Genomic DNA, 72,089 nt, shown 5'->3' with positions numbered 1-72,089 from the left:
GTTATCATTATATTGGGAGCTCAAATTTCTTCAAATATTTGCGAATTCATTCCGAAAAAAATTTGTAACGGACTGATCAATCGAAGTATTGTTCATCGCCAGACACTACTCTCTGGCAATTTACGTATTCCGGGACGAAAAAAACGACTCTTTTGACGCAATCCACGAATTTCAATAACACAAAAAATTGACAATGGAAAAAATTCACTATTATTTCGGTGCCATGAAAATTCGAAATGTTTGCTACTATCGAATTTCGAACAATGTGTACGACAAATATTCGCTTTAGCAAACTTTTGCTTTTTATCGACTCTTTGGCCAGGTGGGTATGGACTAACTAACTACCAAGCTAAACTAAAAACTTCCTCTCGCACTATTCATGCATATGGACATGCGATGTAAACAAGTGAATAGGACACCTGTATGAAGTAATGTACACACTTTTGTTTAACTCACATTTTTAGTTTAAATAATAAAACGTGTTTACACATACAATTGACACGTTCCTTTTACACATACACATGTAAATTCTTTCTCTCTCTCTAGCCCTCTGTTATTTATTCTACAATTGTGGTAGCACTTGCAATTCATTTTTGTTTTATAAAAATCCTAACTGAATGTGGTATTGTTGTTAATTTAAAGTGCTCGGAGGACTCATTGGTAAATTGCAGAGGTTTACATTTTATGGTGCTTTTTTATTTAAAGCAGTAACAAACAGTAGAAAAAAACGCTCTTTTTACTCTTGTATGCGTTTTTTCTTATAGGAATTTATTGTTTATGACAAACATTTTTTTAGCCATTTATATAGAAACAATTTTTTCTTATAGAAATCTATATTGAAAAATTTCGGTTTCGGAAAGAAAATTGAAAATTTTAATTAAATTTAATAATTTGTAAAACTAGTTCAACAAAATGATACATCAAATATAAATACATATAGACAACTTATTTAAAATAAAAACAAGTAAGGAAAGTTTAAAGTCGGGCGGGACCGACTATATTATACCCTGCACCACTTTGTAAATCCACATTTTCGATACTATATCAAACCCGTCAAATGTGGTGGGTGTTATATATAAAGGTTTTTGTCCCAAATACATACATTTAAATCTGACTCCATCTAAACGAAGTTTATAATATATAAACTTAAAATTTAAGTCGGCTAATGCCTTGGGATGGAACACTACGTTATTAAAAAACAAGTAAGGAAAGCCTAAAGTCGGGCGGGGCCGACTATATTATACCCTGCACCACTTTGTAGATCTAAATTTTCGGTACCATATCACATCCGTCAAATGTGTTGGAGGCTATATATAAAGGTTTGTCCCAAATACATACATTTAAATATCACGCGATCTGTACAGAATTTGATAGACTTCTACAAAATCTATAGACACAAAATTTAAGTCGGCTAATGCACTAGGGTGGAACACAATGTTAGTAAAAACAAGTATATAAAGCAGTAAGTTCAGCCGAGCCGAATCTTAAATACCCACTACCATGAATCAAATATTATAGTTTCCTGTGAAAATTTCAGGGGGATTTGATGACAAGCAGATCAGTTCAACCAGTACACTTCCCGAAGATAAATTCAAAGATTTTACCTATGAAGACTAGATCAGATTCTGGATTTATAAGAACTTTTTTTTTTTTTGAGTTTTAGAGGAATCATAAACATCGTGTGTAAGTGTGCAAGAAAACAATGAAATAACGCCTTGGTTTAAAATCTAACATCTGTAGATTTTCACCTCCATTATTTAAATGATTACCAGAAGTAATAACTATAATTCAGTTTCAAGCAATTTTCATTATCAATGCACATGGACCGATATTCACCATTTTCGGCACACCTCTTTGTGTTCCTAAAATACTTCTAGATTTAAAATTTCATGAAAATTTGATAAAAACTATGGTTTCTAAAAGCCCACGAAGTAAAATCGGGAGATCGGTCTATTTGGGAGATAAACCAAAACATGGACCAATACACGCAATTTTCAGCTCTCATATTTAAGGTCCTAAAATACCTCTAGATTTCTAGAGAGCCTAAAAAACAAAATCATTTCTTGCACACCTATTAAACATAACATATATTCCAAAAAACCTCCAGATTTTCGATTTCAGCCAAAGTGGAAAACAATTACGGTTTCTAGAAGCCCAAAAAGTAATATAGGGAGATCGGTCTATCTGATAGCTATATCAAAACATGGACCTATACTCATCATTTTCGGCATACCTTTTTATGATCCTAAAATTCCTCTAGATTTCCAATTTGAGGCAAGTTGGATAAAAACTACGGTTTCTATAAGCCCAAGAATAAAATCTGGAGATTGGTCTATATGGAGGCTATATAAAAACATAATCCGATACTCATCATTTTTAGCACACCTGTTTAGGGTTTTAAAATACCTCTAGATTTCTAATTTCTATATGGGGGCTATGGACCGATACTCACCATTTTCGGCAACCCTCTTTATTGTTCTAAAATACCTCTAGATTTCCAATTTCAGGCAAATTGGATAAAAACTACGGATTCTATAAGCCCGAGACCCCATATCGGGAGATGGGTCTATATGGGGGATATACCAAAACCTGGACCGATACTCACCATTTATGATCCTAAAATACCTATAGATTTCCAATTTCAGGCGAATTGGATAGAAATTACCGATTCTAGAAGCTCTAGAAATATAATCGGGAGATCGGTCTATATGGGGGCTATACCAAAACATGGACCGATGCTCACCATTTTTGGCACACCTCCTTGTGGTGCTAAAATACCTCTAGATTTCCAATTTCAGGCAAATTAGATAGAAACTAAGGTTTTTATAAGCCCAAGACCCCAAATCGGGAGGTCGGTTTATATGGTTAGGTTAGGTTAGGTTAAAGTGGCAGCCCGATTAAATTTCAGGCTCACTTAGACTATTCAGTCCATTGTGATACCACATTTAACTAAAAGTACCTATTACATATGGGCACTTCTAGTCTTAACCACTGAACCTTCTCTATTATTTACTTTTGTGGAACCAACCAGATTGCTCCAAAAACATTAACAAACTGCTTAAGTTAACGTTTTCCATGTCAGCCAGTAATCTAAAGCTATATGCTCCTAAAATTCGCTTACGCCTTACACAAAAAGCAGGACACTCACACAAGAGGTGTTTAATTGATTCCTTTTCCTCCACGTCATGACAGCTTATACAATAGTCATTATACTTCGCACCTATAGTTTTTGCAAATTCGCCTATCAGGCAGCGACCCGTTATAGCAGATATTAGGAGTGCTATCTGACGCCTTGAGAACACTAGCATATCTAGTGTGCGGTTTAAGTTTAAATGGGGCCATATTTGCTTGGTGTCGTTACAACCCTTGCAATCTTCCCATCGAATATTGGCCATCATAACAGCCTTCTCACGCAGTAAGAGCTTGCAGGTGGCCAGAGGCATACCAACAGATTCTAGTTCCCCTGGAATATGTAAGGTAGTTCCTAGCCTTGCTAACACATCTGCTTCACAGTTCCCCGGTATGTTCCTATGACCAGGCACCCATATTAGGTGAATATTGTACTGCTCAGCCATCTCGTTGAGAGATTTGCGGCAGTCTATGGCCGTTTTTGAGTTAAGGAACACAGAGTCCAAGGATTTTATTGCAGGTTGACTGTCTGAGTATATATTAATGCCAATATTTGTTGGAACATTACTTCTCAGCCAATTCACCACCTCTCTTATTGCCAATATTTCAGCCTGAAAAACACTACAGTGATTAGGTAATCTTTTCGCTATTCGAATTTCCAGATCTTTAGAATATACTCCGAACCCCACTTGTCCATTCAATTTGGAGCCATCAGTATAGAAATCTATATATCTTTTATTCCCCGGGGTCTGTGTACACCACGCCTCACTGTTGGGAATTAGAGTTTCAAACTTTTTGTCGAAAAGTGGTTTTGCCAGGGTGTAATCCACTACGTTAGGCACATCTGGCATTACTTTGAGGACCGAACTATGACCGTACATTTTTTCCGACCATAGCGATAGCTCGCGCAACCGCACAGCCGTTGTTGCAGCTGACTGTTTGGCCAAAATGTCTAAAGGCAATAGATGTAGCATGACATTAAGGGAGTCTGTTCCTGTCTTACTAAATGCGCCTGAGATACATAAGCTCGCCATACGCTGAACTTTATCTAAACAAGTCGGTTTCTGAAGCGCCGGCCACCAGACTACAACACCATATAGCATTATAGGTCTAACCACTGCCGTGTATAGCCAATGCACAATTTTTGGTCTTAGTCCCCACTTTTTCCCTATTGCCTTTTTGCACGAGTACAAAGCTACCGTGGCTTTTCTCGCCCTCTCTTCAATATTAAGCCTAAAATTCAGCTTCCTGTCCAAAATAACGCCAAGGTATTTTGCACACTCACCAAAGGAAATTTCAGTACCCCCTAAGGAAATGGGCCTAACCGTGGGAGTTTTGCGATCTTTGCAGTACATGACTATTTCTGTCTTTGCTGGATTTACACCAAGACCATTATCTTTCGCCCATTTCTCAGTCATCCGGAGAGCTCTCTGTATAATATCTCTGATTGTGGATGGGAATTTTCCCCTGACTGCTAGCGCCACATCATCTGCGTATGCCACTACTTTTATCCTTTCTTTTTCTAGAGAAAACAAAAGGTTGTTTATAGCAACATTCCAAAGAAGAGGTGATAGAACTCCTCCTTGGGGTGTGCCTCTGTTCACATACCTTTGTATGTTTGCTTGCCCTAGTGTGGCTGAAATACGTCTCTTCATTAGAAGTTCGTCTAACAGCCTAAGTATACCTGGATCAACATTCAGAGTTTTCAGTCCATTTAATATCGAGCTCGGATGGACATTATTGAACGCCCCTTCGATGTCTAGAAACGCCACGATTGTGTATTCTTTGACAGATAGTGAGCTTTCAATAAAGCTGACCAGTTCATGCAATGCGGTCTCAGTAGACCTGCCCTTCGAGTATGCATGCTGTCGTTTCGAGAGCAAACCTGAATCCACGCTAGTTCTAAGATACATGTCTATCATCCTCTCCAGGGTCTTAAGTAGGAATGAGGATAAGCTGATTGGTCGGAAATCCTTCGCACTCGAGTGAGAGGCTTTTCCTGCTTTAGGTATGAAGACGACTTTTGTTTCCCTCCACTTTTCTGGAATATATGCTAAGTTTACACATTGTTTATAGATCACCGTCAACCAGGGGATAATTCTTTCAGCCACTGCCTGTAACTCCGCCGGAGTAATTCCATCAGGTCCGGGGGATTTGAATGGTCCAAAGCTATTTAAAGCCCATTTTATTCTAGATTCCGACACAATTTCCTCGATAGGAAATGATCGCTGAGCCTCTGTTACACCGCCGGAACATGGTTCAACCGTCTGATTTCCAGGGAAGTGTGTGTCCAAAAGTACCTCCAACGTCTCCTCACTGGACGTTGTCCAATTTCCCTCCGATGTTTTAATGAAACCTGGAGCGGTGTTAGTGGACGCTAGTACCTTCCGTAGTCTGGAAGCCTCTGACGTATTCTCAATACTGCTACAGTAATCATCCCAAGAGTTTTGTTGAGACCTTCTCAGTTCTCGTTTATATTCTCTCAGATTCATCTTGTAAGTGTCCCAATCCTCCGGAGCTCTTGTGGACTTTGCTTTGTTAAAGAGCTTCCTGCAGGATTTCCTCATATTACTTAACTCCGTAGTCCACCATGGCGGCCGATTTTTTCCCCTTGGCTTTCCTCTAGGGCATGCAGCTTTCAGTGAAATGTTGAAGGCCTTAGTAATCCGCTCCACTGCGTGTTCGATATCTTGCACAGTGCTCATATTTGTATCCGGCACTTCCGGTATCATCAAATTGAACGATTCCCTATACCTATTCCAATCAGCTTTCCTAACATTTGGCGGAAATATGGTCTTTGAAGTACGAACAGCCAATCTGAAACTGATGTAGCGATGATCTGAGAAGCTATGTTCCCTCAAAACTTGCCACTCAGATATCTTATCATTCAGTTCCGGAGAGGTCAACGTTACGTCCAAAACCTCTTGTCTGTTCCTGGTGACGAAGGTTGGTGCATCTCCCTTATTGCAAACTACCAGGTTAGTACGCAAAATAAACTCTATTAGCGACTCTCCCCTTGCATTAGTATCACTACTTCCCCAAATACTATGATGTGCATTTGCATCGCATCCCATAATGAGTTTTGTCTTTGTTTTTAGTGACTCATCAACTAAGGTCTTAACGGCACAGGGTGGCATATCCCTATCATGTCCCATGTAGACCGAAGATACCCAATATTTGCATGTGGATATCTCTAGACTGGCTACGACAGTGTCTGCATTGCTCAATGAAGGAAGCAGAAACAAGTTTAGTTCGTTTTTAGCAATTATACATGCTCGATTTATATCGTTACCGGTATTATGCAAAAGTTTGAAACCCGGAGTGCTTAATTCACAGATCTTGTTCTTATATATGTATGGTTCTTGAATAAGAACTATATCTATGTCTCCTTTCATCAGGAGAACTTTTAAGGCAGCACAAGCGGCCTTACAATGGTGAAGATTTATCTGGAGGAACCGTAGAACCATCCAAATTTTCAACCACCGTCACATCAGCCGCTTCAATTGAGTCATCAAGGGCTTCCTCTTCACAGATCTCGGTGACTCTCGCAACAATCCGCGGTTCAGCTTTGGTGAGGCTTGAGCCTGTAGAAACTTCCCGCATATGATTTTCGCCATAGTCTGCAGGTTTTATGTCTCCTTCGGCTTCGCTAGGAGACTTTTTCACTGCTGACTCTACCGGAGGCTTGTCCGTTTCGGTATCCTTTGGCTGATCGCTTTTGTATACCTTCATATGGATATCATGAAAGCCATAACTTACGCGTCCTTGGGTCTGGGCTAGATGTTGCAGCGACTCTATGTTTAATATAAACACCGCATGTCGTCTTGGTCCATCCACCTCATCCAAACGACCAACCTTCCAATCGGCGGTTGGAAGATCTGGGTTACATTCTTTTAGTCTCTCTAGTATTGACTCAGGATCAGGAGGGTTTGCCGGTATCCATGCATGTGCTCTAGGTTTAGCCGGTATGTCTTTTTTATCGACTAACTCCAAAGCGGCTCCTTCCCAAACTTCACCAATTAGCATCAATGCAGCTTTAAAGCAATCCATAGCCCTCTGGTCTGCAAAAGCTATTAACTTATATCGTCCTTGATACCATCCAGCATCTTGCCGTCGAGGACTTGGTCCGGGAAACTTTTTTCGCACCTCTGAGTAGACACCAGACATCGCGTTCTCAATTTCCCCCCATTTTTGCCTTGGAATCATACCGTCCAATGCTCCTTTATTAATAATAGCCATCACAAGGCTGTCTTTTGCAACTTTGTCGGTTTATATGGGGACTATATAAAATCTTGGACCGAACTTCGAACTTGACCTGCCTGCAGACAAAAGACGAGTTTGTGCGAAATTTCAGCACCATTGCTTTATTATTGAAGACTGTAGCGTGATTACAACAGACAGACGGACAGACGGACATCGTTATATCGTCTTAGAATTTCTCCCTGATCAAGAATATATATACTTTATATAGTCGGAAATCGATATTTCGATGTGTTACAAACGGAAAGACAAACTTATTATACCCCCGTCACCATTCTATGGTGGTGGGTATAAAAATATGGGAAACATTTAAATCTGAAGCAATTTTAAAGAAACTTCGCAAAAGCTTATTTATGATTTATCGCTTGATATATATGTATTAGAAGCTTAGGAAAATTAGAGTAATTTTTACAACTTTTCGACTAAGCAGTGGCGATTTTACAAGGAAAATGTTGGTATTTTGACCATTTTTGTCGAAATCAGAAAAACATATATATGGGAGCTATATCTAAATCTGAACCGATTTCAACCAAATTTGGCAGGCATAGCTACAATGCTAATTCTACTCCCTGTGCAAAATTTCAACTAAATCGGATCAAAAAATTGGCCTCTGTGGTCATATGAGTGTAAATCGGGCAAAGCCTATATGGGAGCTATATCTAAATCTGAACCGATTTCAATAAAATTTGGTACACTTGACTACACTACTAATTGTACTTCTGGTGCAAAATTTCAACCAAATTGGGGTAAAACTCTGGCTTCTGGGGCCATATAAGTCCAAATCGGGCGAAATATATATGGGAGCTATATCTAAATCTGAACCGATTTCTTCCAAAATCAATAGGATTCTACTCTGAGCCAAAACACATACTTGTGTAAAATTTGAAGTCGATTGGACTAAAACTGCGACCTAGACTTTGATTACAAAAATGTGTTCACGGACAGACGGACATGGCTATATCGAATCAGGAGCCCACCCTGAAAATTTTGGCCAAAGACACCATGTGGCTATCCCGTCTCCTTCTGGGTGTTGCAAACATATGCACTAACTATATATATATATATATATATATATATATATATATATATATATATATATATATATATATATATATATATATATATATATATATATATATATATATATATATATATATATATATATATATATATATATATATATATATATATATATATATAATTCAATCTATGTTTGTTTATTTGTTTGATTGTTCCTTTACTTTACTTGAAACTTTCAGAGATCGTAGGAGGCGTTCATGTGGTGAAAATTGGGTACTTCACTTTTTGACACATGGGCTAGATGTTGCAGCGACTCTATGTTTAATATAAACACCGCATGTCGTCTTGGTCCATCCACCCCATCCAAACGACCAACCTTCCAATCGGCGGTTGGAAGATCTGGGTTACATTCTTTTAGTCTCTCTAGTATTGACTCAGGATCAGGAGGGTTTGCCGGTATCCATGCATGTGCTCTAGGTTTAGCCGGTATGTCTTTTTTATCGACTAACTCCAAAGCGGCTCCTTCCCAAACTTCACCAATTAGCATCAATGCAGCTTTAAAGCAATCCATAGCCCTCTGGTCTGCAAAAGCTATTAACTTATATCGTCCTTGATACCATCCAGCATCTTGCCGTCGAGGACTTGGTCCGGGAAACTTTTTTCGCACCTCTGAGTAGACACCAGACATCGCGTTCTCAATTTCCCCCCATTTTTGCCTTGGAATCATACCGTCCAATGCTCCTTTATTAATAATAGCCATCACAAGGCTGTCTTTTGCAACTTTGTCGGTTTATATGGGGACTATATAAAATCTTGGACCGAACTTCGAACTTGACCTGCCTGCAGACAAAAGACGAGTTTGTGCGAAATTTCAGCACCATTGCTTTATTATTGAAGACTGTAGCGTGATTACAACAGACAGACGGACAGACGGACATCGTTATATCGTCTTAGAATTTCTCCCTGATCAAGAATATATATACTTTATATAGTCGGAAATCGATATTTCGATGTGTTACAAACGGAAAGACAAACTTATTATACCCCCGTCACCATTCTATGGTGGTGGGTATAAAAATATGGGAAACATTTAAATCTGAAGCAATTTTAAAGAAACTTCGCAAAAGCTTATTTATGATTTATCGCTTGATATATATGTATTAGAAGCTTAGGAAAATTAGAGTAATTTTTACAACTTTTCGACTAAGCAGTGGCGATTTTACAAGGAAAATGTTGGTATTTTGACCATTTTTGTCGAAATCAGAAAAACATATATATGGGAGCTATATCTAAATCTGAACCGATTTCAACCAAATTTGGCAGGCATAGCTACAATGCTAATTCTACTCCCTGTGCAAAATTTCAACTAAATCGGATCAAAAAATTGGCCTCTGTGGTCATATGAGTGTAAATCGGGCAAAGCCTATATGGGAGCTATATCTAAATCTGAACCGATTTCAATAAAATTTGGTACACTTGACTACACTACTAATTGTACTTCTGGTGCAAAATTTCAACCAAATTGGGGTAAAACTCTGGCTTCTGGGGCCATATAAGTCCAAATCGGGCGAAATATATATGGGAGCTATATCTAAATCTGAACCGATTTCTTCCAAAATCAATAGGATTCTACTCTGAGCCAAAACACATACTTGTGTAAAATTTGAAGTCGATTGGACTAAAACTGCGACCTAGACTTTGATTACAAAAATGTGTTCACGGACAGACGGACATGGCTATATCGAATCAGGAGCCCACCCTGAAAATTTTGGCCAAAGACACCATGTGGCTATCCCGTCTCCTTCTGGGTGTTGCAAACATATGCACTAACTATATATATATATATATATATATATATATATATATATATATATATATATATATATATATATATATATATATATATATATATATATATATATATATATATATATATATATATATATATATATATATATATATATATATATATATATATATATATATATATATATATATATATATATATATATATATATATATATATATATATATATTATAATTCAATCTATGTTTGTTTATTTGTTTGATTGTTCCTTTACTTTACTTGAAACTTTCAGAGATCGTAGGAGGCGTTCATGTGGTGAAAATTGGGTACTTCACTTTTTGACACATGGTCGCGGAGGGGGACCTCCCCTTTGTCGGACTTTTTGAAAATTGGACCAAAGTTGACCGATTTGCTTGAAATTTTCATTGAAGGTTGGGGTTGGCATCTAGATAAAGATCCGCTACTTTATATTTCGATATTTGGTGGCGGAGGGGGACCTCCCCTTTGTTCGACTTTTTTTAAAGTACAGTGAAAAAACTAAAATTCTCTAAATTATCTGAGATTTACAGAGAACATGCGGTGAGGTTATGGAATTAATATGGGGACCTGATGATTTCATATGTGGTCGGGGAGGGGGTTCTACCCCTTGCCATACTTTTTGAAACTTGGAACAAAATTATGCGGTTTGCTTGAAATTTTCATTGAATGTTGGGGTTGGCATCTAGACAAAAATCCGCTACATTATTTTTCGATATTTGGTCGGGGAGGGTACACCAAAGGGACCACCCATTTGCCCGACTTTTTTTAAAGTACAGTGAAAACAAAACTAAATTCCCCCGACTTAAATTTTATGGAAAAAATGGGTGAGATTATGAAATTTATATCAGGTTCCTGATTTTTTAATAAAAATAAAAGGGCATAGGGAGACATCCGCTTCTCTTAAGTACATAGAGAGAAACAATTAAAGTTTACCGAGTTACTTGAAATTTGCAGAGGACTGGGGAGAGGTTACAATATTAAAAGTTGATACCTGATTTTGTGATATTTGGACGGAAGAGAGGCCGCCCTTTAGGCTTATAATTTGCTTGACATTTTCAGGGACGTTTACAACAGATACGCTATATCACATTCGATATTTGGTCGGGGAGGAGGTCCTCCTCTAAAACTGCAAAAACAAAAATAAAAATTCTGAAGTTTTCTTGAAATTTACAAAGGCAGTGGGGGAAGGTTATGAACGAAGAGGCAACCTTCCTTGCCCCACACTTGAAGGAAAGTTTCAGGCATTTTCAGGGAAGGTTAGGGGTGCTATTCATTACGGTGTTTGTCGATATTGTATCGGGGAAAGTGACGTCCCTTTAAAACAATAGAGCAAAATTTAAACATCTCCGATCTACTTGAAATTTACAGCGAACGTGGGAGGAGGTGATTAAATTTACACATGATTTTTAAATTAGTATATGAATTTTCGATATTGGTTGGGGAATGGGAAAATTGAAATAAAATTTGTCGATTTACTTCGATAGAATTTATAGGGACCATTGTGAAAATAATATAGGGTACGTGATAGTCCGATATCAGGTCGGAGTGCAGCGAAGTTGACGAGAGGGTTCCCTTTATCCGTTTTTTTTTTTCTTAAATTGAAAGTAGAGGGTTGTCCGTAAATGAGAACTAGGTACATAATTGTATGATTTTTGCACAGGCTTCTGCCAGACTTCTTTTTAGTAAAGAACTAAAATTTACATGAAATTGGCAGCCCAACGTAGAGGGTGCATCATTTTCCAACATTTTAGCAAATATTAATGTGGTAAAATTTTTTACTACTTTTGCTTTTTCCGATTTATTGGATGGGAAACAGTAATACTTTGTATGTTATTATAATATAGTGCTTAGTTTTCAGATATGTTGAGGAGAAGGATACCTTTCCTTGACAAACCACACTTAAAATTCACAAGAAATATAGAAGATTGTCCAACTACTTGAAGACAGAACATTATTTAAAAAATTTGGAGGAAAGGGTACACCATCTCCCCGAAATTTTTTAAGACGAACCGTTTTACATATGCATATCCGCCGTATTTGTACCTATAAACGAAAAAGCAAGTAGTCCGATTTGTTTAAAAGAATTCAAATCTTTTCGAATTTGTTTTCAGCAGGAAGGATATGGTTGACTAAGTTAACGCAAAATGTTCCAACAAATACCCTTCGGAAGGCGCAGCGAAGCGGGCCGGGTTACGCTAGTTAATAATATTGCCACACTGTGGAACAGGGTATTATTTTTTATACCTCCACCATAGGATGGGGGTATATTAACTTTGTCATTCCGGTTGTAACACATCGAAATATTGCTTTAAGACCCCATAAAGTATATATACCACGACCCAGAAGTAAAATTCTGAGTCGATTTGAGCATGTCCGTCCGTCTGTTGAAATCACGCTAACTTCTGAACGAAACAAGCTATCGACTTGAAACTTGGCATAGGTAGTTGTTATTGATTAGGTCGGATGGTATTGCAAATGGGCCATATCGGACCACTTTTACGTATAGCCCCCATATAAACCGACCCCCAGATTTGGCTTGCAAAGCCTTTTGGAGGAGCAAAATTCATCCGGTCCGGTTGAAATTTGGTATGTGGTGTTAGTATATAGTCTATAACAACCATGCAAAAATTAGTCCATATCGGCCCATAATTATATAGCCCCCATATAAACTGATCCCCAGATTTGACCTCCGGAGCCTCTTTGAGGAGCAAAATTCATCCGATCCGCTTGAAATTTGGTACGTGGTGTTAGTATATGGTCTCTAACAACCATGCAAAAATTGGTTCATATCGGTCGATAATTATATATAGTCCCCATATAAACCGATCCCCAGATTTGAACTCCGGAGCCTCTTGGAAGAGTAAATTTAATCCGATCCGGTTGAAATTTGGTACGAGGTGTTAGTATATGGTATCTAACAGCCATGCAAAAATTGGTCCATATCGGTCAATAATTGTATATAGCTCCCATATAAATCGATGCCCAGATTTGACCTCCGGAACCTCTTGGAGGAGCAAAATTCATCCAATTCGGTCTACATTTGGTACATTTCGCTAGTATATGGCCGATAACAGCCACTCAAAAATTGGTCCATATCGGTCTATAGTTATATATAGCCAATGGCTAATCACACAAAACTTGATCCATATCGCCAAAAATGATCTATCAACATTTTATTTCTATAGAAAATTTTTTCAAAATTTTATTACTATAGAAAATTTTGTCAAAATTTTATTCCTGTAGCAAATTTTGTTAAAATTTTTTTTCTGTAGAAAATTTTGTCAAAATTTTATTTCTATAGAAAATTTTGTCAAAATTGTATTTCTATAGAAAATTATGTCAACATTTTAGTTCTATAGAAAATTTTGTCGAACTAAATTATATACGTATTTAATCGGCCTTTTTATACCCTCCACCATAGGATGGGGGTATATTAACTTTGTCATTCCGTTTGTAACACATTGAAATATTGCTCTAAGACCCCATAAAGTATATATATTCTGGGTCGTGGTGAAGTTCTGAGTCGATCTGAGCATGTCCGTCCGTCCGTCTGTTGAAATCACGGTAATCACGGGTCCGAACGAAACAAGCTATCGACTTGAAACTTGGCACAAGTAGTTGTTATTGATGTAGGTTGGATGGTATTGAAAATATCGGCCCACTTTTACGTATAGCCCCCATCAGTGCTCCCGCTAGTGAAAAATTGAGTGAAGTAGATTTTGGAAAAAAGTGGAGTAGATTGAATAAAATTGAAGTGGCATACATTTTTCAAAACAAAACAATAGAATTCATTTTATTGAACCCTCCACCATAGGATGGGGGTATATTAAATTTGTCATTCCGTTTGTAACACATCGAAATATTGCTCTAAGACCCCATCCCAGATCTGAGCATGTCCGTCCGTCCGTCTGTTGAAATCACGCTAACTTCCGAACGAAAGAAGCCATCGACTTGAAACTTGGCACAAGTAGTTGTTATTGATGTAGGTCGGATGGTATTGCAAATGGGCCATATCGGTCCACTTTTACGTATAGCCCCCATATAAACAGACCACCAAACTTGGCTTGGGGGGACTCTAAGTGAAGCAAATTTCATCCGATCCAGCTGAAATTTGGTACATGGTTTCAGCATATGATCTCTAATAACCATGCAAAGATTGGTCCACATCGGTCCATAATTATATATAGCCCCCATATAAACTGATCCCCCGATTTGGCTTGCGGAGCCTCTAAGAGAACCAAATTTCATCCGATCCGGCTGAAATTTGGTACATGGTGTAAGTATTGGTCCACATCGGTTAATAATTCAATGATTAAAACCGCTATGTTCATCGTAATTAAAGGAATAGGAAACACAATAATGGGGACAAATTTAAAAATTTGAAGCAGAACAAAAAATGAAGCAGATTTTTGGAAGAAGGAGTGACGAAGTAAATTTTGTGAAAATGAAGCAAAATACTTCGAATGAAGTAGTAGCGGCAGCACTGGCCCCCATATAAACGGACCCCCAAATTTTGCTTGCGATAGCTCTAAGAAAAGCAAATTTCATCCGATCCGGCTGAAATTTGGTACATGGTGTTAGTATATGGTCACTAACAACCATGCAAAAATTGGCCCATATCGGTCCATAATTATATATAGCCCCCATATAAACCGATCCCCCGATTTGGCTTTCGGAGCCTCCAAGAGAAGCAAATTTCATCCGATCCGGCTGAAATTTGGTACATTGTGTTAGTATATGGTCTTTAACAACCATGCAGAAATTGGTCCATATCGGTCTATACTTATATATAGCCCCCATATAAACCGATCCCCAGATTTGGCTTGCGGAGCCTCTAAGAGAAACAGATTTCCGGCTGAAATTTTGTACATGGTGTTAGTATATGGTCTCTAATGACCATGCAAAAATTGGTCCACATCGGTGCATAATTATATATAGCTCCATATAAACCGATCGCCAGATTTGAACACCGGAGCCTCCTGGAAGACCAAAATTCATCGGATTCAGTTGATATTTGGTACGTGGTGTTAATATATGGCCTCAAACAACCATGCAAACATTGGTCGAAATCGGTCAATAATTATGTATAGCCCCCATATAAACCGATCCCCAGATTTGACCTCCAGAGCCCCTTGGAAGAGCAAAATTCATCGGATTCGGTTGAAATTTGGTACGTGATGTTAGTATATGGTATCCAACATGGCCGAACTTATGGCCGTATATACTTGTTGTTTATTAACATTAGCCGATTTATTAACATTAGCCGATTTAAATCTGAAGTCTAGAGATTTTGTAAGAAGTCTTAAGTCGTTTCAGATTTAAATAAATATACACTGAAAAAAAAGCATACTCGGTTCCAAAGATTTTGATTTTACTTTAAAAAATTTGGTATTGATTCCGAGCCAAAGAAGCGGAGAATACAAGTAAGGATACTTTTAAGACAAAATTCTCTTTTAAATTTAGGTTTTGTGTACTTGCTTCTAGGAAGCAAATTTTAATTTTTCGCTTTCTCAGCTTTTTTTCTTCATATGTTATCAAAGTCCTTTAAAAACGAGTTAACGGCAACTTTATTTTCCAGTAGAAATTATGCTATGTTTGAAGTAAAAAAATTCTTTAAAATAAAGTTTTGAAAAACATGTCTTATATTTGAACAATTTTTTGCTTTGTAGTCAAGATACAAAAAGACAACAAATTTAAAGACAATTTCATTAAATTTAAAGAATTTTTCTGAATTATTAAAGTCAAGTTGACCTTAGCCTATAATTTTTTTCTTTCATGTTAAGATACCCATTTTTAAGTCAAATCACTTAATTATAAGGACAATACGACTTCTTGAAAAGTTTATCGACTTGTGGACAAGGAAAATAACTTTATTTTAGAGAAATGCGTCTTCTATGCTAAGCAAAATTTGCATTCGTATTTTAAAGACATGAAATCTTTGACCTCACGACAATATTTTTTTCAATGTATATGGAAACATAAACCCTACAAATTTGAAGGATGGTAGCGAACATGTAGATCAATAAAGAGGTGAAGGGTATAATCGGCCCCGCCTGACTTTAGAATTTATTTACTTGTTTAAATTGAAATTGTTTCAATCACGATAATGATAGAATCTATCTCAGAATTGAATTGGATATTGAAAATATTCTTTATTAAAGAATTAATCAATATTTTCTTCCCTTTCAATAATTTTTTTAATTGGTTCAATTAGTCGAAATTCTACTTTTTTCAAAATTTAAAATAGTCGTTTTTCAAAAATTTAAAACAAATGCAGAGACATACATATGTGCTCTCAATTGAAGCATTTTAGTTCATCCATTCTTGAAGCATTTGATTAGGTTTTAAGTTTCCCTAAACGGAAATGCGGTTTCATTTAGTTTACAATTCATCTCGCTGCTTGAAGTAACATCGATTTCACAGCTATCCCCATCTCCAACGAATAGTTTTCAGCTGATAACCATAGCGTTGGTGAAACAACAACAACAACAAGAGTAACAGCTAAAACGTCAAAAACATGTAACTTACATGAGTACGTGCTCATTTTACAAGGACAGAGATATAGACGAGGACACTAGTAAATGGAGTGTTTGAACAGCTCTGTTATGATTCGGAGTGTGTGGGTGTGTGTGTATGTCTATGCGTATACATTGGTTGGTGAGTGTGGGTCTGTTACACACATCTCTGTTGGAGCTTACATTTGCTACTATAGCTCTCAAAAATGTTTTGTGTTCGTGTTCCCACAAAACGATAGATGTTAATGTAGTGGTTGTACTAGTTCAACATAAAACACTCACCCCCACTAAGTAGAGCATTGCTACACGTATTGCTTTCATTGACATCAACATTTAAAGGTTTTAGGGTTAAAAGTGCTACTCAGCTCTACCCCACCCAAACAACCACCGATCTAGTCTGCAATGAAGTTAAAGCTTGAGTTAGCTACAGGACTATGACTATGGTGATGATGGCACGTGATGATTGAATTAAGGTGGTTTTTGGAAAATAAAAATCAAATTGCTACCGGCTGCTATAGATGTCAATGTGTACTCAGGATGAAAAAATTGTGGTTGAATGCTTGGTATAGCACGATGATCATTGGGTTATCAAATTCATGGCAATTGCCATTACACCTACTACCCGTACTCTATTATTTTAATTCAATTTAATAATTAAGACATTAAAACTGACTTCCCAATCCAATTGCCAGGAGATACTAAGCCCCAGGATTGTTGTCATCAAGTTTGCTACACAATTTCGATTTGCTTTCGTTTGGTTTGAGATATCGAACGTGTGTTATGTGTGTATTCGTTTAATTGTTTAAACATTTTCCCAGATAAGTACATAGTAATGGAGTATGTTTATTACTATGCTAATAGACTTCGGTATTGGTGTAATGAAAATATTGTAAAACTTCAGGCATCTACATTGTGTTAAGTAGTAATTAGGACATGTTTGCATAGCAAGAATGTTCTAATGATATGGTTAATTATGAATATATAATTCGTTATGATTTTATTATTAAAAGACATGTGGAAGATAAATTCAGAAGTAATTTTGGTTTTTATATTCCAATTAATTTTTAGGAGAATTTATCACAGTAACTATAATTTAATTACTATCATCATATTAACAAATTAGGGGATATGAGATAATTTTATACACACAATCACATACACATACATCTCCGTTACTGTTACAATTTATACGACAATTTTTTCCATATCATATGCGAGTCACCGTGGTGCAATGGTTAGCATTTCTGACTTGCAATGATTATATTAACGATTTTAGCTTGCCTAACAAGGGAAAGTTACTACTTTTACAAAAAGGGAGAACTTACTCACAATGAACTTTGTTAGAATGACCTAACATGTAAATTGTTTTATAGAAATTGAATTTATAGAATATTTTGTCAAAATTTTATTTATACTGGAAATTTTGTCAAAATTTTATTTCTATATAAAATTTTGTTAAAATTTTATTTCTATAGAAAATGTTACCAAAATTTATTTCTATAGAAAATTTTGTCATAATTTTATTGCTTTAGAAAACTTTGTCACAATAGTATTTCTATAGAAAATTTTGTCAAAATTTTATTTCTATATTAAAATTTTCTCAAAATTTTATTTCTATATTAAATTATTATCAAAATTTTATTTCTATAGGGAATTTTGTCAAAATTTTATTTCTATAGAAAATTTCGTCAAAATTTTATTTCTACAGAAAATTTCGTAAGAATTGTATTTCTATAGAAAATTTTGCCAAAATTTTATTTCTATAGAAAATTTTGTCAAAATTTTATTTCTATAGAAAATTTGGTCAACATTTTATTTCTATAGAAAATGTTATTTCTATATCAAATTTTTCTCAAAATTTTATTTCTATATTAAATTATTATCAAAATTTTATTTCTATAGGGAATTTTGTCAAAATTTTATTTCTATAGAAAATTTTGTCAAAATTTTATTTCTACAGAAAATTTCGTAAAAATTGTATTTCTATAGAAAATTTTGTCAAAATTTTATTTCTATAGAAAATTTTGTCAAAATTTTATTTCTATAGAAAATTTTGTTAAAATTTTATTTCTTTAGAGAATTTTGTCGAAATTTTATTTCTATAGAAAATTTTGTCGAAATTTTATTTCTATAGAAAGTTTTGTCAAAATGTTATATTTATAGAAAATTTTGTCAACATTTTATTTCGATAGAAAATTTTGTCGAAATTTTATTGCTTTAGAAAATTTTATTTCTATATTAAATTTTTCTCAAAATTTTATTTCTATATTAATAGTATTTCTATAGAAAATTTTGTCAAAATTTTATTTCTATAGAAAATTTTATTTCTATATTAAATTTTTCTGAAAATTTTATTTCTATAGGAAATTTTGTCAAAATTTTATTTCTATAGAAAATTTTGTCAAAATTTTATTTCTACAGAAAATTTCGTAAAAATTGTATTTCTATAGAAAATGTTGTTAAAATTTTATTTCTATAGAAAATTTTGTCGAAATTTTAGTTCTTTAGATAATTTTGTCGAAATTTTATTTCTATAGAAAGTTTTGTCGAAATCTTATTTCTATAAGAAATTTTGTCAAAATTTTATTTCTATTGAAAATTTGTTAAAGATTTTATTTCTATGGAAAATTTTGCCAAAATTTGTTTGTATAGAAAATTTTGTCAAAATTTTATTTCTATAGAAAATTTTGTCAAAATTTTATTTCTATAGAAAATTTTGTCAAAATTTTATTTCTATAGAAAATTTTGTCAAAATTTTTTTTTTCTATAGAAAATTTTGTCAAAATTTTATTTCTATAGAAAATTTTGTTAAATTTTTATTTCTATAGAAAATGTTACCAAAATTTTTTTCTATAGAAAATTTTTTCAAAATTTTATTGTTTTAGAAAATGTTGTCACAATAGTATTTCTATAGAAAATTTGGTCAACATTATATTTCTATGGAAAATTTTATTTCTATATAAAATTTTTCTCAAAATTTTATTTCTATAGGGAATTTTGTCAAAATTTTATTTCCATCGAAAATTTCGTCAAAATTTTATTTCTACAGAAAATTTCGTAAAAATTGTATTTCTATAGAAAATTTTGTCAAAATTTTATTTCTATATTAAATTTTTCTCAAATTATTATTTCTATATTAAATTTTTATCAATATTTTATTTCTATAGGAAATTTTGTCAAAATTTTATTTCTATAGAAGATTTCGTCAAAATTTTATTTCTACTGAAAATTTCGTCAAAATTTTATTTCTATAGAAAATTTTGTCAAAATTGTATTTCTATAGAAAATCTTGTCAAAATGTTATATCTATAGAAAATTTTGTCAAAATGTTATTTCTGTAGAAAATTTTGTCAAGATTTTATTTCTACAGAAAATTTTGTCAAGATTTTATTTCTATAGAAAATTTTGTCAAAATTTTATTGCTTTAGAAAATTTTGTCAAAATTTTATTGCTTTAGAAAATTTTGTCATTATTAGTATTTCTATAGAAAATTTTGTCAAAATGTTATTTCTATAGAAAATTTTGTTAAATTTTTATTTCTATAGGAAATGTTACCAAAATGTATTTCTATAGAAAATTTTGTCAAAATTTTATTTCTATATTAATTTTTTCTCAAAATTTTATTTCTATATTAAATTTTTATCAAAATTTTATTTCTATAGGAAATTTTGTCAAAATTTTATTTCTATAGAAAATTTCGTCACAATAGTATTTCTATAGAAAATTTTGTCAAAATTTTATTTCTTTAGAAAATTTTATTTCTATATTAAATTTTTCTCAAAATTTTATTTCTATATTAAATTTTTATCAAAATTTTATTTCTATATTAAATTTTTATCAAAATTTTATTTCTATAGGAAATTTTGTCATAATTTTATTTCTATAGAAAATTTCGTCAAAATTTTATTTCTACAGAAAATTTCGTAAAAATTTTATTTCTATAGAAAATTTTGTCAAAACTTTATTTCTATAGAAAATTTTGTCAAAATGTTATATCTATAGGTTAGGTTAGGTTAGGTTATGTGGCAGCCCGATGTATCAGGCTCACTTAGACTATTCAGTCCATTGTGATACCACAGTGGTGAACTTCTCTCTTATTTATCTCTTATATGTTATATCTATATCTCTTATATGTTATATCTATAGAAAATTTTGTCAAAATGTTATTTCTGTAGAAAATTTTGTCAAAATTTTATTTCTACAGAAAATTTTGTCAAGATTTTATTTCTATAGAAAATTTTGTCAAAATTTTATTGCTTTAGAAAATTTTGTCATTAATAGTATTTCTATAGAAAATTTTGTCAAAATTTTATTTCTATAGAAAATTTTGTCAAAATTTTATTTCTATAGAAAATTTTGTCAAAATTTTATTTCGATAGAAAATTTTGTCATTAATAGTATTTCTATAGAAAATTTTGTCAAAATTTTGTTTCTATAGAAAATTTTGTCAAAATTTTATTTCTATAGAAAAATTTTCTCAAAATTTTATTTCTATATTAAATTTTTCTCAAATTTTTATCAAAATTTTATTTCTAAAGGAAATTTTGTCAAAATTTTATTTCTATAGAAAATTTCGTCACAATTTTATTTCAATATGAAATTTAGCCAAACTTTTATTTATACATAAAATTTTATTTCACTTTCAACAAATCCCTTCTCAGCAATGCTGGTGATATTTCTGAGTGCTGCAAAGCATCTCTAAGTAGTTTTGTCGTAATGTGATAAAACTACTTAGAGATTCGTCTATTAAATGGAGATCACTTCTAATTGAGCTACACATAGAATCGGGCAGTCCTAATTGTTAAGAGAGAAGTTCACCACCTGTGGCACCACAATGGACTGCATAGTCCAAGTGAGCCTAAATAGATGTGAAGGTTGGTACATCAATATTTGAACTACTGACCAAAGTCTATTGGCCAAAACCTTCGTTTTTAAGTGCAGGCAGTTATTTAATCGGTGATTGAACTATAAGTCGAAACATCCGTGTTTGAACTGCTCACCCAAGTCCAATTAATCTGTCGGTTGAAAACTCCGTGGTTGCAAATAATATCAAAACTTCAAACTTTCAACTGCGAACCAAAACCAAAACAGACAGAAGGCGAAACATAACATCAATGTTTGAACTGCTGACCAAAGTTTAAGTTATTGAACTGCAGGTGGAATCCTGAATTATTGAATTGTAGGACGATCCCTCGGAGACTAAACTGAAGCTCGAAAGCCGATGCTTCTTATTGGACTCATATTTGTGTCCAGCGAGTGACTTTTTTAGGTACATGGTTAGGAGAATATGGGAAAACAGTTCCGACTCCCCGTGAGACAATTATTGTGTATTGATAATTATCGAATGCCACCATTTAGTGCTATTTTAGTACCCTACCGTACAATTTTCCACTTTTTTCTCCGTTCATAATTGAACCTTTTTTCTACCAAATAAAACTCTCAACCAAATATTGTTTTATAAAAAATTAAACTTTATTTTTAACTTATATACTAAAGTTCTGACACGTTTTTGTTCTTTTTTCTTTTTAGCTTAAAATCTATTACGGTTTCAAAAAAAACAGGAAATTGAGTATAGAAACGAAGATTATTTTTCGCAAAGGGAAGAACTAAAATCAAAACTTAAAAAAACACTAAACATTTTAACAATCAAAAGGGAAAAAGTTTATAAGAGATAATATATGAATAAACTTGATAGGTTCTGGCATATTTTCTAGGAAATTTTTTTTTTGATGAAAATTGCCATCACGAAATTTCTCACTGCTACTGATTTTACTCTTCGACAGCCTCACCATCGGCATCTTGAATTGGTCCTGAGAAAATGTAACTGTCACGACCTTGAATACCAGTACCACCAGCATCACCCAACCATGGATAGACATTGGGACATTCCCGGCAGGTTTCCATGTAACGAGTATCGGTGATATTCTGTTCGGGAATTTTAAAGGGTAGAGCACATGTATTCCATATATTGCAAGGCTTGGAAGCAACAGCAACATTTTTATCACATTTCCAGGCATCGATTTGATTGACATCACGTAATTCCTTGGGATCGGTCATGTATTGCAACATTTGAGAGATGGTGACGACATAGACGTCGGGACTGTAAAGAAAAGATGAATGAAGGGAAGTCTATTAGTATTTGTTGATATGCTGTGAAATTTTAAAATATGTGGCAGAATATGACAAAAAGGTGGCGCAAAAATGTAGAAAAAAAGTTTGGCATAGGTTCAATGTGTTATTAACCATAAAACTTTTTTATGAAACTTGAGCAATACAATCCATATTTTTATGTAATCAATCAGAGATGAAATCTCGGCGGTATGAAAATGCGCCCTAGGAATTTGAGCCACAAAACCTGCTTTATAATTACTATGTGACTCAAAAAAAAAATGTACCTATAGCATGAATCTCTTTAGAATCGCGTTAGCCAACTGTGGACTCTGCTCAAAGGAGAAAGTCGAAAACCTGACCATACAAAAACCACTCCTATTGCAACAACAAAATGGTGTACAGGTGCCATCATTGTCAATTCCTAGAAAGCGAAAATAGGCCCCACTTGAAAACGAAGCACAATCTTCGTTGCCACTCATGTTAAAACTAACAGACCAAAATTTGAAGAAAATTTTACTAAAATTCTACCAAATGAAAAAACAAAAACTCTATTTTGAAGTCAAAAATGTATTTTTACAGAAAATGTCAAAATTTTATTTCTATAGAAAATTTTGTAAAATTTTTATATCTATGGAAAATGTTGTCAAAATTTTATTCCTACACACAAAAAAATTATCACCAACATCTTTTCAATTAAACACGTAATTGAATTTGGAAACGGATTCAATTAATATGTTAATTGATTCAATTAATTATTTAATCAAATCCGAATAAAAACCAATTAAAACAAGTATGTACGGCCGTAAGTTCGGCCAGGCCGAAGCTTATGTACCCTCCATCATGGATTGCGTAGAGACTTCTAAACACTGCCATCCACAATCGAATTACTTGAGTTGCGGTAACGCTTGCCGATGGCAAGGTATCTTAAAACCTCCTAACACCGTCTTCTAAATTGTATGTAAGTCCATACGTGGTATATATTAAATCAAAAAAAAGATCGATCCAATACGTATATAATTCAGTTTGGCAAAGTAGACATAAAATTTTGACAAAATTTTCTACAGAAATAAAATTTTAACAAAATTTTCTATAGAAATAAAATTTTCACAAAATTTTCTATAGAAATAAAAATTTTCACAAAATTTTCTATAGAAAGAAAATTTTGACAAAAATGTCTACAGAAATAAAATTTTAACAAAATTTTCTATAGAAATAAACTTTTGACAAATTTTTCTATAAAAATAAAATCTTGGTAGATTTTTTTTGGCTCGAGTGGCAACCATAATTATGAACCGAATAAAATTTGAACAAAATTTTCTATAGAAATAAAATTTTGACAATGATGAAAATTTTATTATGAACCGAATAAAATTTTAACAAAATTTTCTCTAGAAATAAAATTTTGACAAAATTTTCTATAGAAATAAAATTTTGGTAGATTATTTTTGGCTCAGTGGCAAACATGATTATGAACCGATATTGACCAATTTTTGTGTGATTGGACCAATTTTGGTATGTTTGTTAGCGACCATATACTAACACCACGTTCCTAATTTGAACCGGATCGGATGAATTGTGCTCCTCCAAGAGGCTCCGGAGGTCAAATCTGGAGAACGTTTTATATGGGGGCTATATATAATTATGGACCGATATGGACCAATTTTTGCACGGTTGCTAGAGACCATATACCAATACCATGTACCAAATTTCAGCCGGATCGGATGAAATTTGCTTCTCTTAGAGGCTCCGCAACCCAAATCTGGGGATCGGTTTATATGTGCGCTATATATAATTAAGGACCGATGTGGACCAATTTTTGCACGGTTGCTAGAGACCATATACCAATACCATGTACCAAATTTCAGCCGGATCGGATGAAATTTGCTTCTCTTAGAGGCTCCGAAACCCAAATCTGGGGATCGGTTTATATGTGCGCTATATATAATTATGGACCGATTTTTTTTGGCTCGAGTGGCAACCATAATTATGAACCGAATAAAATTTGAACAAAATTTTCTATAGAAATAAAATTTTGACAATGATGAAAATTTTATTATGAACCGAATAAAATTTTAACAAAATTTTCTCTAGAAATAAAATTTTGACAAAATTTTCTATAGAAATAAAATTTTGGTAGATTATTTTTGGCTCAGTGGCAAACATGATTATGAGCCGATATGGACCAATTTTTGTGTGATTGGACCAATTTTGGTATGTTTGTTAGCGACCATATACTAACACCACGTTCCTAATTTGAACCGGATCGGATGAATTGTGCTCCTCCAAGAGGCTCCGGAGGTCAAATCTGGAGAACGTTTTATATGGGGGCTATATATAATTATGGACCGATATGGACCAATTTTTGCACGGTTGCTAGAGACCATATACCAATACCATGTACCAAATTTCAGCCGGATCGGATGAAATTTGCTTCTCTTAGAGGCTCCGCAACCCAAATCTGGGGATTGGTTTATATGTGCGCTATATATAATTATGGACCGATGTGGACCAATTTTTGCACGGTTGCTAGAGACCATATACCAATACCATGTACCAAATTTCAGCCGGATCGGATGCAATTTGCTTCTCTTTGAGGCTTCGCAAGCCAAATGTGGAGATCGGTTTATATAGGGGCTATATATAATTATGGACCGATGTGGACCACTTTTTGCATGATTGTTAGAGACCATATACCAACACCATGTACCAAATTTCAGCCGGATCGGATGACATATGCTTCTCTTAGAGGCTCCACAAGCCAAATCTGGGGATCGGTTTATATGGGGGCTATATATAATTAAGGACCGATATGGACCAATTTTTGCATGGTTGTTAGAGACCATATACCAACACCATGTAGCAAATTTCAGCCGGATCGGATGAAATATGCTTCTCTCAGAGGCTCCACAAGCCAAATCTGGGGATCGGTTTATATGGGGGCTATATATAATTATGGACCGATGTGGACCAATTTTTGCATGGTTGTTAGAGACCATATACCAACATCATGTACCAAATTTCAGCCGGATCGGATGAAATTTGCTTCTCTTTGAGGCTCCGCAAGCCAAATCTGGGGATCGGTTTATATGGGGGCTATATATAATTATGGACCGATGTGGACCAATTTTTGCATGATTGTTAGAGACCATATACCAACACCATGTACCAAATTTCAGCCGGATCGGATGAAATATGCTTCTCTTAGAGGCTCCACAAGCCAAATCTGGGGATCGGTTTATATGGGGGCTATATATAATTATGGACCGATGTGGACCAATTTTTGCAAGATTGTTAGAGACCATATACCAACACCACGTACCAAATTTCAGCCGGATCGGATGAAATATGCTTCTGTTAGAGGCTCCAAAAGCCAAATCTGAGGGTCCCTTTATATGGGGGCTATACGTAAAAATGGACCGATATGGCCCATTTTCAATACCATCCGACCTACATCGATAACAACTACTTGTGCCAAGTTTCAAGTCGATAGCTTGTTTCGTTCGGAAGTTAGCGTGATTTCAACAGACGGACGGACGGACGGACGGACGGACATGCTTAGATCGACTCAGAATTTCACCACGACCCAGAATATATATACTTTATGGGGTCTTAGAGCAATATTTCGATGTGTTACAAACGGAATGACAAAGTTAATATACCCCCATCCTATGATGGAGGGTATAAAAATGATTGATATTTGCTACGTTTCTAATTAAAATATTAATTGATTCAATCAATTTGTTAATCAATTCGGAAATAATTTTCAATTACAAACGTGATTGAAAATTTTTCCGTTTCCAATTACACATGTGATTGATCCAATCACCTTTGTAATTGAAATTGAATAATTTTGAGCAATGGAAAGAGCAAAAAGAGAACAAGAGAATGGGTATTTATTCAACAATGTATAATGGAGAGATCAGTCTGTGGAAGTAACTCGTAACGAACGGTTGGGTTTTTGTTTTTCGCGTAAATTGAAAAACATGAGTGGCGACATTCTGTCTGCTGCATTCAAAATGTGTGCATAAATATTTTGAACGCAACAACAAATCATAGCAAAGGGTTGAAATAAATAAAGTGTGCAACAACAAATGGCCACGTGGTAAAGGTTTCAAAAAATATATGAGCGAACGCATTTGAAATTACCTGTGTTTTGTGGTATTGTAAAAATGGAAAACAATCTACGTTTATTGAAGGTAAGAAATTGTGAAATGTGAACGAACACCGTTTTCCATTGAAGCCTGTTTACATTAAACGGACTAAAATAATATATTTTTTATTCATTTCTTTTAGTGACCAATTTTATTTCGTGAAATTGACCAATCAATCCCATCAACTCTATCATTTTATCAAATATATAAGAATATGTTTGCAATAAAAACAGTGGGTACCGTATCTTTTAAAATTATAAATTTTTTTCACTCCTAGTTTTCTTAAAACCAAGAGCGGTATGGGTTTGTTGGAAGATTCACATTGAAGTTGCGAAGTGGCGTTGGCATTAAATTGCATTTTTTCTTCACCTGCCTTTTTCAGTTTGAACCCAAGTAGAGAGCAGTATATCTGAATTATGTAATGGTAAAAAAGTTCTTTCTTTACGATTTAAAAATATGAAAAATATCCGAAAATAATAAAAATATGTATTTTCCATTTATATTTTTTTATTTCCAGAATTTGCAAAGTATCATCAATATAATACCAAATATTACATTGTTTTTCCAGAATTTTTGTCTTTGATTGGTTCAAATTTTAATAGACGATTTCAATGTGTGGATATTTTGGAAAGGAATTGTTACTAAAATTAAATTACCGAGCTCCTTAATACACCTTTTTATGCAAAAAGACTACAACTGCAAAAGAAGATTATAACTCTGCAACCTTAAACTAAGAATTGAACTTGATATTCTATGCAGGTAATGTTTAACAAAATTAACTTTTAATTGAACAAAATTAAATTCGAATTATTCTGTTTACTTTCAGAAAAACTAATTTAGCTTACAGGCTGCTGATTTATTGGAAATCTAGGCGCATCTACATATTAGAAGGAACATGCTAACATGGTTATTATTATAAGGAAGATAATGATTTATATAATTTATTTTTTCACCCTATAATTGTTATTGATAGTAATTGTATTTGTAAGTTAGGTTAGAATAAAACACAAATGACAAGAACCAAATTTATTTGTCTATTGTATAATTCAAAAAATAATAAAATATTAAATATGTTTTATAAGAAACACATATTTTCTTTTATTTCAAATAAAACTAAATACGATTTTGGGGTCGCAATATATAAATTTTTTGATCGAAATTTATAGCCAATTTCAATTAATTATTTAATTGAATGAATCAAATAGTTGATTGGGAGCCACCGTGGTGCAATGGTTAGCATGCCCGCCTTGCATACACAAGGTCGTGGGTTCGATTCCTGCTACGACTGAACACCAAAAAGTTTTTCAGCGGTGGATTATCCCATCTCAGTAATGCTGGTGACATTTCTGAGGGTTTCAAAGCTTCTCTAAGTGGTTTCACTGGAATGTGGAACGCCGTTCGGACTCGGCTATAAAAAGGAGGTCCCTTGTCATTGAGCTTAACATGGAATCGGGCAGCACTCAGTGATAAGAGAGAAGTTCACCACTGTGGTATCATAATGGACTGAATAGTCTAAGTGAGCCTGATACATCGGGCTGCCACAAAACCTAACCTAACCTAAATAGTTGATTGATTTTTGTTGCGAAATTAATTAAAATTCTAATTGATTCAATTAAAACTGTGATTGAATTTTATGTTAAAAATCAATCACGTTTTTAATTGATTCAATCACACAATTAATTGGTTCCGTGACAAAAGTCAATTAAAATTTTAATTGAAAATCGTGTTGGTTTTCAATCAAAATGGGTGATTGATACTATCATTTTCGTGATTGAAGACATTTCAATTAAAAAAATTATTGAATCCGCGATTTTCGTGATTGAAATCAAAAAATTTTTTTTTGTGTGTATAGAACATTTTGTCAAAATTGTATTTCTATAGAAAACTTTGTTAAAATTTTATTTCTATAGAGAATTTTGTCAAAATTTTATTTCTTTATTAATTTTTTATCAAAATTTTCTGTCTATAGACAATGTTGTCAAAATTTTATTTCTATAGAAAATTTTGTCAATATTTTATTTCTATATAAGATTTTATCAAAATTGTATTTCTATAGAAAATTTCGTAAAATTTTTATTTCTGTAGAAAATTTGTCATTACTTTATTTCTATAGAGAATTTTGTCGTAATTTTATTTCTATAGAAAATTTTGTCAAAATTGTATTTCTATAGAAGATTTTGTCAAAATTGTATTTCTATAGAAAAATTTGTCAAAATTCTATCTGTATAGAAAATTTTGCTCTCACTTTATTTCTGTAGAAAATTTTGTCAAAATTTTATTTCTATAGAAAATTTTGTCAAAATTATATTTCTATATAGACAATTGAAGTACCTCTTAGTTGGAGAGGAAGATTTTGCAAAATTTTCCAAGACATCAATAATTCTATCAATCTACGAAACAGTAACAAATCTACCATTTTTGGTAGAAGTCTACAAACAGGGGCAACCTGAGGACAATCCCAAAAAGGAAGTACGGTTCTTTTTTATTTGAAATATTAGGGTTTCACTTAATGTAAATGAAATCAAATTAAGTTATACAAAAAAAAAAAAAACACACACACACACATACTCACACGCACACACAAATTTGGTGCTGTAGTTTTCAATATAATTTTTTGGGGTCTCACTTAAATGTCATTGGGGCCTATTTTCAAAGCACCCAAAATCTTAATCGATAGTTGTCCAGGCGGTATGAAAATGGATCCAGGAAAATTTGACCGATATGAAGCAGAGCCCCAAAAATGGGGCGGATCCATTTGAAAACGAATCACCAGCCCAAAAAGGGAATTGGGGTTAATTTTTATTTGATATATTGGGGCCCTGCTTAAGTTAGTATCATGGGGTTTATTTTCATAATAAAAATCGGTACCAAAAATCAAACTCGAAAAAACATAAAAATTTGGCATTGCTTTTTTTCATATCATTTTTGGGGACCTATTTCATTTAGATTTTGAGGTTCATTTCATGGAGCTCACATTCATAGCGCCGTTTGTCTGTCTATCTCTCTGCCTCGAATGTGTGTTGCATCTTGTGCAAGGATATCCATCATGATACGTATATGCGATAATTTTCTTTAATTCATCTGACCTCATTATCAACCACAATCATTTACGTTTCCATATGACTTAAGACAATTCAACGCTTGAAGAAATTTCATTGTAATTGCACGATTTTCTGCCCTAATTCTATTCCATCGTGGTTTTTGTGGATGCGTGTGGGATTCTGCATTTGATTTTAATGTAAAAGCCTTTCGCCATTGTGCTTTAGCTTTGGATTTTCCCCATTCGCTGCCGGGTTCACTCACGTCTTATCTTTTCTCTTTTATTCTCATCAATGGTAAAGGGCACAGTAAAAAATTAGGAAGGAAAATGTTTCTGAAGAAACCCCTTTATTATTATTCAATCTGATCCCATTGCCCTCTGAGCTGAGTCGCCTCTTGTTTAATGCGTGGTCAACTATTTTTTGCAGTCGAATTTGATTTTACGATTAAAAACCGCTCGTATGTAAAAATTGAAGCTGAATGAATTGAAAATTTCATTTCACAATTAATCGCATAACAATTCGGATAACTAATTTGTAAAAAATGTAAGCATACGTCCGTAATGGGAGTTATAACTAAATCAGAATGAAATCTGAAATCGAAGCTGTACACTTGCAGCTGACCTCTTGGACAAATAAACCCGAGAATTTTATTCCTTCACAAACAGCTCAATTTGCAATGGCTTCTCATCGGAGAAAAATAAATTCGGTAACTGGCCACTATAGTACAAGCAAACCAATTCCTTGGCTTTTTTCAATCTAACTTGTTTTGTACATCGGTGAAATCTTGTAATTTTTTGAACTTCAGTGGCTTTAGTCCATGCTCATTTTGAAACATGTGTTGCATCTGTTATCGTCATACATATTCAGCACAAGAGCAAGTTTTCAACCACTCCGGCGAAGGAATACGATCATCCAAAACATGTTTCACGACCAAAATGTTATTTTTGGACGGTGAACAAAAATGTTCCATAATTTTTGTCTCAAAAATGTTGTTTTCTCTGCAAACATATAAATGGTTGCCGAAATCAGATAAACAATTTTTATATAATTAATATATGGAAGCTATATCCACATCTGAATCCAAATTCATTAAAGATTGTCTTTAAGTTGAAAATAGCGCCTGGGAAAAATGGACTACGATCACGGTTGTCACAATTGGTAGAATTCTACCAAAAATGGTAGATTTTATAATGTTTAGTAGATTGGTGGAATTCTTGATGTTTTAGTATATTTTGCAAATTATTCCTCTTCAACTATGAGGAACTTTACAAATTTTCTATAGAAATAAAATTTTGAGAAAATTTTCTATAGAAATAAAATTTTGATAAAATTTTCTATAAAAATAAAATTTTGACAAAATTTTCTATAGAAATAAAATTTTGACAACATTTTCTAAGAAATAAAATTTTGACAAAATTTTCCATAGATATCAAATTTTGACAAAAGTTTCCATATCATATTTTGAGAAAATTTTTTATAAAATAAAATTTGGTCAAAATTTTATTTCTATAAAAATAAAATATTCACATAATTTTCTATAGAAATAAACTTTTGACAAAATGTTCTATAGATATAAAATTTTGAAAAAATTTTTCTGTAGAAATAAATTTTGTCTAAACTTTTGATAAAATAGAAATAAAATTTTGACAAAATTTTCCATATAAATAAAATTTTGACAAACTTTTCTATAGAAATAAAATTTTGATAAAATTTTCTATAGAAAAAAAATTTTGACAAAATTTTCTATACAAATAAAATTTTGACAACATTTTCTTAGAAATAGAATTTTGACAAAATTTTCTTAGAAATAAAATTTTGACAAAATTTTCCATAGATATCAAATTTTGACAAAAGTTTCCATAGATATCAAATTTTGAGAAAATTTTCTATAATTTTCATATATTTTCAAATAATTTTCTATAGAAATAAACTTTTGAAAAAATTTTCTATAGAAATAAAATTTTGACAAAAGTTTCCATAGATATCACATTTTGAGAAAATTTTTTATAAAATAAAATTTTGTCTAAATTTTATTTCTATAAAAATAAAATTTTCACATAATTTTCTATAGAAATAAAATTTTGACAAAATTTTCTATTGATATAAAATTTTGACAACATTTTCTGTAGAAATAAATTTTGTCTAAATTTTATTTGTCTATAGAAATACAATTTTGACAAAATTTTTTGTAGAAATAAATTTTTTCTAAATTTTATTTTGACAAAATTTTCGATAGAAAAAAATTTTAAAAAAATTTTCTATAGAAAAAATTTTAACGGAGGTTTTCTATAGAAAAAAAGTACAAAATTTTCTACAGAAATACAATTTTGACAAAAATAAAATGTTGACAAAATTTTCTATTGAAATAAAATTTTGACAAAATTTTCTATAGAAATACAATTTTGACAAAATTTGCTATAGAAATAAAATTTTGACAAAATTTTCTATAGAAATAAAATTTTGACAAAATTTTTAATAGAAATAAAATTTTGATAAAATTTTCTATAGAAATAACTTTTGACAAAATTTGCTACAGAAATAAAATTTTGATAAAATTTTCAATAAAAATAAAATTTTCACAAAATTTTCAATAGAAATAAAATTTTGACAAAATTTTCTATAGAAATAAAATTTTGACAAAATGTTCGATTGAAATTTTGACGAAATTTTCTATAGAAAAAAAATTTTGGCCAAATTAGATATAAAATTTTGACAAAAGTTTCCAAAGATATCAAATTTTGAGAACATTTTCTATGAAAATAAAATTTTGTTTAAATTTTATTTCTATAAAATATTTTTTCACATAATTTTCTATAGAAATAAAATTTTCACAAAATTTTCAATAGAAATAAAATTTTGACAAAATTTTCTATAGAAATAAAATTTTGACAAAATGTTCGATTGAAATTTTGACGAAATTTTCTATAGAAAAAAAAATTTTGACCAAATTAGATATAAAATTTTGACAAAAGTTTCCAAAGATATCAAATTTTGAGAACATTTTCTATGAAAATAAAATTTTGTTTAAATTTTATTTCTATAAAATATTTTTTCGCATAATTTTCTATAGAAATAAACTTTTGACAAAATTTTCTACAGAAATAAAATTTTGACAAAATTTTCTATAGAAATAAAATTTTGACAAAATGTTCGATTGAAATTTTGACGACATTTTCTATAGAAAAAAAAATGTTGACCAAATTAGATATCAAATTTTGACAAAAGTTTCCAAAGATATCAAATTTTGAGAACATTTTCTATGACAATAACATTTTGTATAAATTTTATTTCTATAATTTTTTTTTTCACACAATTTTCTATAGAAATAAACTTTTGACAAAATTTTTTACAGAAAAAAAATTTTGACACAATTTTCTGTAGAAATAAAATTTTGACAAAATTTTCTATAGAAATAAAATTTTGACAAAATTTTCTATTGAAATAAAGTTTTGACAAAATTTTCTATAGAAATAAAATTTTGACAAAATTTTCTATAGAAATAAAATGTTGACAAAATTTTCTATAGAAATACAATTTTGACAAAATTTGCTATAGAAATAAAATGTTGACAAAATTAGATGTCAAATTTTGACAAAAGTTTCCATATATATCAAATTTTGAGAACATTTTCTATGAAAATAAAATGTTGTCTAAATTTTATTTCTATAAAAAAAATGTTCACATAATTTTCTATAGAAATAAACTTTTGACAAAAATTTTTACAGAAATAAAATTTTGACACAATTTTCTATAGAAATAAAATTTTGACAAAATTTTCTATAAAGATAAAATTTTGACAAAATTTTTTATTGAAATAAAGTTTTGACAAAATTTTCTATAGAAATAAAATTTTGATAAAATTTTCTATAGAAATAAAATTTTGACAAAATTTTCTATAGAAATAAAATTTTGATAAAATTTTCTATAGAAATAAAACTTTGACAAAATTTTCTATAGAAATAAAATTTTGATAAAATTTTCTATAGAAATAAAATTTTGACAAAATTTTCTATAGAAATAAAATTTTGTCTAAATTTTATTTCTATAGAAATAAAATGTTGACAAAATTTTCTATAGAAATAAAGTTTTCACAAAATTTTCAAAAAAAAAAAATATATTTTTCTATAGAAAAAAAATGTTAACAAAGTTTTCTATAGAAAAAAATGTTACAAAAGTTTCGATAGAAAAAAACTTTTAAACAAAATTTTCAATAGAAAAAAAAATTAACAAAGTTTTCTATAGAAAAAAATTTACAAAATTTTCTACAGAAATAAAATGTTGACACAATTTTCCATAGATATCAAATTTTGACAGAATTGTCTACAAAAATAAAATGTTGACACAATTTTCCATAGATATCAAATCTTGACAAAAAATTTTCTATAGAAATAAAATTTTGCAAAATTCATTGCAAAAGTAGCAAATTCGAAGAAATCTAAGCTGATTATAAAGTTTGATGTTATATCCGACACTTGTGTTTTTGAACAATAAACTTAAAAAATAGCGCTTTACTTCGTTGCATTACAAAAAAATACATTTTGTTTTGAGTAAATAAAATTCCATTTCTTTAGTTTTCAGTGTAAAACAAATATTGAATTATTTTGATTTCAAATAGAACACATCTCTCGCTCTCTTTAGGAAGATAGAACAAAAACCGAGTACTTAAGCAATCCAACAAAAGATGTACTTTGACTATCACGATGTGCCCATGGAGAAAGAATTCTTGGTGGAACAATTTTTTTAATTAGTGCATGCAAATAGAGGAAAAGAAGTCAAAACTTTGGGACATATCAAAGAAACGCAAATAAGAGAATAAGTAGACAGGGGAATATCAGACAAAAGGGAAGAAGCAACTTCCAAAAAGAAGGAATTATAGTAGGGAATTGTATGTCAATGATATTGACAGATAGCAGATGCTTCTCTCCCGGTGAGATTGGTATTTTCAATAGGTGGGTTAGCGTAGGCGGAAGACATCAGCCGAAATTGATAGAAAAATTAAAATCGTCCAAAACTTTTAGACAAACAACAATTAAAAACTAGACATTCAGGAAGAAATCTGAATGGCAAACATTAGAAAAGTGGGTCATCACATTTGGCCTGAGCACCATAATGAAACGGAAACCCATTGATGGCATTTAATGATAGAGTGTTGGTGTGGTTAAAAGTTTTGCTTGTGTTTTAAAGGAAATGGAATTACTTCTCATTATTCAAATCGAAATGTGAATGAATGGGTTGAGCTAAGCATAAATACAGATTTTCAATAGAATCTCCATACCATGGAAGTAATTTCTTTTATATCACGGAAGTAATTCCAATTTATTCGAAAACTTCACAATGGATAATGATAAATGTAGATGGGGGTTTAGGTGAAATACTGTAAAACTTTGTGTACCCCATAGAATGGGTGTTTTCACACTTTATCATTTGAGTTGTAAAGAATCGTAAGATTTCGGGAAACAAATCAAAGGGATATTCGCAAATCCATAGTAAATATATTACAGATTTATCATATTTCAGTGATAGTTCATGCCGTGATACTCGCGTCCACTATGTAGACGAAAAAACGGTAGCAATACCTGAAATCATCCGAAAAGTGAAGATCAGATTTGAACGAAATCAACGCCGCAGTGAACTAAGGCCATCGAAGTTACAAAAAGTACTCACCGATGTACAAAAAAGTTAGACTGAAAAGAGCTTCTCATGCACGAAGGTTAGTTTAGGTTATGTTGCAGACCGATGTAGCAGGCTCACTTAGACTATTCAGTCCATTGTGATACCACAGTGGTGAACTTCTTTCTTATCACTGAGTGCTGCCCGATTCCATGTTAAGCTCAATGACAAAGGACCTCCTTTTTATAGCCGAGTCCGAACGGCGTTCCACATTCCAGTGAAACCACTTGGAGAAGCTTTGAAACCCTCAGAAATGTCACCAGCATTACTGAGGTGGGATAATCCACCGCTGAAAAACTTTTTGGTGTTCGGTTGAAGCAGGAATCGAACCCACGACCTTGTGTATGCAAGGCGGGCATGCTAACCATTGCACCACGGTGGCTCCCGTCGATGGTAATGGTGTGGGCCGATCATCGCTCTCCGCTGGCATTCATCACCCGTTGTATTATATCAAATTATCAGAAAAGTAGCCGACACGTAGACAAGGAATATGATCACCCAAAACATCTTTCAAGAGTAAAATTTTATTTTTGGACGGTGAACGTGGAACACGCACCCAGAGAAGGAATATGATCACCTCAAACATGTTTTAAGAGCAAAATGTTATTTTTGGGTGGTGACCATGTATAGGGAGTAGAATTGTAGTTATGCGTGCCAAATTTGGTTGAAATCGGTTCAGATTTAGATATAGCTCCCATATATATGTTTTTCTGATTTCGACAAAAATGGTCAAAATACCAACAATTTCCTTGTAAAATCGGCACTGCTTAGTCGAAAAGTTGTTAAAAACGACTCAAATTTTCCTAAGTTTCTAATACATATATATCGAGCAATAAATCATAAATAAACTTTTGCCAAGTTTCCTTAAAATTGCTTCAGATTTAAATGTTTCCCATATTTTCTTAGTAACATAATGTTCCACCCTAGTGCATTAGCCGACTTAAAATTTGAGTCTATAGATTTTGTAGAAGTCTATCAAATTCTGTCCAGATCGAGTGATATATAAATGTACGTATTTGAGACAAACCCTTATATATAGCCCCCAACACATTTGACGGATGTGATATGTTATCGAAAATTTAGATCTACAAAGTGGTGCAGGGTATAATACAGTCGGTCCCGCCCGACTTTAGACTTTCCTTACTTGTTTCCTCTGTTTTAGTTAATTTACGGAAAAAATATTAAAATCATGGAAACTTTCTTAAACTGTAATAATTCCATGAACTAAAAGAGAGCTAAATCGGCTTTAGTGAAATATAGGGTTCACTTTTTATTTCTATAGAAACATTTTCTAAAATTTTATCTCTATAGAAAATTTTGCCAAAATTTTATTTCTATAGAAACTTTTGTCAACATTTTATTTATATCGAAAATTTTTCCAAAATTTTATTTCTATATAAAATGTCTCCAAATTTTATTTCTTTAGAAATTTTTTCCAAAATTTTATTTCTATATAAAATTTTTCCAATTTTTTTTTCTATTGAAATTTTTTCCAAAATTTTAATTCTATAGAAAAAATGTCCAAGATTTTATTTCTATAGAAAATTGTTTTACAATTTATATCTATAGAACATTTTGTCAAAATTTAATTTCTTTGAAATATGTTGTCAAAATTTTATTTCTATAGTAATATTGTCAAAATTTTTGTTCTATAGAAAATTTAGTCAACATTTTAGTGCTATAGAAAATTTTGTCAAAATTTTAGTTCTATAGAAATTTTCTCCAATATTTACTCTTATAGAAAGAAGCATTTGTCAAAATTTTATTTCTATAGAAAATTTTGTCAAAATGTTATTTCTATAGAAAATTTTGTCAAAATGTTATTTCTATAGAAATTTTGTCAAAATTTTAGTTCTATAGAAAATTTTTATTTCAACTTATGGTTTATATTTCTACAGAACATTTTTCTAAAATTTTATCTTTATAGAAAGTTTTTCTAAAATTTTATTTTTATAGAAAATTTTGTCAAAATGTTGTTCTATAGAAATTTTTTCTAAAGTTTTATTTTTATAGAAAATTTTGTCACAATTTTGTTTCGAAAAATTTGTCACAATTTTGTTTTCCAAAAATTTATTTCTATAGAAACATTTTCTAAAATTTTATCTGTATAGACAATTTTGCCAAAATTTTATTTCTATAGAAACTTATGTCAAAATTTTATTTGTATCGAAAAATTTTCCAAAATTTTATTTCTCTAGAAAATTTTTCCAAAATTTTATTTCTATAGAAAATTTTTCCAAAATCTTATTTCTTTCCAAAATTTTATTACTATTATTCCAAAATTTTATTACTATAGAAAAGTTTTCCAAGATTTTATTTCCATAGAAAATAGCTTTACAATTTTATCTCAATAGAACATTTTTCAAATTCTTATTTCTTTAAAATATGTTGTCAAAATTTTATTTATTTCAAATATGTTGTCAAAATTTTATTTCTGTAGTAATATTGTCAAAATTTTAGTTCTATAGAAAATTTTTGTAAAAATTTGAGTTCTATAGAAATTTTCTCCAATTTTTACTCTTATAGAAGCATTTCTCAAAATTTTATTTCTATAGAAAATTTTGTCAAAATTTTATTTCTATAGAAAATTTTGTCCAAATTTTATTTCTATAGAAAATTTTGTCAAATCTTATTTCTATAGAAAATTTTGTTTAATTTTTTCTATAGAAAATTTTGTCAAAATTTTATTTCTATAGAAAATTTTGTCAAAATTTTATTTCTATAGAAAATTTTGTCAAAATTTTAGTTCTATAGAAAATTTTGTCAAAATTTTAGTTCTGTAGAAAATTGTGTCAAAATTTTAGTTCTATAGAAAATTTTTATTTCAACGCATGGTTTATATTTCTACAGATAATTTTTCTAAAATTTAATCTTTATAGAAAATTTTTCTAAAATTTTATTTTTATAGAAAATTTTGTCAAAATTTTACTTCTATAGAAAATTTTGTCGAAATTGTATTTCGGTAGAAGTTTTTGTCAAAATTTTATTTCTATAGAAAATTTTTCCAAAAAATTTTAGCTTTATAAAAAATTTTGTCACAATTTTGTTTCGATAGAAAATTTTGTAAAAATTTTAGCTCTATGGAAAATTTTGTCAAAATTTTAGCTCTATGGAAAATTTTGTCAACATTTTATTTCTATAGAAAATTTTGTCAAAATTTTATTTCTATAGAAAATTTTGTCAAAATTTTATTTCTATAGAAAATTTTGTCAAAATTTTATTTCTATAGAAAATTTTGTCAAAATTTTATTTCTATAGAAAATTTTGTCAAAATTTTATTTCTATAGAAAATTTTGTCAAAATTTTAGTTCTATAGAAAATTTTTATTTCAACGCATTTCTACAGAACCTTTTTTTAAAATTTTATCTTTATAGAAAATTTTTCTAAAATTTTATTTTTATAGAAAATGTTGTCAAAATTTTTTTTTCTATAGAAAATTTTTCTAAAATTTTATTTTTATAGAAAATTTTGTCAAAATTTTACTTCTATAGAAAATTTTGTCGAAATTGTATTTCTGTAGAAATTTTTGTCAAAATTTTATTTCTATAGAAAATTTTTCCAAAAAATTTTAGCATTATAGAAAATTTTGTCACAATTTTGTTTCGATACAAAATTTTGTCAAAATTTTAGTTCTATGGAAAATTTTGTCAACATTTTATTCTTTTAGAATATTTTGCCAAATTTTATTTCTATAGAAAATTTTGTCAAAATTTTATTTCTATAAAAAATGTTAACAAAATTTTTAAATTTAGAATTTTTGTCAACATTTAATTTCCAAATTTTCGTTTCTCTAGAGAACTGAAGTTTCGCTTTGTTGACCAAATCATCGAGTGTTCTACCAATTTACCAAAAAGTAAAAAATCGACAATTTTAGGTACATTTCTACCAACTGTAGCAATCGTGAATGACATATCTTCCTCTTTATATGAATTTCATTAGATATTTTGTTATTTTAGAGTAGAAGGTATTATAATAGTAACGAATATTTTTTATGAATTCGCATATGAGTGTAATTTTTAACAAAATTTAGAACAATAAATTACTCTGCATTCGGATTTTTTGGCTATAGGATTCGGATTACGATTTGTGACCAATGGACAATTATATTAGAAAATATATCAACGTAACGATTTGGCTTTGACCTTAAAAATTTTCCCATGAATATTAAATTTAATTATTCAGTAGAAGCTATACAAAGTGAACACATTTATCTCCTGAATTTTCATTTGAATAAAATTTTATTTTCAAAACATAACTCGAATGATGAGAGTCCAATTGCAGCAAAGCGGGAAGCCGAATACAAAGTGTTGTTAATTTTCTTCTTGTAGTTAATCCAGTTTTTGCTTTATATCCTACAAAGATAATACGTTTGCAGCATTTATAATACTCGAACTTGTGGCATTTCTCTATAAAATATAATTTTTTTTAAACTCATTCTTATCCCTCGCTTCCTTCTCTTTACCTTTCGGTATATCCTTCATGCATGTTGAAATGATATATGCTGTATTATTATCTGGATGATGAGCATAACTGTATTACACAAGTTTACTTTGGAAACAGCAGTTTTAACATGGCGGCTTTCGGTTGCTATATTCGATGTCCATTTTATATGATAATAATAAAAAAGTCTAAAGTAGTTGTTGCTGCTCCATTGTCTATGCTTGTATACATTTAGAAGCAATGGCAAATTCCAAAACGAGGATCGTTCGAATAAGTGAGGTGATCTGCTAAAATATTGACATTGCTTATTTTTGGGCTCGCGATTGAATATATTATCTTTCAGATTCAGAACAAAGTAAACAGAGAAGTAAACACATACGCCCATGGAAAAAATCATAAACGGCGTGCAGGTTCCAAACTGATCCGTTCATGAAGGTGAATCAACATACATGTGGTATCAAACGGAGAACAGACGGTGTCAATCTGACAACGATAAAATGACACCATGCGTTGTCAAAATAACAACCAGCGTTCATAATCTGAAAAGGTAATGGTTACGGATTTATAAAAAAGATTTCACTACCGTGACTCGAACCTGGACTGTCTGCCATGAAGGCCAATGAAAAACGAAAGCCGTTCATGAAATCGTGTACATCTGTGGACGAGACCGTGAACATTCCTTTTTGATTTTGCGTGAACGTTTCCGTTTCATTTTGTTATCGCCCGTTCACGATTGTGTAACGTAAAATTTCTCTATTAGTGGAAGAAATTGAATTTACGAAAATATTCCTTGTAATTATGAACATTTTCAATGAAAATGTTTCATTATGTCCATTTTACCTACTTTTCTCATGTACCCTCCTCACCAAATGAACTTTCCATATTTTCCAATGTTTTCTCATTTTCTCTATGCCTTTTGCAGGTGATGTTGATGAAGAAACAAAAAATGAATGTTTAACAAAATTAAAGTTTTCTCATTAAAATGTGCAATGGGTTTTTGCTTCATGTTTTTATGCTGGGTGTGGCGGTTTTGTCAAGGAGGAGCTAACGCTAAGTTACGCTTTGATGTTATTGGGCTTAAAGTAACTACCGCTGGTCAGTCTTTATTCACACCGTTTAGTTGGAAAATTAATTCCACCGTCAGTTCGCTTTTTATTTTTTTTTTATTTTCATGCGATAGTTATCTCTTTACTTTTTTTCTCTTGCTAAATATTTGGTCTACATTCTGAGGGATTTGTATGATTGTATTCACTACCTTTGTTTTAATTCCACTCCAATGTAGTGGGAAGATATACATTCGTGGAAAAAGCTTGTTAATATTATGAAAATTGATCTTTAACATTTATCTATAGAATCGTTATTGTAATCAACCAATTTTTCTATGAAACGATGAACAATTTAGTACTGTAAACGATACGATACGATATTGCCAATAAACCTGAGCCAATAAATTTCTTCAGATTTAAATTGAATTTTCTGCTATCGATGAATCATTTCCTATTATAAAGGAAAATGGAAACTCGGAGAGAAGACAAACAGAGACACGGGTTTGATATTACATTTTGTAAGCGTACTGAGGAATTTCTCATTGGACTCGTAAAATTCTATATAACAGGTTGGCTGATAAGTCCCCGGTCTGACACATAGATGGCGTCGCTAGTATTAAATGCATATTATTTTTATATAGTACCAACCTTCAAATGATTCGTGTCAAAATTTGACGTCTGTAAGTCAATTAGTTTGTGAGATAGAGCGTCTTTTGTGAAGCAACTTTTGTTATTGTGAAAAAAATGGAAAAAAAGGAATTACGTGTTTTGATAAAATACTGGTTTCTGAAGGGAAAAAATACGGTGGAAGCAAAAACTTGGCTTAATAATGAGTTTCCGGACTCTGTCCCAGGGAAATCAACAATAATTGATTGGTATGCAAAATTCAAGCGTGGTGAAATGAGCACGGAGGACGGTGAACGCAGTGGACGCCCGAAAGAGGTGGTTACCGACGAAAACATCAAAAAAATCCACAAAATGATTTTGAATGACCGCAAAATGAAGTTGATGGAGATATCAGAGGCCTTAAAGATATCAAAGGAACGTGTTGGTCATATCATTCATCAATATTTGGTTATGCGGAAGCTCTGTGCAAAATGGGTGCCGCGCGAGCTTACATTTGACCAGAAACAACAACGTGTTGATGATTCTGAGCGGTGTTTGCAGCTTTTAACTCGTAATACACCCGAGTTTTTCCGTCGATATGTGACAATATGTCCAATCGACAGTCGGCTGAGTGGACAGCGACCGGTGAACCGTCTCCGAAGCGTGGAAAGACTCAAAAGTCCGCTGACAAAGTAATGGCCTCTATTTTTTGGGATGCGCATGGAATAATTTTTATCGATTATCTTGAGAAGGGAAAAACCATAAACAGTGACTATTATATGGCAAAAAGGCCCCATATGAAGAAGAAAAAAGTGTTGTTCCACCAAGACAACGCACCGTGCCACAAGTCATTGAGAACGATGGCAAAAATTCATGAATTGGGCTTAGAATTGCTTCCCCACCCACCGTATTCTCCAAATCTGGCCCCCAGCGACTTTTTCTTGTTCTCAGTCCTCAAAAGGATGCTCGCAGGGAAAAATTTGGCTACAATGAAGAGGTGATCGCAGAAACTGAGGCCTATTTTGAAGCAAAACCGAAGGAGTACTACAAAAATGGTATCAAAAAATTGGAAGGTCGTTATAATCGTTGTATCGCTCTTGAAGGGAACTATGTTGCATAATAAAGACGAATTTTGACAAAAAATGTGTTTTTCTTTGTTAGACCGGGGACTTATCAGCCAACCTGTTATATAGAAAAACTGAGAACTTTAAGACTGCGTTCTTCGGAACTTTGATTCCACCAGTGAGTTTTTTTGCCTTTAGCTTAACCATAGAGTTCTACAGATCCACTACTGAGTTCTTCGATCTTTAGTTCCACGGATCTACAATCCTACCACTGAGTTCTTAAGACCTTCAGTTTAACCATAGAGTTCTTCTGATCTTTAGTTTTACCTTAAATTCTTCTGATCATCGGTTACACCATTGAGTTCTTCGAATCCACAGTTCCTCGATTGAGTTCTTCTGATTTGCAGTTCTGTCACTGAGTTTTTCGGATCTACAGTTTCACTACTGAGTTCTTCTGAGCTACAGTTCCAGTTGTTTTTATTTACAGTTCTTCCACTGAGCTCTTTGGATCTACAATTCCACGATTGAGTTCTTCGGGAAGCAGGTCCACCAATGAGTTCTCCTAATCCCGATCAATTCCAAATCTGTCAATCCAACCGTTTCCGTTCATCAACTCCAAGAGGATCTCATCCTCAGTGAACCAACATCGACATATCAATGAATTAAAGAGTACCCGAGCCAAATTTCTCAACATGTTCCGAAAATCGACCCAAACCCGTATCTCTGAGTCCTTCGGGTTCATTGAGCTCTTCTAACCTTCTGTTCCACTACTGAGTTCTACGGTTTAGTTCAACTATTGTAAACCGAAAAGCTCTTCAATTTGTTCTTGGACGCGTAACATGCTACATAGTGAGACCCTCGGGCCTGCTGAATTCTTTGAATCTACTATACCACCACTAAGTTATTCGGCTCTACAGTTCCACTAAAGAGTTATTCAGGTCTACAGTTCTTCCACTGACCTCTTTGAATTTACAGTTTCACGATTGAGCAGTTAAACGACTGAGTTCTTCGGATCTAACATTTTTCTGACCTTCAGTTCTATCCCTCAGTTCTTCTGAACTACAATTCCACCACTGAGTTCATCTGGTTTACAGTTCAACCACAGATTCTACAGATCCACAATTGATGGTGGAATCTACAGATCCACCAAAGAGTTCCGCTAGAGGCCGCGGAATTCTTCGGATCTACACTTGAATCATTGTGGTTTTGTGACCTTCAGTTATTCTGAACTACAGTTCCACCACAGAGTTCTTTGATTCTACAGATCCATTGAGTTTTTCGAGTCTACATCTAGAGTTCTAGCTCTGAGTTCTTCGGATCTACACTTCCACCATTAGGTTTTTGGATCTACTGTTCCATCACAGAATTCTTCGAATCTAGAGTTCCACTACAGCCAGCTGAATTCTTCGTATCCATAGTTTCACCACTGATTTCTTCTGATTTACAGTTCAACTATTGAGTTCTTTAGAGATTCACCATTGAGTTATTCGATACATAGATCTTCTGCTCTACAGTTTCACTACAGAGTTCTTTACATATACAATTCTACCACTGAGTTCTTTAGAACTACAGTTTCACGATAGAGCTTTTCGAATTTATCGTTAAACGACTGTGTTCTTCGGATCTAATCACCGTTGATGACAATGATGAGATAGTGATGCATTAATGTAAAGGAATGGAAACCAAAGGAGGAAGAATCAAGTTCCAACGAATATATAAGGTCTACCCAACTACAAAAATTGATCTATAGTCGGATGGACCCGACTAAAACAAACCTTAAATAGTTAACCTGAACATGTTCTATAATTATCATTAACATTATCATCATGAATCTAAACTAATACAATCAGACTGAGGACAAGACTGACAATGCTTACAGGTGTTGGACACTATGCAGACGAGCGGTCGGCTCTAACATGGACATCAATGGAGAGGAAGTGCAACATAGAAATTTTACAACGGATCCAACGGTCATGTTGTCTTTGTATAGCTGGGGCAATGAAGACCTTAAAGACGATACTGGACTTAAGACCGATAGAGGTTCAGATCAAAAGCGAAAACGCCATGGCTGCGATGAGATTGAAGATGTTGAGAGAATGGACGGAATCACGAAATGTGAAATTTCACCATTGAATTTTTCTAACTGTCAGTTCTATCCTTCAGTTCTTCTGTTCTACGAATTTAGTGTTCCACTACAGCCCGCTCAATTATTTGTATCTACCACCACAAAGTTTTTCAGAACTACAGTTTTACCATAGAGTTCTTCTGATTTACAGTTCCACTTTCGTCTTCGGCTTTACATTTCCACCATGGAATTCTCAGGCTTTACAGTTCTACTACGGGAGTTCTATGCATATACATTTCCTCCACTGAGTTCTTCCATACCATTGACTTCTTCCAATCTACAGTCCTACTATAGAGTAAAAAATGGACACTAACTCTTAGATTCCGAAGAGCTCATCAGCTTATCTTCATGTCTAAAGTCACCAGTTTACTATAAATTAATTCTTCAGTTTCCGTATGTTTCCAACATTAAAATCAGACTGACAGGTTTGGTCGGTTTCTATGGTGGCCCTAAGAACCCTCCTCAGCCAACGAGAAAACTACGCTACAAAATCTGTCTTCACTATGAATTTGGCTCGCAATAGCATCCATTTCAGTGCACTGGTTTCACGCTTATTAGAACAAACAAATTTGAAATGTATGATTTTTTAAAAATTCAGAAGACTCGATTTTCAACTTTTGCGAGTATTTAAAAATCTGATTTTGGCTCTCTCTAGTCAAATCCGGATATAAATGTTGATAAATAAATTGCGGATAAATTATTATTGCACCACCTTCGTAGTAGTTTTTTTTGTAATAATTATTTCTATACTTACAGTTCCAAAGCCCAATCCAAGAATTTATGCAACCCATTTTCCAAAGGTTTGGTCTGGAACCAATTTGTATGGACTGGCATCATATAGGGAGCCTTGTTTTGTTCATAGCAACGAGAGAAATCTTCCTGTAACCATTCCAAAACTTCATTCTCATCCAAGTTATGCAATACACATTGATCCAAGAAGGGACAATGACCACCCTCATAACCATCAATGTAATGGGTATTCAAAGGAACTTCCCAAACTCCAGGGAAAGTTTTCGAAGGGCAAGTACCACTTTTGCATTCATGAGAAATTTTGTAATCCAAAGTATAAGGCCAAACGGGAACTGGTACTGGTGGTACGGTAATGGAACTGTCATAGATATAGCCGAAATCTTCCAAAACCTATGGAAAAAAATAAAGAAAGGGAGAGGGAGAGAAATTGTTAAAGTATCTGATGGTTATTAGAATAAATGTATATGCAATCCTATTTAATATTGAGGAAAATAATTTCAGAATTTCTCAGTATTTGTTTTTCAACAGCCAATTATTGTGTGGCTTGGGAAATACAAGCTCATTGATTGTTTTTCCAATTCTCTTTTGCCCATACTTAAGACACCGAGGTGTATTGATGATAATGTTAATGATAATTAAAAATATTTTCACAAGTACTTTTTTCTGCTTTATACTTGTCATCGCCAATGTGTAGGAGATGTAAAGGAACAAGTAGCCAATGTCTGGTCCTTTCTCTGTAAGAACAAGGTTCTGTTTTGTCTTCCTATGCATTGTTGCCCACTACCATGTTAATACTTCTCTTTTATCATTACTTCACATCATCAGCTTGTTTTTTCCAGTTTTTTCAATCAATCTTTCATTATGTCAATTAATGTATTTTTAATCATCGTTGATGACAATGACGAGATAGTGATGCATTAATGTAAATGAATGGAAACCAAAGGAGGAAGAATCAAGTTCCAACGAATATATAAGGTCTACCCGACTACAAAAATTTATCTAGAGTCGGATGGACCCGACTAAAACAAACCTTAAATAGTTAACCTGAACATGTTAATAATCAATCTAAGCTCATACAGTCAGACTGAGGAGGGGTTCATGTTGTCTTTGTATAACTGGGGCAATGAAGACCTTAGAGACGATACTTGACTTAAGACCGATAGAGGTTCAGATCAAAGGCGAAAACGCCATGGCTGCGATGAGATTGAAGATGTTGAGAGAATGGACGGAATCACGAAATATGACGAACCTTCATAGGATAATAGGGAAGATGGTGGGTGTAATGGCGGATGCCCTTAAGACTGGGCGTATATGTGAGGGACCCAGACCCAGAAAACCTATTCCGATTACCGGACCACACAATCCAACGGTCACGTTATCTTGGTATAACTGAGGTCCAAAGACTGAAATTGAAGACGCTGGTAAAATGGACAGAAACACAAAACATAGGTTAGGTGGCAGCCCGATGTATCAGGCTCACTTAGACTATTCAGTCCATTGTGATACCACATTGGCGAACTTCTCTCTTATCACTGAGTGCTGCCCGATTCCATGTTAAGCTCAATGACAAGGGTCCTCCTTTTTATAGCCGAGTCCGAACGGCGTTCCGCATTGCAGTGAAACCACTTAGAGAAGCTTTGAAACCCTCAGAAATGTCACCAGCATTACTGAGGTGGGATAATCCACCGCTGAAAAACTTTTTGGCGTTCGGTCGAAGCAGGAATCGAACCCACGACCTTGTGTATGCAGGGCGGGCATGCTAACCATTGCACCATGGTGGCTCCCACATAACAAACGATTAAATAACGGAGACGTTGGATGTAATGGCGGATGGCTCAACAGTCCATGATCGTAAACCTCAGGTGACCCTAGCTGCCGAGTGTGACATTCTGATACCAATAAGATGGTACTAACAGAATGGGACCCCAGGACAGATACCAGAGGGAGATAATGGGTCGAAGATGTGCGAGTGGAAGGGAACGCGCATATATTTGGAGCACCCATTCCGATTACCGGACCACAGCGCAACCCAACTTTCATGTGGTGATGGTATAACTGAGGCAATGAAGACGACATGAACCAGAGCCTTGAAGACGATACTGGACTGTAGACCAATAGAGGTTCAGAACAAAAGCGAAGACATGGCTGCGATGAGATTGACGGTGGATGTAATGGCGGATGGTGCAACAATCCATGATCGTAAACTTCAGGTTGCCTTAGCTGCCGAGTGCGACATTCTGACACAAGTAAGATGGTCCTAAGAGAATGGGACTGAAGGACAGCTACCAGAGGGAAATAATGGATCGAAGGCATCAAGGTCCCATTCCAATTACAGGACCACAGCACAACTCAACTGCCATGTTTTCTTGGTTCTTGGCTGCGATGAGATTGAAGATGCCGGGATAATGGACGGAAACACGAAGAATGACGGACCACCAAAAGATAATAGGGGATACGGTGGGACAAGAACAATCCGTGATCATAGGCCATAGTTGCCTAGTGTGGCATTCTAGTACACCGATGGATCGGAGAGGGGTGTGTGGACGGGTGTGGGCGTATATTTGGAGGATCCAGACACTGAGATCCTATTCCGATTACCGCACTACAGCACAAACCTGCCACAAAACGTGAGGGCAACAGCACAACGGTTCGATCGCGAATCGGAGTAGAACGCATAAGAATAATATACGATTAATCGCAATACGGCAGAATCCTCGTTATATGGGTGCCGGGACATGCCGGAATAAGAAGAAACGTAAAGACAAAAGAATTGGCGATAAGAGCTTGAACACATAGGGAAGTGAACATAGAGAAACTAAGTCCATAGAGGCAACTAGGGCCGAGTTGAATGGGACCGAGCGACACATAAACATAGCCTTATATGACCAATGCAACGGTCGGAAGGACGACGCAAATACTATCTGGATCACCCAGGCAAGACATCTACTCAGGGATAGTAGAACGATAGTCAGGACCCTGAGGAATAATGATCGGCCATCTAGAATTGAGTCTGGTTCGAATAGGAGCCGCAGAGGATGTAAGGCGTGTTTTGAGGATTATGAGACCTTGGAACACTACCTTTGTCACTGCTCTGCCTTCAATAGTAAATGATTTAATCATATCGGTGAAAAGGTCATTGTGGACCTGGCCTGGCTTGTAAATGGGATCTGAACGTAAATTAAGAAATTCGTTAAGGACTTTCGGGGTAACGTAATTGGTATTAACACTAAGACCTTAGGGTCTAAAACCCCTCCCCTAAGTAATTCGGATATACATTTGTTTCACTGATATTTTGGCATCTACAACAGGCATAAAAACAGTATAGTACTAAATTAACTTCGAAAAGTTTATATGTACTTCAGTGATTTATTTCGTGATGGCGTCCAAATTGACAATAAACTAAAGGTATATACTTTCTTATTGTAGTAGTTAGTAGGAAATAATGTAATGATATTTTTACTGTTCCCCGTAAAATAAATGAGAAAGAATTGCTTGGTAAAGACACCATTGAAACTTCATAAGAAATATATCATTTTATATGGGTGTGAATATTCATGGAAATATAACGATGTCCTGTTGTGACATGTACAAAAGAGTTTACTGACTGAATCGATTACATCATGAACAGGTGGATGAGTAGTTAATGATTCTCATGCCTCGTTCTTCAGGGAAATGCAATGGCAAATTTTCACATCAATACACAATTGAAAGTTGTTGATGTAGTTCCTAGGATTTATACGTATTTACAGATATGAACAGGAAGGAAAATACAAAAGAAGTACATTGAGTTTGACATTTTAAGCATCTACATCCAGTTTCAGGAAGCAAGCTGCCTTTACTGGATGAGTCCAGAGTGAGGGTGGTGTCAGGTCTGTCACGTTTACAGGATACGATAAGAGAAGTCTCATGATCTGAGGGCATTGCCCACACATCCGGCATTTATCTTGAATTGATGGGTTCAGAAGTCAGAGGTTTGGTGAAATAGCATAGTTTCTCTAGACAGTTGTCTTTCTTCGTTGCTGACAGATGATCGCCCTTATGATGTGAGGGGATTGCCCACACTTCCGACATTCATCTTGCATTGATGGGTTCAGAAGTGAGTGGTAAATGTTTAGGTACCTGGATATACCGGATCGTAGAAGAGACATGATCGATATGGCTGTCGTCTCGTCGTAGCTGACAGATAAGCGGCCTCTGCACGGATGCGTGTTCACAGTCTTCAATGCTCCCTTGCTATTTAAAAGGGTGTCCTCCTAAAAGTGGCATGGCTGGTTTACCCACCAGCACTTTATCAGGTGTTTATGGATGAGCTGGTCGCAGTGTTTTAGAGCGACATTCAGCGGTAATCCGTAGCACATTATTCTGCACCCTCTAAAGATTCAAAGCTTCATTGAGTCTCGCTTATACTGCGAGCCCAAATGGGGGCGCATAATAGATAATGGGACGACCAATAGACTCGTAAGTCTTTCGAATCGTCTCTTTATGTCCCCACCAGTCAATCAGTTTTTTGGATCATGGTTTTAGTCAAAGGGTAGGCCAAGATCCTTGGAGCTCTTACACGTGGGAATACTTGGGTCAGGAATGTGGATTTCGAGTTCCCTGTTCACCTTTTTAAAGGGTGATACGGTCAAAATTTGGTCAATATAAACTTGACGTATTTCTTCCAATTTTGCATTTAAAAAACACTGAACACCCCTCATTTTGAAGGTGTGTGTGTGTAGAATGTTGCTCCTATTTTGATTTTGGAATTCTTCTCTTCAGTTGTAAAAATGCCGTCCAAGCAAGAAGAGCAGCGTATCAAAATTTTGCTCGCGCATCGCGAAAATCCGAGCTACTCGCACGCAAAGCTGGCAAAATCAGTTGCCAAATCAACCGTTACAAATGTAATTAAAATGTTTGGGGAACGTTTGTCGACAGCCAGGAAGTCAGGATCGGGGGGAAATCGAAAACCGGAAGCCGTTTAGACGACAAAGAGAGTTGCCGGTAGTTTCAAGCGAAACCCTAACCTCTCTCTCCGAGATGCCGCAAATAAGCTGGGTGTATCGTCTACAACCGTGCATCGAGCCAAAAAACGAGCCGGACTATCGACTTACAAGAAGGTAGTGACTCCAAATCGCGATGATAAACAAAGTACGACGGCCAAAGCGCGATCCCGGAGGCTGTACACGACGATGCTGACGAAGTTTGACTGCATGGTAATGGACGACGAAACCTACGTCAAAGCCGACTACAAGCAGCTTCCGGGACAGGAGTTTTATACGGCAAAAGGAAGGGGAAAGGTAGCAGATATTTTCAAGCACATAAAACTGTCAAAGTACAGATTGGCAAGCCATCTGTACCTGTGGCTGGAAAAGCAGCATTTTCATAGCTTCCGGGACTGTCAACCAAGAAATTTACGTGAAAGAGTGTTTGAATAAACGTCTGCTGCCTTTCCTGAAGAAACACGGTTGTTCCGTACTGTTTTGGCCGGATTTGGCATCTTGCCATTACGGTAAAAAGGCCATGGAGTGGTACGCCGCTAACAACGTGCAGGTGGTTCCCAAGGACAAGAACCCTCCCAACACGCCAGAGCTTCGCCCAATTGAGAGATACTGGGCTATTGTCAAGCGGAACCTAAAGAAGACCAAAAAAAAAACTGCTAAGGACGACCATCAGTTCAAGGCAAACTGGTTTTCTGCGGCGAAGAAGGTGGACAAGGTGGCTGAACAAAATCTGATGGCAGGTGTCAAGCGTGAGGCCCGGCAATTCGGATTTGGAAAAGCGAAAGCCTAACTGAATATTTTTCCTGAATTTTATACTAATTGAACTTGAAAAAGAAATTTAATTTGATTTTTTAAATAAACGATTTCACCGATTTACACGCGTTTTTCCTTGACCAAATTTTGACCGTATCACCCTTTAGTCAATGACGTGAAAATATTTGCTGTCGAATCTGAGCATTCCGCAAGAAAGAATTGCAACATCTTTACTTACTCGCAAGATAGGTTGTAATCGATGTAACGGTTCTATAGAATCCTCGTGTATTCCAGGAGCAATGAAGTCATCCTTAAGGCGGAAAATCCTCTCATTCCAGGACAAAAGAATTCAGTCTAATGTGCTTATCGCCATTTCTTATAATGCTGCTACAGGATTCAATAAGAACCATTTGGGTAGAATAATGAATGATGATGTGGCACTAGAGGCCGGTAGAATTGGTCGATGCAATTGGAGTTGCAGATGGTTTATTGCACAGAGGCCACAGTTTTACTCCGACTTACGTAAAACTTTGCACAGGAGCTTATCCCAAAAACGGCCATGATCTGTATTTGGTTGAACTGGGAAGGGGACTGGACCTAGTGTTGCAATCTGCAAACTGACAGCTCTATCGTAAAGTTTGACCTTTTTGGATTATACTCAGAACGTTTTGATATACGAGTGATATTTGTGTTGTTTACAGCAACTTAAAAAATTAATCTCGCCCAAAAAATGTAATCTCGACCAAATCGTGAACATTGTCGTGCGATTATTTTATTACAACTTTCGACGTGGATTAACTCAATAAGAGGGCATCGATGAACATAAGTCAATTTTCGAATTAAAATCCGTCAATAACTTGTGTTTATCGATGGTAAAGTGAATTCAGCTGAGTTCTTAGTTCACTCCAAGACTTTCGAATTTCGTGAAAGTCGTCCAAAATCGGTTGTTTTTCCGGAAACCATTGATGCTGTGGCCCAGCTGATATTGCCAGATTATCACGTGACCTAATGTGAGATTGGGATAACCTCAGGCATTAGTGGGACCAACATACATTCAAACTTACATGCACATTTGACCGTGCGTTGGACCCTACACAATTTGTAAATCGATGAAAAATAGGTTCGTATCGATTTGCTCCAAAAATACGATTGTGGCGGTTCGAAGTACCTATTATAACAGATTGGGTGATAAGTCCTCGGTCTAACAAAGAAAAACACATTTTTCTCAAAATTTGTTTTTATTATTCAACATAGTTCCCTTCAAGAGCGATACAATGATTATAACGACCTTCCAATTTTTTGATACCATTTTGGTAGTACTCCTTCGGTTTTGCCTCAAAATAGGCCTCAGTTTCGGTGATCACCTCTTCATTGCAGCCAAATTTTTTCCCTGCGAACATCCTTTTGAGGTCTGAGAACAAGAAAAAGTCGCTGGGGCCAGATCTGGAGAATACGGTGGGTGGGGAAGCAATTCGAAGCACAATTCATGATTTTTTGCCATCGTTCTTAATGACTTGTGGCACGGTGCGTTGTCTTGGTGGAACAACACTTTTTTCTTCTTCTTATGGGGCCGTTTTGCCGCCATTCGACCTTCAAACGCTCCAATAACGCCATATAATAGTCACTGTTGATGGTTTTTCCCTTCTCAAGATAATCGATAAAAATTATTTCATGCGCATCCCAAAAAACAGAGGCCATTACTTTGCCAGCGGACTTTTGAGTCTTTCCACGCTTCGGAGACGGTTCATCGGTCGCTATCCACTCAGCCGACTGTCGATTGGACTCAGGAGTGTAGTGATGTAGTCATGTTTCATCCATTGTCACATATCGACGGAAAAACTCGGGTGTATTACGAGTTAACAGCTGCAAACACCGCTCAGAATCATCAACACGTTGTTGTTTTTGGTCAAATGTGAGCTCGCGCGGCACCCATTTTGCACAGAGCTTCGGCATATCCAAATATTGATGAATGATATGACCAACACGTTCCTTTGATATCTTTAAGGCCTCTGCTATCTCGATCAACTTCATTTTACGGTCATTCAAAATCATTTTGTGGATTTTTTTGATGTTTTCGTCGGTAACCACCTCTTTCGGGCGTCCACTGCGTTCAGCGTCCTCCGTGCTCATTTCACCACGCTTGAATTTTGCATATCAATCAATTATTGTTGATTTCCCCGGGGCAGAGTCCGGAAACTCATTATTAAGCCAAGTTTTTGCTTCCACCATATTTTTTCCCTTCAGAAAACAGTATTTTATCAAAACACGAAACTCCTTTTTTTCCATTTTTTTTTTCACAAAAGACGCTCTATCTCACAAACTAATTGCCTTAAAGGGTGATACGGTCAAAATTTGGTCAAGGGAAAACGCGTGCAAATCGGTGAAATCGTTTATTTAAAAAATCAAATTAAATTTCTTTTTCAAATTCAATTCGCTTTTCCAAATCCGAATTGCCGGGCCTCACGCTTGACACCTGCCATCAGATTTTGTACAGCCACCATGTCCACCTTCTTCGCCGCAGAAAGCCAGTTTGTCTTGAACTGCTGCTCGTCCTTAGCAGTTTTTTTTTCGTCTTCTTTAGGTTCCGCTTGACAATAGCCCAGTATTTCTCAATTGGGCGGAGCTCTGGCGTGTTGGGAGGGTTCTTGTCCTTGGGAACCACCTGCACGTTGTTTGCGGCATACCACTCCATGGCCTTTTTACCGTAATGGCAAGATGCCAAATCCGGCCAAAACAGTACGGAACAACCGTGTTTCTTCAGGAAAGGCAGCAGACGTTTATTCAAACACTCTTTCACGTAAATTTCTTGGTTGACAGTCCCGGAAGCTATGAAAATGCTGCTTTTCAAGCCACAGGTACAGATGGCTTGCCAATCTGTACTTTGACAGTTTTATGTGCTTGAAAATATCTGCTACCTTTCCCCTTCCTTTTGCCGTATAAAACTCCTGTCCCGGAAGCTGCTTGTAGACGGCTTTGACGTAGGTTTCATCGTCCATTACCACGCAGTCAAACTTCGTCAGCATCGTCGTGTACAGCCTCCGGGATCGCGCTTTGGCCGTCGTATTTTGTTTATCATCGCGATTTGGAGTCACTACCTTCGTGTAAGTCGATAGTCCGGCTCGTTTTTTGGCTCGATGCACGGTTGTAGACGATACATCCAGCTTATTTGCGGCATCTCGGAGAGAGAGGTTAGGGTTTCGCTTGAAACTACCGGCAACTCTCTTTGTCGTCTCAGCGGCTTCCGGTTTCGATTTCCCCCCGATCCAGACTTCCTGGCTGTCGACAAACGTTCCCCAAACACTTTAATTACATTTGTAACGGTTGATTTGGCAATTTTTAGCAATTTTGCCAGCTTTGCGTGCGAGTAGCTCGGATTTTCGCGATGCGCGAGCAAAATTTTTATACGCTGCTCTTCTTGCTTGGACGGCATTTTGACAACTGAAGAGTGAATTCCAAAATCAAAATAGGAGCAACATTCTACACACACACACCTTCAAAATGAGGGGTGTTCAGGTTTTTAAAATGCAAAATTGAAAGAAATACGTCAAGTTTATATTGACCAAATTTTGACCGTATCACCCTTGACAGACGTCAAATTTTGACACGAATCATTTGAAGGTTGGTACTATATAAAAATAATATGCATTTAATACTAGCGACGCCATCTATGTGTCAGACCGGGGACTTATCAGCCAACCTGTTATGACATTGCGACAGGTAATGAATCGTAGATTTACGCATATGAGCCCGAAAGTAGACTCCAATCCACTGACTGAGTGTTTTAAGATGACTCAAATACAACAAAAGTTCTTCGCGTCCGAAGCAATTCCAACAATTGATCGCAAGTTTTTTTCCGAAAAGGTGGACATAACGGAATCGAACAGTCAATTCTGAGTGGTACAGCTTTGTAAGGGAAGTCAAAATCAATCAGCGCTTACCTCTGCGAGGATTTCACTGATGATTTTATAAGGAAATGTCCCACTTGAATGTATGCATTTAAGCGCTTTCAGAAGCAATAAATTTACATGATGAAATCGTTGCGCTTACGAATATTGAAACCAAAAGAAGTCGGGATAAAAAAACCACAAAAAGTTCTTGCTTACAGAAGTGCAACTTGGTAGGCGAAGAAAAGTGCACCCACTTACTCTAGTGCTACGAAATTGTGCTAATTTCAGCGCTTCCATATTGAAACTAATTTTTGTCGGGAGTTGAATATAAAACAAGTATATACGGCCGTCAGTTCTGCCAAGCCGAATCTTATGTACCCTCCACCATGGATTGCGTAGAAACTTCTACGAAAGACTGTCATCCACAAACGAATTACTTGTGTTGTGGTAATACTTACCGATGGCAAGTTATTTTAAAACTTATTAACATCGTCTTCTAAATTGTAAGTTAGTCCATACGTGGTATATATTTATTAGACAAGAAAGGTATACTTGCATTTTTTCCAAAGTGGATTACCATCCCCCAATCTTAACGAATGTTTATTATTGGTCTCGGAAATTGATTTTTCCCTTTTCCAAACCAAATCAATCCATTATAAAATTCCTTGCCACTTTTCAGCAAAATTTAATCAAAAAGTCTGTCTTTGGCACTTACCTTGTATTGTGTATTACGACCAGGCTTTAAGAATGGTGCACGCATACCAACGACCTCATTGACAGAAACATTGGCGAAATTACGCAAAATTTCACGCATGCCAATCATTTCACCAACCCATTCCTCATAGCCCTTATCCTGTAATCCTTGTTGTTGTGAAATACTTTGGGTGGCGATTTCATGACCAGCATAGCCGAGATGTTGAATTTGTTGGTAGTTGCTGTAAAGATAGGAGAAGAAAGGAATTATAAATAAAAATTAAAGTTTACAAATATGGAAAGATAGAATATTAAATAGCTCAAATAATTAAATAAAGATTTAACTTATGCGATTTTGTATGTAATAGAAATCAATTTCTCAATTAATCGACTTTTTCAAAAAAAAAAAAAAAAAAATAAATAAGCAAAATAAATTCGGAATCGATTTTGTGAAATCTAACAATGGATCGGCTTCATCTCTGTCTGTTAGTCCATCCGATAATTTATTTGATTCCGACATCAGGATTGCCATGTTGGTCCGATCGGACCAAAATTGGTCGAAAAAAATATTAATTTTTAAATTTGGTTTGATGGTCGGACCAAATTGAATTTGGTTGATTTTGGTCCATTTTCGTCATATCGGTATTCTTTTTCAAAATATTCTATAGAAATAAAATTTCGACAACATTTTCTATAGAAACAAAATTTTGACAAAATTTTCTATAGAAATAAAATTTTGACAAAAATTTCTATAGAAATAAAATTTTGGCTAAATTGTCCATAAACCTGAAATTTTGACTAAAATTTCTATAAAACTAAAATTTTGAAAATTCTTCTACAGAAATAAAATTTTGACAAAATTTTCTACAGATATAAAAATTTGTAAAAATTTTCTATAGAAATACATTTTTGACATTTTCTATAGAAGTACAATTTTGTCAACATTTTCTATTGAAATAAAAATTTCACAAATTTCAAAAATTTTAACTTTTAAATGATTTTAATTTAATTTTGGAAAAGTCTTCTACATAAATATAATTTTCTACAGATATAAAAATTTGTCTAAATTTTCTATAGAAATACAATTTTAGAATTTCTATAGAAACAACATTTTGACAAAATTTTCTATAGAAATAAAATTTTGACAAAATTTTCTATTGAAATAAAAATTTCACAAAATTTTCTATCCAAGTAAAATTTTGGAAAAATTTTAACTTTTAAATGATTTTAATTTTGGAAAAGTGTGCTACATAAAATTTTGACAAAATTTTCTATAGAAATAAAATTGTGACAAAATTTTCTATAGAAATATAATTTTGACAAAATTTTCTATAGAAATAAAATTTTGACAAAATTTTCCATAGAAATATAATTTTGACAAAATTTTCTATAGAAATAAAATTTTGACAAAATTTTCTATTGAAATAAAAATTTTACAAAATTTTCTATTGAAATACAAATTTTACAAAATTTTCTATAGAAGTAAAATTTTGGAAAAATTTTAACTTTTAAATGATTTTAATTTAATTTTGGAAAAGTCTTCTACATAAATAAAATTTTCAACAGATATAAAAATTTGTCTAAATTTTCTATAGAAATACAATTTTAGCATTTTCTATAGAAATAAAATTTTGACAAAATTTTCTATAGAAATATAATTTTGACAAAATTTTCTATAGAAATAAAATTTTGACAAAATTTTCTATTGAAATAAAAATTTTACAAAATTTTCTATTGAAATACAAATTTTGCAAAATTTTCTATAGAAGTAAAATTTTGGAAAAATTTTAACTTTTAAATGATTTTAATTCAATTTTGGAAAAGTCTTCTACATAAATAAAATTTTCTACAGATATAAAAATTTGTCTAAATTTTCTATAGAAATACAATTTTAGCATTTTCTATAGAAATAAAATTTTGACAAAATATTCTATAGAAATAAAATTTTGACAAAATTTTCTATAGAAATATAATTTTGACAAAATTTTCTCTAGAAATAAAATTTTGACAAAATTTTCTATTGAAATAACAATTTCACAAAATTTTCTATCCAAGTAAAATTTTGGAAAAATTTTAACTTTTAATGATTTTAATTTTGGAAAAGTCTGCTACATAAAATTTTGACAAAATTTTCTTTAGAAATAAAATTGTGACAAAATTTTCTATAGAAATATAATTTTGACCAAATTTTCTATAGAAATAAAATTTTGACAAAATTTTCTATAGAAATATAATTTTGACAAAATTTTCTATAGAAATAAAATTTTGACAAAATTTTCTATTGAAATAAAAATTTTACAAAAATTTCTATAGAAGTAAAATTTTGGAAAAATTTTAACTTTTAAATGATTTTAATTTAATTTTGGAAAAGTCTTCTACAGAAATAAAATTTTCTACAGATATAAAAATTAGTCAAAATTTTCTATAGAAATAAAATTTTGACAAAATATTCTATAGAAATAAAATTTTGACAAATTTTTTTATAAAAATAAAATTGTGACAAAATTTTCTATAGAAATATAATTTTGACAAAAATGTTCTATAGAAATAAAATTTTGACAAAATTTCCTATAGAAATAAAATTTTGAGAAAATTTTCTTCTATAATTTTGACAAAAATGTTCTATAGAAATAAAATTTTGACAAAATTTTCTATAGAAATAAAATTTTGACAAAATTTTCTATAGAAATAAAATTTTGACAAATTTTTTTATTGAAATAAAATTTTGACAAAATTTTCTATAGAAATATAATTTTGACAAAAATTTTCTATCGAAGTAAAATTTTGACAAAATTTTCGATAGAAATACAATTTTGACAAAATTTTCTATTGAAATAAAAATTTCGCAAAATTTTCTATCGAAGTAAAATTTTGGACAAATTTTAACTTTTAAATGATTCTAATTTAATTTTGGAAAAGTCTTCTACATAAATAAAATTTTGACAAAATTTTCTACAGATATAAAAATTTGTCAAAATTTTCTATAGAAATACAATTTTGACATTTTCTATAGAAGTAAAATTGTGACAAAATTTTCTATAGAAATAAAATTTTGACGAAATTTTCTATAGAAATAAAATTTTGACAAAATTTTCTACAGAAATAAAATTTTGACAAAATATTCTATAGAAATAAAATTTTGACAAAATATTCTATAGAAATAAAATTTTGACAAATTTTTTTATAGAAATAAAATTTTGACAAAATTTTCTATAGAAATATAATTTTGACAAAAATTTTCTATAGAAGTAAAATTTTGACAACATTTTCGATAGAAATACAATTTTGACAAAATTTTCTATTGAAATAAAAATTTCACAAAATTTTCTATCGAAGTAAAATTTTGGAAAAAATTTAACTTTTAAATGATTTTAATTTTGAAAAATGGATAGCTAGTACGAATTTTGGTCCAATTTTGGAAAAAATTTGTTTCAAAATAAAATTTCATTGTGGCAATGCTATCAGGCATTCTATTCTTATGTGACCATGTGGAAAAGTCGAAAATCGTAAAATCGTATTTGGAAAAGTCGCTCAGTGGATAAAAATGGGCCGGCTTTATCCCCTGTCTCTAAGACCGTCCGGCTACTTATTTCATTCGGACCAAATTTAGATATAGTTTCCTATGAACGGCCACTAGAATAATTTTCCATTCGAAATGAACCACCCTTGCGAATTTTTTATTTACTGAAAGGCTTTCAATTGTGATTTTGTTTTATTTTTCCCCAAAAAAAAAAAAAAAAACAGAATATTTTCAAACTGAATCTATAAAATATAGAAAACAATAAACGCCAAAACTTTTCAATTCATAGATATTTGACCATGGTAGTTTTACACAGTATTGCCATAATTTTTCTATTTTACACACGTACCCACACACACACACGCGCGCACAGGGCAATCACATACACACACACACTCAAACAAAGATAGTGAAGTTGGCTTTTGTTGTTATCCGAAGTATTTGACCTAATGGCTGTTATGGTTATAGTTTTCATTCTAGTTTTTTTTTTTGGTCATCCTGACTAGAAGGCAGACTGTCCGTCCCGGATACGATTTCGAGTATATAAAATGAAAAGATAACTTGCAAAAGCAATTGTCTCCGTGTGTGACAATATGTTGTCATCTATGGTGGAACATAAATATTTGAAGTTTTTTGTGTGTTCATTATTTTGATTTGATTGCAGAGTTGCAATAGGAGTTTCAGGGGGAGGAGGTGGTTTCTGGTTGCTGGTGGAAACATTTTAGTGCGATTGTTCAATTGCTGTATAAAGTTTACAATTTTTATTTTATGTAGCATGAAATAGGTTGTTTTTTTCTCCTGCGAATTTCTGTGTGTATGTGTGCGTGTGCTTCAAAAATATTTTGGCAATTCCATTGAAAATTTGAGGCAAGTAAAATTGTTAGAAGGGATAATAGAAATTTATAAAAGTTTAGTTTTGGATATTTTCTACCAGGGAAAAAGTCAATCGTTTTAGTGAAAATAAAAATATAATTTTTTAGAAAAATTGTAATACCTGAAGTTCAAGTTTTAAAAAAGTTTAGATTGACTGAACTAAAAAATTAATAAATTAGTTTTCTTAAAGTATAGATTTTTTCCATGAATCGAAAAAAACATAGGCTGGTTGACACCATCAAACTTTTGAATTATGTTATTATTTTTTAAATAGATTTAATGTCCGTCAATCTACCTATAAATATGTTGGCTATAGCGAGGGCATATGAAGGCATTGGTATTAATAGATAATTAATTTGCGATATATATGGATAATCGTTTTAATTTTTTTTAAATGATTATATTTTACTGGAGAAATTTACATCTTTCTAAAAACATTGACGTGCTAATGGATGTTGAGTTAGTTTGAGCAGCATTATGTTGTTTGGTTCATTGTGCATGTAAAAGTGTTGTTGTGTTTCGCTTTTGTTATGCTAGCATGCCGATGTAAGTTTGAGAGCCATTGGAGAGAATTTTTTAGTAAGAGAGTGCGCTAAAGCATTGAGGTAAACGATATAATATTGATGTAAGTAAATTATGGTAAGCGATTGAATGGATCGAGGAGAGTGATGAGTAATTGGATATTTGGTCGAATATGGTAATATTTACTAAATTTGTATTTCCCACAAAATAGTTCAGAATTTCTTAAAATATGTACATTTTACCACAAATGCGCACATCTTAAACTTCATATAATTTTAAAACTTTTTGAACAATTTTTTTCTCAACTTCAAGGTGATAAGATTCTGACTTTTGCACAACTACAGGCTTGCAAATTTTAATAATTTTTTAACAAATCTATAGACTCTACGGTATAAGCAAATTATTAAGATCCTACGCAAACTGAACATATGCACATTGCATACAGGGATAGATACCCAAGTCGGGCAACCCAAAAGTTGAAATGTACGTGAGTGATTATTATAGCAGTCGATATATATAAACAAGTACATACGACAGAAAGTTCGTTCAGACCGAATCTTATGTATCCTGCATCATGAATAGCGTACAAAGACTGTCATCCACAATCGAATTACTGGGGTTGTGGTAACGATTGTCGATAGCAAAGTATTTTAAAAAATCTCTGCGATCGGAGGAACTACGGATATCGTTAGATCGACTCAGAATTTCAACATGAACCAGAATATTCTAGGGTTGCCTTTTATACATCGAGATTTGGCAACCCTAGTGTTGCAATCTGCCAACTGAGAGCTCTTTCGTAAAGCTTGTCATTTTTAAGTTACACGTAGTCAGAATGTTATATGTACTCAGGTCTGTCATTCAGGATAAAAAAAAAAAAACAAGTTTATACGGCCGTAAGTTCGGCCAGGCCGAAGCTTATGTACCCTCCATCATGGATTACGTACAAAATTCATCTAAACACTGCCATCCACAATCGAATTACTTAAGTTGCGGTAACGCTTCACGATGGCAAGGTATCTTAAAACCTCCTAACACCATCTTCTAAATTGTATGTAAGTCCATACGTGGTATATATTAAATCAAAAAAGATCGATCCAATACGTATATAATTCAGTTTGACAAAGTAGACATAAAATTTGGACAAAATTTTCTACAGAAATAAAATTTTAACAAAATTTTCTATAGAAATAAAATTTTCACAAAATTTTCTATAGAAATAAAAATTTTGACAAAATTTTCTATAGAAAGAAAATTTTGACAAAAATTTCTACAGAAATAAAATTTTAACAAAATTTTATATAGAAATAAACTTTTGACAAAATTTTCTATAGAAATAAAACCTTGGTAGATTATTTTTGGCTCAAGTGGCAACCATGATTATGAACCGAATAAAATTTGAACAAAATTTTCTATAGAAATAAAATTTTGACAAAATTTTCTATAGAAATAAAATTCTGACAATGATGAAAATTTTATTATGAACCGAATAAAATATTAACAAAATTTTCTCTAGAAATAAAATTTTGACAAAATTTTCTATAGAAATAAAATGTTGGTAGATTATTTTTGGCTCTAGTGGCAACCATGATTATGAACTGATATGGACCAATTTTTGTGTGATTGGACCAATTTTGGTATGGTTATTAGCGACCATATACTAACACCACGTTCCTAATTTGAACCGTGTCGGATGAATTTTGCTCCTCCAAGAGGCTCCGGAGGTCAAATCTGGAGAACGTTTTATATGGGGGCTATATATAATTATGGACCGATATGGACCAATTCTGCCACGGTTGTTAAAGATCATATACTAACACCATGTTCCAAATTACAACCGGATCGGATGAAATTTGCTTCTCTTTGAGGCTCCGCAACCCAAATTTGGGGATCGGTTTATATGTGCGCTATATATAATTATGGACCGATGTGGACCAATTTTTGCACGGTTGTTAGAGACCATATACCAATACCATGTACCAAATTTCAGCCGGATCGGTTGAAATTTGCTTCTCTTTGAGGCTTCGCAAGCCAAATGTGGAGATCGGTTTATATGGGGTCTATATATAATTATGGACCGATGTGGACCAATTTTTGCATGGTTGTTAGAGACCATATACCAACATCATGTACCAAATTTCAGCCGGATCGGATTTTTGCACGGTTGTTAGAGACCATATACCAACACCATGTACCAAATTTCAGCTGGATCGGATGAAATTTGCTTCTCTTTTAGGCTCCGCAAGCCAAATCTGGGGATCGGTTTATATGGGGGCTATATATAATTATGGACCGATGTGGACCAATTTGTGCATGGTTGTTGGAGACCATATACCAACACCGTATACCAAATTTCAGCCGGATCGGATGAAATATGCTTCTGTTAGAGGCTCCACAAGCCAAATCTGAGGGTCCCTTTATATGGGGGCTATACGTAAAAGTGGACCGATATGGCCCATTTTCAATACCATCCGACCTACATCGATAACAACTACTTGTGCCAAGTTTCAAGTCGATAGCTTGTTTCGTTCGGAAGTTAGCGTGATTTCAACAGACGGACGGACGGACGGACATGCTTAGATCGACTCAGAATTTCACCACGACCCAGAATATATATACTTTATGGGGTCTTAGAGCAATATTTCGATGTGTTACAAACGGAATGACAAAGTTAATATACCCCCATCCTATGATGGAGGGTATAAAAAAATTAAACCAAAGATGTCATTCTCTTACGCCTATATTTGAAGATTTTTTATTTTTATTCTATATATTCTTTTCTGTTTATTCTATTTCTTTAAATCAAAAATATTTTTGAATACTCTAAGGAAAATGTACTTTACTTCAACCGGAAATTCATGTTTTAAATTTAAGGAAAGAATGTTTAAGGCAAAGATGATAAATTTTCTTCTAATTTTTCTATGCACCTTTTGCATTCACTCTTTTGTTTCCTTCATGTAAATTCATCCATCATTCATGGCTAATGGTCGTCAAGTTTTTGTCCTAATAATAAAGTCTCATAGTATTTTCTTCTGTCTACCGCCCTCCTTTAGCATAAAAACTTATAAAATTCCACAAAACCAAAAACCCGCTTTCCTAGTTAATTTATCAAAGCTTTCTGAGTTCTTCTGGCCAGCCACTTTAACCATTGTCTTTTTTGCTCCGCATATTGTGAAATTTCTTATTCCTCCTTAATTTTGTTGATTTCATTTTTAGTGTCGTCTTCATAGTCACCACCATCGTCATCATCATAATTTCATAAGAATCTCATTATCATAACTTATCACACCAGCAACTTCAATTACCCCAAGGGTAGTGGTAACCCTCAAGCGTATTTCTGTTCACAACACAAAGGACCATGGCAATCACCCATTTTCGGAGTCACTATTTCGTATGGTCTGCAGTTATGATGTGATGTGCATTCTTCCAAGTTTTTGGTTCGTTTAATTGGTGTTGATTTTCCCACAAGAAATAAAATTATTGCTGTTATAATTTCTCTGATTTCAAAGGATGCCCATGGGTGTGTGAGCAAGAGTTGGTCCGAGTGTTCTTTCTTCAGTGGTTTTCCTTATGAAACATATTTGTGATGGTATGATTTTTGTGTTTGTTGTTTATCTCTCTCCCTCTCTCTTTTTCTCTCTTTGTGTTTGGGGCTAAATGTTGACATGTTAACTGACAGTGACAGCTCACAGAATGGTATGAGCGTGTGTGTTTTAACCAAAGGAAATAGCCACACACAGATTGCACAAGTATAAATCCAAAGAAAGCCAGACAACAGACAATGATTTCTAAAGCAACATCAACACGACAAAGTCGACAACAACAAAACAATAACAAGTGGTCAGGAAATACTGATCATCATCTCTATGAGTGAGTAGTAGGGGTGGTAGGGATGATTATGATGAAAACCCCACTCACTAAAGAGATACATATACATGTATGTATGTATCTACGTTTGTGTCATGTATATCACATGTATGCTCTAATACAAAGTGAACGTAAGTACATTCACTCATTACCACTCTCTAGACAATGTTGCATCCACTATTGTTGATGTGGTGCTACTGTTCTAGGAGAGAATGTCTAAGTCAAAGTGAAAAGTGCAAGAGCAGCCGGTGTCACCATTTTGGGAGAAACATTTTGCGAACTACAACTTGATAAGATGACTGCTACACTAACAAACTGATGACAATGATGAAATGATTATCCTGGTCAGAGGGGAAAACCGACAGTGGTACAAAGCAAAACATTCAAGAGATGAAACAATAGTAATCAAGCAGTCAAAAAGCCAGCATGTTAGCAAGGCTAAAACACCCACACACACCTAAACAATTGGATTGCATGTATGCTTTGTAGCTTTTTGTTTTGTGTGTGTCGTAATCAACATCAGTCAAATCAAGTAAGGGTACTGTGGTTAGTGAAGTAACAAAAAAAAAAAGGATACTCAAACTGGGATTTGGATTTACCACTACAATGAAAAAAAATACACAAAGATGTCCTCAAGATACGAATTCCATTTTTGCGTAGCATAGAAAATGATACAAGGTTTGTCTTTTATTTGGCGAGATTGGGCAACCCTAGTGTAGCAATCTGCAAACGGACTACTCTATCGTAAAACTTGACATTTTTGAGGCTATACGCACGAGGTTATACGCACGAGACAAACGAGCGCTATGTTGTTTACAGCAAATAAAAAAAATTAGCTCGCCCAAAAAATTGAATTAAATCGTGAACATTTTCGCACGATTTTTTTTACAATTTTCGATGTGGATTAATTCAACGACAGCACATTGACGAACTTTATTAAATTTTTGACGATGAACATCCATCAAGGGCCATCGATGGTATGATGAATTTTGTGGAGGTCATCCAAAATCAGTTGTTGTTCCGGAAACCATTAATGCTATGGGTCCACTGATACTAGGTTAGGTATACACGCAGATAAGGAATATGATCACCTCAAACATGTTTCAAGAGCAAAATGTTGTTTTTGTATGGTGACCAGGTAACATGTTTGTCACTAAAATGTTATTCTCTCGTCAAATATAACCTGCTTGCCGAAATCAGATACATGATTTCCGAGAAAATAACATGGTTGCGAAAACCATGTTACATGGTCACCACCCAAAAATAACATTTTGCTCTTAAAACATGTTTGAGGTGATCATATTCCTTATCCGGTGTAGTGGCAGCCCGATATTTCAGGCTCACTAAGACTATTCAGTCCATCGTGATACTTCGTGAACTTTTTCTTATCACTGTTTAGCTTAATGACACGGAACCCACATTTTATAGCCGTGTCCAACCGGCGTTCCACATTGCGGTGAAATCACTTAGAGAAGATTTGAAACTCTCAGAAATGTCACTAGCATTACTGAGAGAGTATAATCCACCGTTGAAAAACTTTTTGGTGTTCGTTCGAAACTGAGGTTGAACGACGGGCATACTAACCATTGCACTACAATGGCTACCTGAGGCAAATTTACGCATTAATGGGACCAGCATACATTCAATATTGCATAAACATTGTACCGTCAAAAAAATGTTCGCTTTGGTTCCCATGTTCGCTTTTGGTTCAAAAAGAGCTCTTGTCGATTGGTCGAAAGAAATGGTCCAAAAATACGACCGCGCTTCTTCAGAACACGTATGATAAAATAATAAAATGAGAGGACAACGGTTTTTGGCACCTGAAGAAGCAATTGATGCGTTCAGAATGCATGTCCATGAGGGTGGAAAAAGAGCTTCGGCAATTGGTTCAAAGGCATGAAAAATGTGTATATGTTATATATCTTAATGGGGAATATTTTGAACAATAATAAAGCGATTGTCGATTATTAATATTTGTTTTCTAATCCAAAATAATAAAAGTCAACCCTCGTAATTTAGAATGAAATTGAAAATCTGAACCTACCTGAATCTAAAAATGATCTTGTGCCAAACTTGAAGTCATTTGGACTAAAACTTTGACCTTCGATTTCAAAAATGTTTTTGCATGCCGACGGGCAGCGCTAAACCGCTCACCGTCAGGAAGAGGCCCTGACCTTAACCAAGTTTCGGGCCCACTAAACATGAATCGCGGGAAGCTTACGAACAGCTGATCCAAAGGCAATAAAGAAAAGACAAGACCTACAACAATCACCGAAATGGAAAGTCCATCCGTTGATAACATTTAGTTGCTAGTAATGGGCAATACTTCGATTGATTAGTTTTTTTTTTAATAAATTCTCAAACATTTGAAAAAATCTGCCATTTTCAATTTGTGTTCCCCCACAAAAATTTCCTAACTCTGTTTATACCCTTCACCACTACTGTGGTACAGTTTGTGCATTTGTATGTAACGCCAAGAAGGAAAAGTCGGAGACCCATCGTTTAGTATACCGATCGTCTTAGAATTAAATTCTGAGTCGATTTAGAGATGTCCGTCTGTCTGTCTGTCTGTCTGTCCGTCTGTCTGTCTGTTGATGTATTTTTGTGTGCAAAGTACAGTTTTAGTCCGATTGTCCTAAAATTTGGTATAGGGTCCTGTTTCGGTTCAAAGACGATCCCTATTGATTTTGGAAAAAATCGGTTCAGATTTAGATATAGCTTCCATATATATTTTTCACCGATCTGGTCATAATTGGCATGTATATCAACCGATCTTCCTCAAATTCCGTACATCCGAATATCAGCCAAATCGGTTCAGATTTAGATATAGCTCCCATATATAGCATTCGCCCGACTTACACTCATTTGCCCACAGAGGCCAATTTTTTGCTCCGATTTAGGTGAAATTTTGCACAGGGAGTAGAATTAGCATTATACCTATGCGTGTCAAATTTGGTTGAAATCGGTTCAGATTTAGATATAGCTCTCATATATAGCTTTCGCCCGATTTACACTCAAATGATCACTGAGGCCAATTTTTTGCTCCGATTTAGTTGAAATTTTGCACAGGGAGTAGAATTAGCATTGTAGCTATGCGTGCCAAATTTGGTTGAAATCGGTTCAGATTTAGATATATCTCCCATATATAGCTTTCGCCCGATTTACACTCATATGACCACAGAGGCCAAGTTTTAACTCCGATTTAGTTGAAATTTTGCAGAGGGAGTAGAATTAGCATTGCAGTTATGAGTGCCAAATTTGGTTGAAATCGGTTCAGATTTAGATATATCTCCCATATATAGCTTTCGCCCGATTTAGACTCATTTGCCCACAGAGGCCAATTTTTTGCTCCGATTTAGTTGAAATTGTGCACAGGGAGTAGAATTAGCATTGTATTCAAATTTGGTTGACATCGGTTCAGATTTAGATATAGCTCCCATATATAGCTTTCGCCCGATTTACACTCAAATGATCACAGAGGCCAATTTTTTTGCTCCGATTTAGTTGAAATTTTGCACAGGGAGTATAATTAGCATTGTAGCTATGCATGCCAAATTTGGTTGACATCGGTTCAGATTTAGATATAGCTCCCATATATATGTTTTTCTGATTTCGACAAAAATGGACATAATACCAATATTTTCCTTGTAAAATCGCCACTGCTTAGTCGAAAAGTTGTAAAAATGACTCTATATTTCCTAAACTTCTAATACATATATATCGAGCGATAAATCATAAATAAACTTTTGCGAAGTTTCCTTAAAATTGCTTCAGATTTAAATGTTTCCCATATTTTTTTACTAACATTGTGTTCCACCCTAGTACATTAGCCGACTTAAATTTTGAGTCTATAGATTTTGTAGAAGTCTATCAAATTTTGTCCAGATCGAGTGATATTTAAATGTATGTATTTGGGACAAACCTTTATATATAGCACCCAACACATTTGACGGATGTGATATGGTATCGAAAATTTAGATCTGCAAGTGGTGCAGGGTATAATATAGTCGGCCCCGTCCGACTTTAGACTTTCCTTACTTGTTTTTAAATAAATTCTCAAACATTTGAAAAAATCTGTCATTTTCAAAAATTTATAGAAATCTCAAAATTTGGAGTACAATTTAGTTAAATTTTCGCACGAGCTAGTTCATTCTTCCTATGGAACAATTGAAACTGTTCTTCCTATGGAACAGTTTATTTCTTTTTTCTGTGCAATATAAAATTACGACATTTTAAAGAATAATTCTAATTTGTGTCAGCTTGCACTTTTAAAGTATGATGACCTCTGAATTGACTACATCTGTGTTTTATAATTCCTCTAAGGGATACCCTTTTGCTTAAGTTTCTAGACAATAACGATCTCAAAATGCTAGTAAGCAGATGTACATGTACTCCTGTAACATAGGCTTGGACACACAACAAAAGTATGTGTATGTTCAAAGTGGATGTTTTTGTGTGTGTTTAGATTTATATCAGGAATCGGATATGGCAATGCAAATGTATGTGTGTGTGTGTGCTCTTGTAACAATAGGGCTGTTTTATTTTAGCACTGGATATGCTAAGCCGTTAAGGACTAAAAGAAAACAGAGTACTCGGTTATCCAGGACAGGAAAAGAAGTGAAATCTTGCATTTTTAATGTATGAAATCAATTAGTAATAAATATTTACTGCTGCGATTATTTATGACACTGTATCACTTTGAATTTCATGTTTTTCGATAAAATAGTCACAATAAATTGCTATTGTGAATCGAAGAAGCGTCACTTTATCCAAATACAATCTGGCAACTTCGGCGCGACTTGCACTGATGAGATGTTCTGGATAGCCCACACAAATGTTGCATCCAGTGCAAAAAGAAAACAGCCCTAATAATGCTTTGAGTATCTATCTCCAACACACACATCGACCATCCATAATTTTATGCTTCTCTCGGTTTTGTCAAGAGCTTAATACACAACGACATATTCTTGCTATCTACAAATGATGGACATAACAATTCATCTCTACGAAACACAAAAGGAATTTGTTTTTTTTTTTTTTTTAAATTATAGTTTGTTGTTTTCAATGATACAATGAGGCAAGAAATTATTTTTTTTATAAATATTTTTTTTTGAAACCTTGGTCAAGACCTAGTATAAGTCCTAAGGAGAAAAAAACAAAATTCTATGTCTCTCTCCCTCTCTCTCTTTCTCTCTTGTATAATTAAATTGTCTCACTGGTAATGTTTTTCGTATGTATTTATCCCTTTTAATTCTTATCTTATGATCATTTACAATATAGGACAAAAATATCAAATCCTGCTATGGTTTTAGAGAACACAAGTAGAAATAGATGTACATTTTTTATTGTCGTCTATCATATATGGCCCATATAAAAGATTAAATATTTAATAGGCAGTTTTGCAAAATACTTGCTAAATCTTTATTCATTTTTTGCTAGGCAAAAAAAAAGAATTTCCATAGCATTGGAAAGACAATAAAGCATTAACACACTCTACGATATATGTATGTACATATTATATATGGTTTTGGATATGAAAATTTCATATTGCATATTGTGGATTATTGTGTCCTTACAATAGGACTAATCATAAATGTCAATTGAAATTTTAACAATGGACGTTATGATTTTTAAATCCTTTGCACAATTTTAAACAATTTGCTCGATTATTTACAATGAAAGGCCATAAATTATATAAGAGTTTGGTTATTGGTTAAAGGGGAAGTTGTGAGACTACCGTTGAGAGTTGTGGGTCCAAGATGGGATATGATTGTTTTGTTTTGTTAGTGTTACTACTATTACACAAGGCTATGGTATAGTAATAACGTCCTGCAAACTATATCGCCAGACAAGTGCTTAGATGGATAGGCAAAACTTTTTCTGAACATTTTCTAGGATAAACTGGGTGATTACTTGATGCGAAAAACTGCTTATCAAGAGCTGTTGACCTACACCCCAAAGCAAAACCAGGTGATTATACCAGGATGGTTTCGGTTATCACACATTATTTTCAACTCAAATTCGATTTTCCGATTTTGTCGTTTAAATCAAAAAATTCCAAAAATATATGGCTCTTCGTAACAAAACTATTGTCATATATTTTTTGGAATTATGCATAAAGCTCCGCATAAAAAATCTACAAATATAGGCTAAGTCTTAGTTTGAGGATTTAGCATCTTTGGTTTAGATTGTTATACCCTAAACCACATAGTGGTCAGGGTATAATAAGTTTGATCGGCCAAAAAATGTGCCTACCAGAAATATTGATTTTAGACCCCATAAAATATATACCGATCGACTCAGAATCGCCTCCTGAGTCGATCTAGCGCTTGGTGTCCGTCCGTCCGTCCGTCCGTCTGTCCATGTATTTGTTGTTCACAGGATTCCGGTCGCAATTATTAACCGATTTTGATGAAATTTGGTACAGGGCGGTTTTTGGGCACAAGGACGAACGCTATTGAATTTGAAAGAAATCGGATCAAATTTAGATATAGCTCCCATATATATGTATCGCCCGATTTCGAGAAATGGGGTCACGTTGCGCGTTTTTTCAAATGGATCGTCACCAAATTTGGCAAAAGGTAATCTTTTCCATCGCCCTTCAAGTTTGCAAAATTTCATCCAAATCGGTTCAGATTTAGATATAGCTCCCATATACATGTATAGCCTGATTATCCCAAATTTGGCCATAGAACCCTTATTTATTAACCGATCATACTAAAAGTTGGCTAGATCCAGTCCTCTATAGTACTAACTATATGTGCAAAATTTCATCGAAATCGGTTCAGATTTAGATATAGCTCCCATATATATGTATAGCCCGATTTTCCCAAATTTGGCCATAGAACCCTTATTTATTAACCGATCATACTAAAAGTTGGCTAGATCCAGTCCTCTATAGTACTAACTATATGTGCAAAATTTCATCGAAATCGGTTCAGATGTAGATATAGCTCCCATATATGTATCACCCGATTTTGAAAAATTCGCCCCTAATAACCTTATGTTTGACCATACAGGCCTCATTTCTTAAACGATCTTACTCAAATCTTGCACAAGGTAACCTTTTGTGGTATTAATCAAACCCGCAAAATATTATGCAAATTGGTTCAGATTTAGATATAGCTTCCATATATATGCATCGCTCCATTTTCCCAAAATTTGGCCATAGTACTCTTATTTATTAACCAAATTTCAAATTTTGATGTACTAGCCGATCGT

At 33.5% G+C, this 72,089-nt stretch overlaps 1 protein-coding gene across 1 annotated transcript; it reads right to left on the bottom strand.

Annotated features, from left to right (window-relative positions):
- Positions 1-22,218: 22,218 nt before the first annotated feature.
- Positions 22,219-67,170, bottom strand: LOC142231366 (chitin deacetylase 1-like). Its single transcript, XM_075301978.1, has 4 exons — positions 67,023-67,170; positions 56,112-56,350; positions 45,779-46,164; positions 22,219-22,870 (listed from the first exon to the last, which is right to left on the bottom strand). The coding sequence occupies exons 1-4, from the start codon at positions 67,168-67,170 to the stop codon at positions 22,540-22,542; spliced, it is 1,104 nt and encodes a 367-aa protein (XP_075158093.1). The 3' UTR covers positions 22,219-22,539.
- Between the last annotated feature and the right edge of the window lie 4,919 nt (positions 67,171-72,089).

The sequence above is a fragment of the Haematobia irritans genome, chromosome 3 (assembly GCF_050003625.1).
Source record: "Haematobia irritans isolate KBUSLIRL chromosome 3, ASM5000362v1, whole genome shotgun sequence".
Taxonomy (NCBI): domain Eukaryota; kingdom Metazoa; phylum Arthropoda; class Insecta; order Diptera; family Muscidae; genus Haematobia; species Haematobia irritans.
Note: the sequence above shows the minus strand (reverse complement) of the source record. Positions and strands in the feature narration are given on the sequence as shown.

Bases quoted from the DNA above. Each gene is read 5' to 3' on its own strand.
- LOC142231366 (XM_075301978.1), bottom strand. From the start codon at position 67,170: ATGTTATCAACGGATGGACTTTCCATTTCGGTGATTGTTGTAGGTCTT. The intron at 46,165-56,111 runs GTAAGTGCCAAA...TTTTTTCCATAG, and splicing joins GTCGTAATACACAATACAAG to GTTTTGGAAGATTTCGGCTA. The intron at 22,871-45,778 runs GTAAGTATAGAA...TTTTCTTTACAG, and splicing joins TTGGATTGGGCTTTGGAACT to TCCCGACGTCTATGTCGTCA.